The following is a 60,948-nucleotide window of genomic DNA, read 5'->3' on the forward strand; positions in this document are numbered from 1 at the left end:
AAGTCAACACGAGGTTCTAAACAGGCATGATTTGAAAAGGCACGAATTCTGACTCCCGTTATTAACTCGCAAACTATCAAATCAACAACGACCAGCTTTCAGCAATTCTTAACAAGCGTAAAAAGTGTAGGATCCGATACATTAATGAACCATGACAAGTTTAGTCTCTTGAGACTGAGAGTTTATATTGCAGCAAATGCCACACATCCAATTTCCATGACTTTTGGCCGCATTCTGCCAGATTTAGCTCCTCCAAGCAATACATTTGCAACAGACGGAAAACCCGTTAGCGGCAATTTGATCACATTCTGCCAGAACAACTTTTTCAAAGACCTTGACAAAAGCATTGTTTCCAAAGACGCCAGTCCACCATCGGTAATTAAAGAACATCCTTGCAAATTCTAAGTTCTGATAGAACCTGACCTCCCAACCGCTGCAAGAGCTTTATCCGTAATCAAATTGCACCAACTCAAATCCAAATTAGTCAAAGCTGGAGCCAAGTTAATAAGCAAAACAACTCCAACATCCCCAATATTCTTCCTCCTCCGTTGTAAAACTTATGACAATTTCCGGCACCCAAGTGCTAAAGCACATGAACCATCGTCACCAACATCATCACAACCCAACACTTGATCAACCTCATTGGAATCTCCATGTGGGGGGTTCAATTAAAGTTGAGGGCCTCGATTTTGGCACATGTTTGGGTTAAGAATTTAAGGTCAATATCGGCTATCGGTCCTGAGCATTCAAATGTGACTAAATTTGGGAACTAGCTTGGTAAGAGACCACGGAGGGAATCGGGTTCGACAACCCGTAAGGATAACAGGGCAAGATCCTCCACACTCGGCCATTGCTTGCAGACTAGAGAGAGCAGTTTTCTGTCATATGGGTCATAGACCCAGTTGAGAATCAAGCCCAGTTCATCATCGCCTAGTGCTGACATAACTGAGTCAGTCTTGTTTTTCGTGCTCGGATTCAAAGGTTTAAAAGAAATTACGATTACAGAATGAACAAAACTAAAAATCGACAACGATGTTTATGGAGAGCATAAACTCAAAGAAAGAGGTTCTGAAATCGTTGCCTTCAGTGGTAACTTTACCGGAATTGTCGGCGGAATTAAAGAGAAGCTTGCGTTGGTCTGTCCCGATAGATTATAGTCGGTCTGCGGAGTCTCAAATCGCAATGTACGGAGCGCCCGCGGTTCTCCATTTGTGGGTGCTTGTTAGCTTCGCATCTGGCAATTTGAGCCCCGTTTTCTCTTCAAGAGAAGTACTTCGAAGCAGGAAATGGATTATAGTCGAGAATTTACACTCCGGCTCAGTAGATATTGAACCGACATGAACTTCAATCTCCTGTTTTCTCGCGGACAGGACAAAACGAAAATGTTATTTATTGCACGCACCTTCATCCAATTTTCTCAATTGTTATGTTATCAATTAATTTTTAAAATAACGCCATTATTATAAGAATTATTAGTTTTCAATATTTCATTAAATATTTGATGATAAGATAATGAAAAAAAAAAAAGAACATTACTTATCATTTCACATTACATATTTTATATATTTTAAAATTATTTTTTATTATTTTAATTTTTAATTTAATTTAATTTTTATTAAATTAATTAAATTGTTGTACTTATCATTTATATATTACATATTTATTTTTAAAAATATAAAATAAATTTAATGTGTGGTATATACACGTGTAAAGATAATAAGTAAAATTATTATAAAAAAAATCCTTTTATTTGAAATTACACCTGAATCCCAAATCATATTTCAATTAAGAGTTTTGCTACATACAAATACATTCGCGCACTAATTTGTGTACCAATACTGATTTATTCATACTTAAAACTTAAATTAATATTGTTTTCAATAAAATCTACTTTTTAACCAATCATATCATATTGATGTACAAATTAATACACAATTATACTTACAACAAGCATTTTTCTTCAATTAAATAATACACGTTTCTCGTACCCTACCTAATGTCGAGGAAAGTTTAACAAAAGCTGAACAATCGAATATCCCGAGTTTAGAGTTTAATGGCTGAAAGAACATTTGTGGTTGCGTGTTTTTGGACACATCATCATTAATCTTTTGATTTATTTACGGTTGGCACATTTCATGTCGATCGATTTCGATGCATGTGACCTCTTGCCTTTTTGTTAACATCTTTTTCATTTTCAATAATGTCTCCAACTGTCTAAATTATTTGATCAAAAACCATTAATTGCATGAGCATTCAAATGTGGCATTTTTATTTTATTTTATTTTTCTTTCGGCTCGATCCCCCTAATTTTAGCATTACACTTTAGTTATATGGAGAGAGATCATGAACAAAATAGCAACATTCAAGACATCTAGCAGCCCCGGCTCCTCCTTACACCTGCCATGCAAAAACATAACGAGCTAGGGAAGCTCATACATACCACTTCCTTGTCGTTCGACTACATGGTAATGAAGTGAAAAATGGTAATGTTACTGTACCTCTTCAATTTGTCCACTTGGAGTGTCTTTAATGTAAATTATATATTTTTTTCTTTTTATTTCAAATATTTTTAAAAAATAAAAAAAAATACTAATACACTAATAGTCGTTTTCTTAATTAATAAAAATTATGTACATGAGCGATCAAAATAAGAGAGATACTAACATTACTCTTTCCTTGATTTAAAGTTGGTTTTGTTAACACAAAGTTTTGAAATTTGATGATTGAGAATGCTATAAAAAACAATTTGACCATAGTTGGAAATAAATTATTTTTGTTTCTATTTATTTAGGTATAAGTTGTTGATTGTGTTGAACTCAAAACCGCCCATAAAATATATCAATTGGATAGAGATAATATTTAAGTAATTCGATAATTTATCTATGTCTTGTATAATAGAAATTTACTATATTTTAATGTGTTTGTATAAAATTACAAACACCCAAATAAAGATCTCAATCTCTCTGTTTTTGCACATACACATTCACACATCAGAGCTATTCTTTGATAGGAGAGACTCTACTAAATGAGACCTTTGGGAGCTGCAAGAGTTATGTTCAACCTGCAATAATATATGGGACGGTGTAGAGTACCTATTTGGACGGTGCAGAACAGATTTTAGACTTCTTGATTTCACATTTGGGTGGTTTACAACAGATTGCGACTAATTCATGATCATGAAACACGTATTTTATTTTATTCTAATTTGATCCCTTCCTTTACCTCGATCCTCGTAGAAAGATTGGATTATCTTCCAAAAAATTGCTTCAAAAATCGATTATGGGTTGAGAGAAATAAAATACAGAGACGCTTCTAGCCGGTTCGGCTGCTTTTAGTATAGAAACAGCCCTCCACTAACTATATGCCACATCAGACATTACACGTAACAAATAAAAGATACACCCACAAACAATCATAAGCTCACACAGCCCTTTCAAAATTGTTTCTCCCTCTTCGAAGATACTCTCAGTCCGTCTCCTACCGACGCCCACCTCAGACCATCTCTTGCCGACGCCCACACGTCTCATTCCGATGCTGACAGTTCCTGGAAACTCTCTGCAATAGAGCCCATGATAGCCTAAGAGATCAATTTACTCTCTCCAACATATCAATGTATTGGGGTAGCAATAACTTCATCAAAAAGTAGCAATCACTAACATCCTTACCGATAAAAAAAAAAATTACTTTGAAGTAAAAATGAATTATCTAGGCATTCCGCACCGTATTTCCAGATTTTGTGGTTTCTTCAACCAAAAGCTCAGCAGAAGACATTAACAGATCGGTTAGCCTCTCTTTTTCAACAAAATCATGTTCAAAATTGCTCCACTCAACAAAAATGGAAGAAGAAGATGAGAATAAATAATTTTTTTTACTTACTATTCCGTCGTGAAATAAGATGAGAGCTCCCAGGGTCGAGAGTGGCAGTCGTTTCACCACCACCGTTGTGTAATGGGGAGGCCGTCACAGAAGGAGGTGTGCTGCGAGGGGCTCCGATTTCTTTTGTTTTGGGGGGGGGGGGGTTAGGTCACACAGAAGAGAGGAGGAGGAGGAGGAGGAGGAGGAGAAGGGGGAGGGGGGGGGGGGGCGGGGGGCGGAGAGGGTATCAGGAAATTGAAAAGGCATTTTTCACTTTTTCATTATATGCATCTCGGTCACACAGTTAAATAGGTTTGCCTCATACGTGGCATCACAGGGTTGGTGGGCTGTTTTTAAGCTCTTATAAGCCCGACCGGCTCTAAGGTATTCTCAATAAAATAACATCGTCACAACCAGGGCCTTTATGGGTAAGGCATGGATGCAGATACGTTAATTTTGACAATATCCATTAAAACAATTAAACTATTTGTCTCTATCTTCACTTAATATATAATTCAATTAAAAGTAGTATGGCCACAAATAATTGCTTACAAATTAACATATTTTAATTTAATATGTTTTATGTAACTTATTATAATACAAACAAATTGTATATTTAATCAATACAGCACATCAAAATATATTAATTTATAAAATAATACCACACCAAATGCAGAGACTCCTAATATAAGAGCAATACTATATACAGTCGTGGAATTATAAACGCCGCGCAATCTCTTTGAAAAAGAGTGAGGCCCACGATTAAAAAGTTAGTTTTTTTTTCATGTGAGTCCTATATTAATTCATTTTTTCAAAGCGACTATACGCCGCTTATACAATCACGACTGTAAATATCATTTATCCTCAATATAAATAGTTGATGACTCTTTCGATCCCTACAGCAACATGCCTAGATTGCTATTTGTCATTTTCTTCTAATTTTTAACTGACCACGTTGGAAATTATAGTATATATTGAATTCACCTCATACTCATATATAACCTCTCTCGTCTAAGTATTCTACGAAGCCAACAAAATAAAAGAAAAAAAAAATCACACCTCCAATTTCCATTTACTAATTTTTTGTTTTTCATAATATCTTTTAAGATAGAAAAATAATATTTGTAATCATAGAGTGCATAAAGATTACGTAATCGGTTTAAAAAATGAATAAATATGAAATCCAAATAAAAGAAATTACTTTTTTTAATAATTAACTTTTCTTTTTTAAAATGATTACATAATATTTATATATTTTATTACTATAAATTGTATTCCTCAAAATGATCTATGGAGGTCTCATCCCTCTTGATTTTACAAAGAACACAAAGAAGATTTGAGACTGATATATTAGACCCAATGGCGGAACTAGCAATTGTTTTTAAGGGAGGCCAACTTTTCTATAGAGTGAGATGTTGATATAAAATGAAAAAATATTATAAAATTATAAAGCATAACTGTATATAAAATTAAATATCGATAATTTTTCAAATAACGTAGAAATAAAATTTTAAAACATAACTTAATGTCTATTTTAGATTTTTGACAACATTATTTCATAGAATAATTTTCATTCATTATTATTTTTATAAATATGAAATATTTAGAAATTTTTTTCTTCATAAAAACTATTAAGTAATATTTTAGAATGTCATATCTCATTCTAATATCTAAAATAGTTTATTAAATTTTATATAAAATCTATCTATTTTGTTGTCACATTAAGCATGGAATGCTACAATTGAGAGATTAAATAAAATTTTCCTTATTGAATGAAGTTTAGAAGATAAATTATCTCTACAATTTTTCATATAAATTATCAATCTTAAATGATTTTTCTTATATTTTCACTTTAAATTTTATATTAAGAAATTTAATATTATATAATAAAAAAACTTTGGGGTTAATATTAATAATTCATTATTTTTCCTAATCTTAATTTTAATTTACTTTTAGTTGGGTCATATTTTTGAAAATAGATAATATAAATAAATTATACAAAATCTAAAGATTATAGGAAAAACAATTAGAGAGAGACATTTATATATATTTAGTGAAATTTTACAAAATTTTAAAAATATATGAAAATAAGAAAATTATAACTTTTTTTAAATTGCCAATTTCAATATACATAAAATTATAAATAAAATTTAGCAACTATTTTAAATTTTGAAACAATTTTGGGGAGACATGACCCCTCAACCACCATATAGTTCCGCCATTGATTAGACCCACATAGTTTTCCGTTTTTAATATTTTTGCAATAAATGCATTAGAAAAAAAGAAAAGAGAGAGAGAGAAAATCCCTCATTATCCATATTAATATAGAATCATCACATGCCACGTAGTGTACTTAAAGATATGGGTTTTTGTTCCACTATAGTCACGTCAGTCCGAAAGCGAACGAAACACTTGAGACTTTTTTTTTTGGGTCTTGTTTTATCTGTTTACCTATTCTAATTCAAAATATTTATCATTGGTTTTTGAATTAATTATTGAAAGTAGAAAAAAATAATAGATTAAATTAGAAGATATACAAGATTTTATTTCCAGAGACTTAAACAAATTTAGACCTAATCTATATTTTATACAACAAATATATGTACGTCAATCCTTATAGGTTGTTTAGATAATAAGATAAGATGAGATAATTTTAAATAAAGATTAAAAATTAAATAAAATTTTATTAAATTATTATTTTTTAATATTATTATTTTTAAATTTAAAAAAATTAAATTATTTATTATATTTTATGTAAAAATTTAAAAAAATTATAATAATAAAATATAATAGATTAAAAGTGTTTTTCAACCTAACTTGCCTTGTTCCTAAAAATTAAAATAAGTGTAAAATTGAAAGATTACATGTGCATGGAAATTATTGAAACACAAAAAGTCAAACATCCTCGTAGGAAAAAAGAAAAAAGAAAAAAAAAAAAAAAGTAAAATTCAATGGCTATGGCTGTCTATGAATGTACTTTGCAACCAACCCAAATAATTGGGCTACATGTTGAAGAATTCTGATGCTTCTGCAGGATTAGCCGTGTTGACTGTTGAGAGAATAACAATACGTTTCTATTTTCTAATTTTTAATGTAATTTAAATAAATAATTTCTTATGTCAGCTATTTTATCAGATAATTAGAAACAATAAATAAATAGTAGTAGTAATTATTATTATTAAAATAATATATGTATGTACATGGTCCCCTCTCAAGGAATATAAAAATCATGAAAACCATTTTAATAGTAAAGAGATGTTATAAAAATAAAATAAACTCATAACAGGTGATATGATAAGTTAGATTATAATATATTATAAAAATTATATTAATTTATAATTTTATTTTTTTAAAATATCTTTATTCAAAATTCAACCTTCCAGCTTAAGTTTTCAGCTTTTTCTATGCATGCTTTACATATTTTCACGCGCAAGTGACGCGTGATTATGGACTGTATTATGAAAAATAAATATTAATAAGTGGGTACAGAGGATGGACAAAATCATATTAATTATTGACCGTATTTGATTTTTTAGTGATGTTTTATCGTATAGACCTTTTCAACTTCAACTGTCGTTTTTAAATTAAATTAAATGATGAAGGCTTGCTCATTGTATCGATGTGTTTATCGTATTAATTAATTAGGTAAGAAAGTAATTTTTAGTTGCTCAAAATAAATAAATAAATATATGTATGATGTTTGTTTGTTTCCAGGGAAAAACAACGGATCCTGTTTTTTCTCTTTATACTATGCAGTAGTCTACATTTATTTTACTGTGATTCTGGAGTCGATATCTCAACTCTTTCTCTCTCTCTCTCTCTCTGAAGTCTGAACAATGGCTCATCTCTTCAGGGACCTGTCTCTGGGCCATTCCAAGAGGGAGACAACGCCCCCAGCACCGCCATTAACAGCAATGCCTACAACAAACGAAGCCGCCGCCGATCTCGCTTCTCCACTTGGGGAACTCGCCTCCCAACTCTCCCTTTCCGAGCTTCGTCTCACCGCCTACGAGATCTTCGTCGCCGCATGTCGCACCTCATCCGGAAAGCCCCTCACCTTCATCCCCAATTCTGACTCCCCTGGCCACCACCACTCCCCCTCCTCTCCTGGGTTGCAGCGATCCCTCACCTCCACTGCTGCCAGCAAGGTCAAGAAGGCTTTCGGCCTCAAATCGCCCTCCGGTTCCGCCTCCAAGAAGAGTCCCGGTTCGGGATCTGGTTCCGGTACGGGGAAGCCGAGGAGACCGCTTACGGTTGGGGAGCTGATGAGGAGTCAAATGGGGGTCTCGGAGGCCATGGATTCCAGGGTCAGGAGAGCTCTTCTGAGGATCGCTGCTGCCCAGGTTAGCTCAATTCGAGGGCCCATTCTGTTTACTTGTCTAGTCCTCACACCATACACACGCACATAGTGTTAGCGTTTTCATTTGCAATTGAGTGCATCCAATGTGGTTTTGCGTGCTAAAATCTCCCATTCTTTGATCTGGTTTTGGTGTGTCTGCTTCGTTCAAGTTTGGGCTTCTTCTTCTTTTTCAATTCTTTGATAATTTTAAATGGAAATTACAGCTCATTTTCTGTTTTTCTTAATTCTTTTTTGGTTGATCGGTGCTAGTGTTTTAATCTGTAACTATTTCTTTCCTATTGTTTTTGTGCTGTACCATTTTTTGTTTGATCTTATCGAGATTAATACTTAAAGATGATGTATACATGGATCATAATTAAAGTTACTGAATTCGCAGAAACAATATTCTCCTTTTTTTCTGTTCTCCGTATCCACAGCTCCAATTGGCCACAAGGAGCACACCTTATTTGTAACTGGCCAAAGCGTAAGCGTTTTGTATTTGTGAAAAAGTCCCCTAGGGATAAAATTATGCTAGATTAATGTGGAATGAATGAGCAATTCTTTTTCATAACGTGCATTAATCTTCCTAATCTCGCTTCTGGGCCTGTCTTCGGTGGACGCCAAAATCAAGTTTCCGAGTTTTGGTCAATTAATTTTGGATCTATAGCTGATATTTTACTTCCAAGGGAATTTTGTTGGTCACCGACTTATCTGAGGATTTGTATTTATGTTCTCCTGACAGGTTGGAAGGCGAATCGAGTCGGTGGTAGTCCCACTTGAGCTGTTACAGCAGCTCAAGCTTTCAGACTTCATTGATCAACAAGAATATGATGCGTGGCAAAAGAGAACGCTGAAAGTTCTTGAGGCTGGTCTCCTCTTGCATCCCCGCTTGCCACTAGATAAGTCATATTCTGCTGCACAGCGGCTGCGGCAAGTTATTCAAGGTGCATTGGATAGACCCATTGAAACTGGGAAGAACAATGAATCTATGCAAGTGCTTCGTAGTGCTGTTATGGCTCTTGCCAGCAGATCTGATGGGTCTCTCCACGAGTCATGCCACTGGTCTGATGGGTTTCCATTGAATCTCCGGCTCTATGAAATGCTTCTAGAAGCGTGCTTTGATGCTAATGATGAAACAGCTATTATCGAAGAAGTTGACGAGCTTATGGAACACATTAAGAAGACATGGGGAATTCTTGGAATGAACCAGATGTTCCATAACATTTGCTTCACCTGGGTTTTATTTCACCGTTTTGTTGCAACTGGCCAAGTTGAGATGGATCTTCTGTACATGGCCGATAGTCAGCTTGCAGAAGTTGCAAAAGATGCAAAAACAACAAAGGATCCAGAGTACTCCAAGATCTTGAGTTCTACATTAAGTTCAATATTGGGTTGGGCAGAGAAAAGGCTCCTTGCATATCATGACACTTTTGACGGTGGAAATATTGATACCATGCAGGCAATTGTTTCTCTGGGTGTAGCAGCAGCCAAGATTTTGGTTGAAGATATATCCAATGAGTATCGCAGACGGAGGAAAGGTGAAGTTGATGTGGCTCGCAACAGGATTGACACTTACATCAGGTCATCACTTCGCACAGCTTTTGCTCAGGTAAGTCCATGTTATCTGCATATGGATATCCTATTAGTAAGAAGATCTCAATGGGGTTTTTGCATTGTTAGCGTACCCATGTGTTATCTTTGCGGAATTGATAAAGAATTGGAACCTGCATGCAAGGCAATTACCATTTAAAAGATGCTTTATGTATAGCTAAAAAAAAAAAATTGCTTTTCGTCAAAGGGCATGCATTATTTCATCTTTAGATCAACATGTAAATTACAAAAAAAAAAAAAACTTTGGGTGATTATTGGAGGTGTCCAAAAAAATTAAAATATTTTGCAAGATATTAAATGTGTGGTGTTATCTCTTCCTGATTCTGAACATATTTATTTGTCAAAATTTTTCAGTAGATCCAATAAATTTTTTCCTTCATTGGGTTGGCTGTATCACCTGAAATATGTTTGACTCATAATTATGCAGCTAATGGAAAAGGCAGACTCAAGCAGAAGAGCATCCAAAAACCAGCCAAATCCTCTTCCTGTCCTTGCCATCCTTGCAAAGGATGTTGGTGATCTGGCAATTAATGAGAAGGAGGTGTTCAGTCCAATACTGAAGCAATGGCATCCTTTTGCTGCCGGTGTGGCTGTGGCAACCCTTCATGCCTGCTATGGGAATGAGCTCAAACAATCCATATCAGGTATAATGGAGTTGACACCAGATGCTGTACTAGTGTTGCGAGCTGCAGATAAGCTGGAGAAAGATCTTGTGCAGATAGCCGTGGAAGATTCAGTGGACAGTGATGATGGTGGGAAGGCAATAATCCGTGAGATGCCTCCTTATGAAGCTGAAGCTGCAATTGCCAATCTGGTGAAAGGGTGGATCAAAACAAGGTTAGACAGACTGAAGGAGTGGGTCGATAGGAATCTGCAACAAGAGGTGTGCACTCATCATGCATCTGAGGATTCGTACACTCTGTAAATGCTATCAGGCTAATTTAAATGGATCCTTTTGTGGGCTCATGGGCAAATTTATTGCAGGTGGATGGGAAGCGTCCTCAACACCACCCCCCCCCCCCCCCCCCCCCCCCCAAAACCCAACCCAAAAAAAAAAAAGAAGCAAAGAATATAAGTAAAGTTAGAGGTTTTTTTTTTTTCACAGTGCAGAATAAGTTTACGTTGGACTCTCATCTAGAGAAATGAAAGGATAAGTTCTTTTTTAAAGGGAGTGCGTAGGGCTTGCACACTCAAGGACTGTATGTAGCATTACTCATACCATTGTTGTAAAAATGGATAATTGGCTCTATAGATACAGCTCAAACACCCATTTGGGATTAAATCCTTGATCTCACCCTCCACCACTTGTAGGGTGTGGGGATTCCATTTGGTCTAAGGACCATCAGCCAATGAACAAATATCTTTATCATCCTTCCTTGAACTAATCTTGTTCATTGTGATATTTAGGTTTGGAACCCACTGGGAAACCAAGAAGGATATGCTCCATCTGCTGTCGAAGTTTTGCGTATTCTGGATGAAACTTTGGACGCATACTTTCAGTTGCCAATACTAATGCATCCTGCATTGCTTCCTGACTTGATGGTTGGTCTTGACAGATGTCTTCAATATTACATAACCAAGGCAAAATCTGGCTGTGGTAAGTGCTTTCAGGAACTGCTGATTATGAACACATGGTTTGGGTATGTTGTGTATTTGTTATGATCAATCTTTGCTTGGAAACACAGGATCACGGAATACATTTATTCCCACCTTGCCAGCTTTGACCAGATGTACCATGGGATCAAAGTTTCAAGGCTTTGGGAAGAAGAAAGAAAAATCACCAAATTCTCAGAAGAGGAATCCTCAGATTGCAACAATGAATGGGGATAACGCTCTTGGGATATCACAGCTGTGCGTTCGTATAAACACTCTGCAAAGAATCTGGAGTGAATTGGATGTTATGGAGAAGAGGATAATTACTCGTCTCAGAAACTCTGAATCTGCTCATGCAGAGGACTTCTCAAACGGTTTAGTGAAGAAGTTTGAGCTTTCTCCAGCTGCTTGTGTGGAAGGAATTCAGCAGCTCGCCGAAGCAGTGGCTTATAGAATCGTTTTTCGTGATCTAAGTCATGTTCTATGGGATGGCTTATATGTTGGAGAGCCATCATCTTCAAGGATTGATCTCTTTCTTCAGGAGCTTGAGAGGAACTTGCTGATCATTTCAGACACTCTGCACGAAAGAGTTCGTACAAGGATTATAACAGACATAATGAAAGCCTCCTTTGATGGGTTCTTGCTGGTATTGCTTGCTGGAGGCCCCTCCCGTGCTTTCTCTCGGCAAGATTCTCAGATAATTGAGGATGATTTCAAATCCCTGAAAGATCTATTCTGGGCAAATGGGGACGGGCTGCCTTCTGAGTTGATAGACAAGTTTTCTACTGCAGTGAGAGGTGTACTTCCACTATTCCGAACTGATACTGAGAGCCTTATTGAGCGTTTCAGACGTGTGACCTTGGAAACTTATGGCTCTTCTGCCAGGTCCAGACTTCCATTACCTCCAACTTCTGGACGATGGAACCCAACAGAACCAAACACACTTCTACGTGTTTTATGCTACCGGAATGATGAAGCGGCTTCAAAGTTTCTAAAGAAAACTTATAATTTGCCCAAAAAACTGTAAAAAACTTGAGGCATGGAGCATGGGCAGGCAGGCTGTTCTTTCATTGATACTGAATTTGCAGATCATCTTGTATTCTGCTTGTATCTAGTAAAAATGGCCCTAGCAAGAGGCTCTTTCATTTTACTTGCTTGGGCGAGCATCAGGTGCCTTGAGAAATAGCAGTGATTTTGTTTATTATATTGCAAGTGTCTCATTAGATGAACCACTGCTCGTGACAATCTGAAGTTCCAGTAGAGACAAAAGAAAAAAAGAAAGAAAAGGATGCAGCACTCCAGAGGCATGCCTGTGCGGATGGTATTCTTTGATATTCATTTTCATCATATAAAGTCGTGAGATTCGTTTGATGTTATTCTTGTCCATTCCATGCTGTATGGCACAGCATATATATGTTTTCTTCCCACGTTTCCTTCGCTCTCAGCAAAATCTTTTGCATTCTTTGTTAGTTTTTCCACTTTCTGGTTGAGTTCCTTTGGTTGATCAGCCTTACTGGTACAAGGCATAGTATAGGCAGCATTATTGTGCTTATTCAATTACTGAAATTTGTTATTAGCCTGTTGTAGTATGAGCAGGCTGTTGTTCATTCCAGTCATATTTATTTGGTATGTATGAAATGGAGAAGCTGCACTTGTCCAAAAGATTATAATTTTTAGTGGGATCGTACTTTTGCTAATTCCGGCTTCTTCCACATAACGTGATATGTCTAGGTCTAGAGCTATTACAGGCGGGGGGCTTTGGTTTCAATATCCAGAATTGTGTAGAACCAAAGCAGTGCTGTAACCAGCCCGACTCATGGAAGATAACAACAAACGGATTAGAATTCACATGGTATTCCGAACAAAGTTGGCTTTGTTGGTTGTAAATTTTTTTTAAATAATATTATTAATGCAAATTATATTTTAAAAATCACATCTTGTTCCTAGGATTATACAATATGCTGATTACCAAAGCAATAGACATTCAAATAACTAATTAATTTGCCTATGTATCAGGTGAATCATTTAATTAACCACCACAGCCTTCATTGCCCTCAGCAGTTGGTGGATCATCCTGGTTTGCATAAGCAGCCAAGTTCAAGTACTTTTCCTGATCTGCCCCATCTCTCCACCTTGCCCGACATATAACGCAAGTAACAGACCTTCTTCCCCTACTCCTCTTCCATTTCAATAAGCATTCTTCATGTATTGGATTCTGACAAGTCCCACATGTTACCACATTCTCACATTTTTCCATCTCTTCCAAGCAAATTGGACAGGTAGTACCATCTTCTATCTCAACGACCGGTTGCGAAGAGCCCTGCCTAAATTGAAAGAATAGTTGATGGAATCTCTCGCGAACCCTGGCTCCTGCAAGTGCTTCGGGTAATATAGGTGCACCAAGTAGACGATTGAGTTGGCATGGCCGAAGAGTCTTCCTACGAAGACAAGCATCGTCTAGAGAAACCCCCAATACTCGAATGAAGACAAACAAAATGTGTTTGCATGGAGATGTGCGGTCAGGACATGTGCATGAAGAGGTAGTAGACAATGTCACAATATACACATTTCCAGTGGCACCCAAGACAAAAAATTTGGATTGATCTGAGCGGTGGAGGAGGCGGAGGTGGTGTCGGAGGGCTCTCACTATCCGGTCTGCTATAGGTTGGATAGGTCTAAACCGCAAGGGAGGCTGGTGGTTGTTCGATGATGGTGAATTGGAGGCAACCGACTCCATTGGAAATGTTTGTAGTTGAAATGCTCTTAATTTTCAGAATATCACATATGTAGGTGGGAAGGAAGGATGAAGGACTTTGTAGATCAATAAGATTCTTGGCGTGGTTTTGAAGGACACGTGAGGGATAGCGGGAGGGTGTGGTATTATAGTATCATCATGTTTGGAGAATTCCAAACCTGGACTTGGTGTATAGTAATGGCCGTAGACCATAAGGCACGTTTTGGGCATTGGTATAATAATTTAAAAGCATGCATGGGAGAGGGAGACATGATCTTTTTTTAGTTAAGCCGTTGGATAGGAGAAACCCATTGTGCCTAAATAAAAAATATTTCTCATCTTAAAAAGAATTATGGGTTTCATTTTATTTTTTAATAAGTCAAATAACTTGTTATTAATAATAATACAATCATATAAAAAGTCATTTCATGTATTAGATGAGTCAAGGCTAGGTCACCCAAAAAGACCCTGGTGGGCCACCTCTTGTGTGCCGAATCGGGCCGTCACACAGAGATGGCTCGCAAGGGGAGCCACTCTGGTTGGAGGGTAGGTTCCTTTGGTCGGGGACGACCTCCCTTTCTATTGGCCTCGCCACCACTTCCGGTATGAAGACAATGCGTGGCACGTGGCCTTGCCGTTATTTTTACTCCTGCGGCCAAAAAAGACACAACGTCTAGGATCCCTGTGATGACGTAGTTTTCCTCCACGTCCAAAAACGAAAATAAAAGTCCTACGGCAACGACAGCGTTTCCAACTTCATTTGTCTCTCTAAGGTAAAGTTATAAACAGTTCCAGGGGCCACTTATCGCCAGACATCGCTACTCTCTCAGGTCTGCCCCCTCACAGTTCGGAGACTCTCTCCGATCTAAAGTCGCCCAGAAACATGCTGGGGTCATCTCGAATCCCTTCCCACTCTTCCAAGAAGGTATTCAGCTCTCCTTATCTCTTCTGTTTATTTTTTGTCGTATTTCCTCGCTTACTTCTGTTTGGTTTCCGAGAAATTCGGCTGAATTCTGAAGCTCTCGTCTTCTCTTGCTTTGCTTTGGTTTAAGACGTCATGAGATTTCATCTGAAATAAGCCTTAGTTAGTATTATAATCTCCCCTTTCACTGCAGTTTCTTTGTTGATTATCAGGACCCAAATAGCATAATTTCTAACATGTCAAATTTCAAGTTTAATTTTTTTTTTTTCTACATTTTCCCGGGCACAAAACATATTATAAACATTAATTTATTTTCGCTCTACCATTTGAAGCAGCAACCGAAGCAAGAAAGAGAATGGTTAGCATTAAGCTTCAAGCCAGAGAACTTCATCCCAGGCCTTGTCATTGGTTTTATATTTGGGTTTTTGTTGGATCTATCCAAACCCTCCAAGAATCATGTAAAGAAGAAAAATTTCTCTCCAGGAAATCTCCAACAGCAATATGCGGTCTCAAATAATGGTGACCAAGAGCTCAAACTGGTTTGTCCTTAGGTGCCTTGGTTCTCATCACCGGCGGTTTCTTATTTTATTTGTAACTTCACTATCGTACGCATATGATGATTATAACTTTGTTATTCTAGATGAAAAAATATGAAATGGTAGAAAAATACTTCTTGGATATATTGAATCAACGTACACCAGTGTGTACACACGCAGATGAGACTTAGGGCTGCTTTGGTTACACACACAAAATCAAACTATCTTTATCTCATCTCATATAATCATTACAAAATTTTCAAATTTCTATACAAAATATAATAAATAATTCAACTTTTTCAAATCCTAAAACAAAACTAATATTAAAAAATTATATTATAACAATATTTTTTTCAAGTTTCAACAAAATATCCCATTTCATCTCATGAAAAGGAAATTAGAAAATAATATTTTAACGTTTAAATATCAGCGCTGTTATCGTTTAGTTCATTTATTGATCTAGTTGGCTGCTAAGTTATCGCTTATCCCATTGCTGGATTTTATTTGTTGCGGTAATGGCTTTTTAAGATGGTTTATTACCATTCGGAGGATAAAAGGTGGTAGGTGCTGATGTTTCTGGTTATTACAAATTTGGAATTTGACAAAGTGTTTTGTTTAATTGTCAGTTTCTGTGGGACTTATTAGGATTCACATATTAATTCAAGTGTCCAGTCACGTTTGCTCATCATTGTAGATATTGAAACATGGTAGGAACAAAGGGGACTTATTTGGTTTCCTTGACTTGATCTAGTAAGAAGATGCAAATTATGTGTATAGGTTGTAATTTCCCTTAAATTTGTTTGAATTTCTGAGAAACGGACATGGTTTCTAGTTCTTGAAGAATTTCTCTGAATTCAAGTTGTGATCTGCCCGTGTCAGGTTCTTGTAGTTAGACAAGATCTGAAGATGAAATCAGGAAAGATTGCATCTCAATGTGCTCGTAAGATACCTAAGTTCCTATTAGTTACGTTCTCATTTTCAAATTTTCACTGCTTCAGTACATCTCTTCTCTTTTCTTTACTCAAAATCCTGGATATATATTGTTAAATCGATGACTAAATATGTCTTTTACACATGATCAGATGCTGCCACTGGCATGTATGCAGAACTAATGCAAAGGTATCCTTGTGCAGATTATGAGTCTCCTCCTTGTGCGGAGGAACCTGCAATCTCATTCCTCAAGAGTATTTTTTCATGTGCCTGAGATTTTTACACTTCATGATTTCATCTTTTCTGCTATTCAACGTTTTTCAACCTTAAAAGTGAATTTCTACCTACAACTGTTATATATATTTTGTCTTTCACCCTATTTAGCCATATGGACAATCTCTCGTTTATTTACTCATAAAAAAAATATGATACAATTCAAATTTACGTTGTCCTTTTTTAATTGCAGTCACCGGTCCCTTTTGAGACAATGGGAACAATGTGGTCAACCTAAAATAGTTGTTACATGCAAGAATCAACAAGAAATGTGAGCTGCCAGCTTATTTCATTGTAAACTATTGTCTTCCCTTAAATATGGCAACAATTCTTTTGTTTGAATCATCAGTTTCTCATATTTTTATTGCATGGACAAATCTCTTGATTGCTGATTTCTGGAGCTAAGCTTACACGTGTTATCAGGAATAAGCTGAAGGATGCAGCTGAGAGCATTGGCCTTCCAACTTTTGTAGTTGCTGATGCTGGACGAACACAGGTATGGTTGATTATTTATAGTGAGAATTGATAGCATCACGTTGAAGTAACTTGAATGAAAACAACAACTAGTCATGACATTGTGTAATAATTTCAAAGAATATCAGCTTCTTAGACATGGGAACCTAATGAGGAGGTGTAGCTTCATGTGTGTAGACTTGTATTTTAATGGCTGGGGCTCCTTAGGAAATTCGAAGGCTTCATTTAGTCTGCATTAAGCACTTAATCACTGGGATGGGCATCACAACTTCAACTTACAGGCTGCTTTTTCTAAGTGCGAAGAAGGAGCAGACCTGAGCTCCTAAGAACCACAATAAATGTTATAGGTTTACTATGCGAAATGACATAAAATATTTTTTTTGTTAAACTACTGCAACTTTGTATCTGAAATGGATTTAATCATGCATTCTGGACCCCAACTTAAGTTGAATGACATATTTTACTCAGGTTATGGCTGGATCCAAGACGGTACTAGCCGTCGGACCTGGTACGCTTTTCTCTTTGCTGCTAAAGTACCTTATCTTGCTTGCTTTTCTATCAACTCTTTGGCAACACCCCAGGATTGCTTTTCTGCTCAATTATTAAAGTCCCGTTGTCACGAACGAAAAATGCCTTCTAATTGTGTATATTCTCATTCCTGTTTTTGGAGCAGGATCGAAAGTATCAGTGGATTCGGTGACAGGAAAACTGCCCTTGTTATGACATTGTTGAAGCAGCAACTAACAAGACCTATTTGACCCAGACTTATTAAGTTACTGTGTTTATCTGCTGGGCTGCAATTATTTCATCGTTTCTGATAGTAGAGAATTTTCTTAATTATTGTTCTATTAGGACCCGATCAAGGTGGTGAAGAACATGTTTCTAGCATTGGCCAGTTGAGAAATATTTTCCTTGGTATAAATTTTTACCAAAATTATACTCAGTAACACCTTGTAAAATTGATGACATGGCGTATAATAAAGTAATTTCCTATCAAGAGTAACGGATATAATCATTTTCATAAGAAAAATGCTACTTATTATTCTCGCACCAAACATCAATGTGATTTATTATTTTTATTTAAATACACATATTTACACATCAATACGTGTATATTTAAATAGAATGATACAAATGAGAAATTGGTGAAGAAAATGATGAGTAGAATTTTTCTTTTTATTAATATGGTTTAAAATGAGCGTATTTATGTAAAGCTGTGTTATAGATCATATTCATCCATAATTAACGTTTAATCAATGTCTCAGATTTTATTAATTTGTATTTAGATTTTTATTTAAATGATTAACCTAAGCTGATTAGCAGTAAGTAACTTGCTCAATGTTAACAACAAAATTAGACTGCGTGTCTACGGTAAATAAGATGCCGTGGATCGTGATCAGTATCACATGGTATGCTAAAACCTCGCTAAAGCCCTCTCTCTCTCTATCTCCAAACCCTAAAATCCTAGCAATGGCCTCTCGCTGTAGATCTATCTCGCAACCAACTCTGTCTTTCCTCAAATCGACATTCGCCAAACCCAACGTTAAACCCAAATCCACGACGTCTCATCACACAGCTACGCTGCGCTCTTCGCTCTCGACTCCAAGGCAAATGACATTTAAATGCTTCCTCCTTGTCCATTTTGCCAAAATTTACCTTTTTTTATTTCTGTTTTTAAGGATTCAGATCGGGTTCTTTATTTTTTTTTCTGCGAAATCCCTAACAAACCGCAGATTTTGAGTTTCAGGTCGATCCCTCAATTGGGTGCTCTTCAGTCTCTGCTTCCTCTCCACACAGCGGTCTCTTCGGCTCGGCTCACCTCGTGCCTCGGTGTTGATTCGAGCGGCTCGAGGTCGTTGTCTCAGGGTATGCTTTGCAGTGCAAATCCAGGAGTTTGATATTCTCCACTGTTTTAGATTTAGTATCTGTAAGCAACTTTTTACTCTTATGATTTTATTGATATTGGATTTTGATGTTTCTCTTGTTTAGTTGTTTGTTATTTGTTCTTTTTGTAAAAATATATATATATATATATTTAACGTAGTCTATAATTAGAAAATGACACAGTTTAATATATTTTTGTGATTAATTTCTGTAACCGCATGTTTCAATACTGACTTACTGAGGAAAATGATGGTGAGAAAGTAGAAACCCAATTCAAGATATCACAAATGTTCTAGTGGTGGACATTTCATTATTTTCTTGACTGAGAATGCAATTTCCCCGAACGATTCAACATGCCATGCACAAGGAAGGTGTGCGTGTATGTGTGTCATACTTGTATAGATACACGCAATATGTATATACAAATGTATTGGTCTGTGATTATGTATATATAAAAAGAAAACCCCTTGTTCCTGTTCTGCATTTCCTGCAACACATAAGTATAATTTTATTGTTCTTTTATTTTCCTGAACTCGTAGGCGCATTGGAATTAATCAAACTGTCCAAGAACTGTTAGTGTTAAAACTATTGTTAGTACCGTGCTTGTTATAATGGTTGTATACCGAGTGCAGAAAATCCAAATGGATTGCACAAAATAGGGTATTAATCTCTCTACATTGAGTTTCGATTTCATTTTGTGGTGTCTCTTCTTCAATACTTTGTTCATTTGGGCATTATTCGCTTGACTTTATGAACCTGTTATTTTAGTATTCATTTTCTAGTGCTGGGTCGGCTAATATATTGTTTCATTTTTTGTTCAGAACTAGGTCTCAGTGTGCCGCGATAAGAGCTTAAATTTTAAAGATGGCGAGTGATAGATGGATTAGAGTCATGCTACTCTTCTTGGGTTGTCTTTTCTCACACACCTGCTTGGAATAATTTTTTATTGGTCTGTATTATGAGAATGGTGCATTACTTCAATTCTCTGGCATTTTTACTGTTAGAATCCTTGAAAACTCCATGTTGAATTCTTCTTTCTCCTTGATTTGGGGACTTTTTCATTCGTATTTCTCTTTTTGAAACCTTTGCATCAAGTGCAACTTATTCGGCTATGTTGATTTCAAAACCATTGGCATGCTCATGTTGTATCTCTATATGTAAGCATGTACACGAAGGTCAAAGGTTGAGGTAACTAGGAGGGTAGATTCCTGCTCGTTCTTCTTATGTCCCCCACTGCCAGGTTCCATCGGTTTTCTTCACAGCTCTTACAACATGACTTTCTTTGTAGCAAGGCCAATGCAAACATTGTGTCTGCATCTCTATGTCGGGCAATATTGTTCTTCTATTTTATGTTGATGACATAATCATTACTGGAAGTGACGTAGCTGATATCCACTCGCTTATTAATTCTCTGTCGTGATGCTTTGAGATGAAGGTCACCAAGGTCCTTCATTATATCTGGGTATGGAGGTCTCTCGCCTGATCGCTTAGTTCTGACTCAAACCAAGTATACTTTAGATTTACCCCAGCGTGCCAACATGCTCGTGGCTAAGCCCATTTCTACTCCAGTTTCGTTTGGCTCCAAGCTCTTTACTTTTCAGGGTGCTTTTCTTGCTTATGTCTCCTTATATCGCAGCTTGGTGGGAGCTCTAAAGTACTTACTATTGCAGGCCCTGATATTTACCTATTTTAGGAAGAAAAATGTTATTTGTCTTCTTTTGAACCATTATCTTTCATCATCTCTTGATGTGGCATCAAATAATTGACAGAACAATGAAAAAGAAAAAAATTAGTTTATTTTTTAATCATTTGATGATATATCAGGAGATGAAAAAATGATACTAGTTAAAAAGGTGATGAACAGGATAACTGGTATATAAATATTTTCTTAGGCGACAGGAGGTAGTACTGTAGGTGAGGGAGTGGGGAGATAATGTGTTCCAATGTCTCCAATTTCTTTGAAAAGGGTTTTGGCCACTGTGCCAATGTCTACAAGGTAAAGACACTTCAAGGTGGGGCTCAGGCTGCCATCTCTCCCCCTAACCCACTCGTTGAATGCCCTCTGCATCTCCACACCCGCCCCATTCCCACATGTAAGAACTGAAAATCACATCTTTTATGCGCATAAATTACAGGATACCTTCACACTCCATTGTTTTATTCATGCCTGCAATGCTACTGATATGGGAAATACAAATAAAATTTATGTCACATTTTTTTCAGAGAGGCCTTGATTTGTTTTTGTCCTAGATAGAGAAATACTTCAGTGATCAACTCCTGGATTGAACTGATGATGTTTAAAACAGATTTGAGCATTATTCCTATGTTAATATATCGATTACAATATTAATTGCTAGAGCGTTAACTAAAATGTCCCTTTGGGAGCATAAGATAAAATCGGAACAGATCAAGATGAGCATGGCCATGCAGGCACCTGCATAAAGATGCATGGCACGCACTGACCAATGACCATCAAGAAATGTGTTTATTTTTTAATTTTTATTTTTTAAAAAGGCGATAACTAGACTATGAATGAGGAGACAGACCCTTTGGAAAGAACGTGGATGACATCCCCCATGCATGAAAGGACATCTTTGTATTCCAAAGGTTATGGTGTTGAGCGTTTACTTATTTCTATAATCGTCATTATATTTAATAAATGAGCATGGAACCCTTATTGCAGGCATTGGTAGCAGATTTGTTTAATAAATCTTGTTAGATATAGTCATGTATTATGTAAGTATTATGCACTCTTTTTCATCATTAAAAAAATTATTTGTTTACGTAGATTTTATATTTACTTATTGTTTTCAAAATGAGTGCACGACATTTGCGCATTCTATAATTATAAAAATCATTTCTCTAATCAATATTAAATTATAAAAAACAATTGATTCTTTGCTATTTATTTATCAAATAATTCCATATTACGTTGTAGGACAATGAAATTAAGAATTATGTTGGAAGAGCTTTTGGATGTATTGTTTTTCAAAAGGTAATAGTGGGATTCTCTAAATGCAGTACTTAGAGCATCTACATCGGTTTATTTAAATTGCTTTTCATCTTCAAATTTAGCTCATTTTATCAAAAGTTGGCCCACATTGAATTAGCCAACCTATTTTCATCCCAAATATGAGTTATAGTAATCTTATCTTTTTCTTCAAAGATGAAAAGTTCTGTAGCAAGTCTATATCAATTGTTTATTAATTTCATCTTTTTCTCTTATGTTATTTTGTTATATTTTGAGATTATTATATTATAGATGTGAGATTTTTATCAATTGTACATATGGAATTTTTATTTACATATGAAATTTTATGATTTATGTATATATGAGATTATTATATTATAATGTGGGATTTTTGTGGATTGTACATATGAAATTTTTATTTATATATGAGATTATTATATTATAGTTTTTTGGATTATAAAAATGAAAATGAATATAATTATTGGAAGTTACTGAAGATTATGAAAACAAAATAAAAAATTAATTAAAAATAAAATTTTATTAAAGAGAATGTGATGGCTAATTCAATGTAGATTTTAAGAATTAAGTGATTAGCTAAAAGTTAAAAAGTTATATATTTTTTGTTACCCAAATGACTAACACAAGAGAGATAGTGTATTAAGTTGTATTTAAAAAATTAACAATTATAAATCAAATACACAATATAAAATATAAACAAAATACAAAGTAGCAATAAATATAAAGAGTAAGGGTAAGAGATAAGTAAATTCAGTATGTTAACGAGATTCGGCCCGACTGCCTACGTTCTCACCTCAAGCTATCCCTTGAGGATCTCCAAATTCACTATTCAACCTTCTTTAGGTGAATATAGAAACCTATTATACCTTTGAACAATACCGCTATAAAGGATCTGTATAGAACACCCTCTATACTTACAATCACCTTACACGTGGTGATTCAACTATTTCCTGTGTAGAACACTTTCTACACGTACAAGGTTTATACACACTTTTTTATTGATACAAGAGCTAATAGTGGGTAGGTTATTAGAGAACACTCTCCAATGAGTAAAATAAGAATAATACAGTGCAAACTATATATCTCTTAAAATGAACAAGGGTTAAGGCTCAATGCTTAGAGAATAGAGAATGAAAAGTTTGAATAAATGTTGTATGCTTTTGGTATGTTGTAAATGTGAAACTCTCAAATGATCTATTTATAAGCATATGAGACTTCATATTCAAATTTAAAAATATTCACATGTCAAAAACATCATTCACTTTTTCAAAAAATTCAAATAAAATTTTCTTCTTTTTCATTTGTTAAATACAATATCATTCATTTTTCAAAAATTTTAAACTTAATCTTTTAACTTTTCCTATATGACAAAAGGGGTACACTTTACTTTTCAAATTTTACCTTTTGCATAAGTCAAAAAGAGTATCAACTATTTTTTAAAATATTCAAATAAAGCATGCACATGTAAAAAATGACAATCAATTATTTTTAATCTTTTCAAAATTCAAACATTTAATCATGTCATGCACATGTGAAAGATATCATCTTTCAAAATTTTTAAAATATTTATGCATATGTGAAAAATGTATTTTAATGCTTTTATGATAAAATATTGATTTTGAATCTTAATCTTAATTTTGAATTTTTAAGAGATTTACAACATTATTCTATAAGTTTTAATATGAACTTATTTCCTTTTTATTCATGCTTGATTTCTTGGTGTGCTTGACTCAATTGTATAAACAAGACTTATTTATTTTTTAAATTTATTTATTATCATCAAAATCAATGTGTAGATATATATAATTACATTAAATTTAAAACTTTGAGTTCAACATTTTTCAAATTTTAAAAATTGGAATAACCAATTTAATGCTAATCCTCTTACTTGGATTGACATTAAACTAATTAATACAGCTAGCTAGCCAGAGCTAGGGAGTTGGTAATTAAGTGAAAGCCTAGCTAAAAGGTAGAACATTGATTATCGCTCCCCTAGAAAGACCTATGCACGTGCATACTATTACAAACAAGACGAAAAAATAATATGATATATAAGTAATTAATGGTAAAATAATAATAATATATAGTGGGTTAGACAATAATTGATTAAACTAGGAAGGCGATGCATGCACAAGTCTTAAATAATAGACCCTATCATGGATTAGTGTTGCCTAGGATCGCTCGTGCAGCAGTACTACTTTTAATTAAGAGAAATAATTTTTACAGTCGGTAGATGCAGTTGGCGTGCAGTCGACTGTAAAAAAAAAATTAATACGGGACCTACATGAAAAAAAAATTATTTTTATAACTTTTTATAATTCATGTAGGTCCCCTTGAATATAAAAAATTTTTTTTATAATTTTTTTTTATTCATTCTGTACAGCCGACTGCATCTGATAACTGTATGTAGCAAAACCCTTTAATTAATTGCTATTTCTCAACTCTCACTAATTACAACTTCAATATCCATATATATAACAGTTAAATCTCAAGAGATTAATCAAGAACACGAGGAAGAAGAAGAAGAAGAAGATGCGGATCATACGAACAAATTACATGCCTCGCTTGCGGATTTCAATATTCTTTTGTGGAAATCAATCTGCAGTACTATTATATTTTGCTTAATTTTTAAATTTCAAGATCATATGCTATATATCAATTGTGGAGTAAGCAAGAATCTCATAATATTTTAAAAACGAGTGACATTTTTTTTTTATATAAATTCTATATGTACTTTTTTCACACTTATACACTCCAGCAAATATCATTTCTGGAATAACATTCTCTGAAATGGGCTAATCACCGCTTGCTACAGCCAGTTTTCACTGAAATTCATGTGCATCTAATTATTTATATATATATATATATTAAATATTACAGTCCAAATGATGATCTGCTCACGCACGTCAATGCCTCAATTTTGAGGCCCCCACGTGCTTTTCACCCAAACATCATAAATTAACAGTACAACCATATAATATGCATGCATGATGCGTTTAAATATATAATATGAAGTTAGAAACCGCATATTTCTTCTTTCCAGCTAATTTTGGTTTTCTAAACGTAAAAATATTCAGTTACATCCAAAACTCCAAGCTGGTTATATTTAATTATGCGGGAGTTTTTAATATTTGGATTTTAATCCTAAGAGTACTAATTTCTTGTCTAGAAAACAAATTGTAAATACTGCTTCGGAACGCCCGTTACAAGAAAAGAAAAACTTAGTTGTAAGTACAATTACGTACTAATATGTGTACTTATCTAATATGATTGGTCAAAAAGTAAATTTTATTAAAAATAATACTAATTCAAATTTTGAATATAAAAAAATCAGTATTAATACGCAGATTAGTACAAGACTAATTTGCTTCTACATAGAAAAACTCTACAAGAAATACCTCAGTCAACAAATAATTAATGAGAATGAATATGATTTTCCCTTTACTTTATTTCCATATATACGACCGTGTTTGGCATATGGGAAAAGAATATAAATGAAAAATCATCCATAGATGAACTTAATTTGAAGGTTACATTAACACTCTTTGGACATTCTATTAAATTCCCATGCATGCATATTTAAAATATATATTATGTGTAATTAAATCACCAATTATCTAAAATATCCAAATTCGTTGAAAGACAAATAATCATGCATGATTTATATATTTTGAAAAATAAATAAATTAAACAAAAAGAAGTACGTACCTGAATTTTACGCAAAATCTGAATAATTTGTTTAAGTTAGGTAAAAGAACTAAAAGAAAAGAAAAACATCGCGACACCCTACGAATTAAATAAACAGAAAAGGAAAATTACGCAACCCTAGCTAGAGAAATTAACAAAAAACTTGGAAATTATCTAATGGATGTTACGTACGTACATGTCCAGTACTGCTAAAATTAAGCTCTCAAAATTCTCGTATACGAGAATTCGATATCCTAATTAAACTCTTGTAGATATCCATGTCCGCTAGATCAGATGCCTGAAACTGGGGCCTACGTGTTGGTTGATCAAGTAATCTTCACCGTTGTTTACATCGAACGCCGTGTTCTGGCGCTGATGATGAAGGAATTGATGATGCTCTTGCTGCAGGTGCGCCATCTGCAACTCCTTCTGACGCCGAAGCTCCAGCACCTTCCTGTGCGAATTCGAGTGCTTCGTCAGCACAAATGTTGGGCTCGCAGCCGGCCTGTACTCAGGCACTAACCGGCCGGACTTGTACCGGACACCGCAAGCATTGCAAAGCGTTTTCGGACCCATGGGCCCTGTCCGCCACTGCGGCGTCTTATCCGTGGCGCAATGCAGGCACCTCCGCCAGTCGCCGGCTTCCCCTTCGGAGCAGTCCTTCCTCGATGTGTCCTTTATGGTTGTCTTGCTCAAGTTCACGGGTGCCTGAACCATGATTTCAGGCTCCGGCGAGGCTGTGTTTTGAGAGAGTGCGAGGAGACGGGACGTCCAGTTGCATGGGGCTGCACGGGACCGCTTGCTCCGGGCCTTGGCCGGGACCGACATTTCCTGCTGAAAAATGGGGCTGTTTCGTGTGGGCTCAGGTTGGAATTCGCTGCTTGTATCGGACGCTTCGTTGGTCCTGCCTTTCATGCCGGATATTAGCTGGAGCTTCTGCAAGTCCTCGCTGGAGAACGAGTCCTCCGCGAAATTGGAAAGCCATTCGAGCTCAGCTAAATCGTCATTCTGTAAACATAATTAACAAAAAAAAAATTACCAAAATAATTTCATTTCCTTCTTTTTCTCAAGGTTTTTGAAAAAAGAAAAAGAAAAACACACAACACATGAAAAGAAACAAGTAATAACTTCTTTGATAAAGAGAGTGAAGCCGCTTTAGAAGCTCCATAATGCAAATAATCAAGCGCAGGAGATTTAACTCTCGGTTTGGTTTCAGACAAAATTGTGTAAAACAAAAGAGACTATGAGAATTATGTACAGGAACGGGCAAAATGTTCAGTTCTAGCTGGAAGCTATTATTCATGATTCAACTTGTCAGCCAATTTGCTATACGACTAAAGAAAGCGTGAATTTTCGAAAATATAACATCTTTTAACATTTGCTTTCCTCGGCAACCAGACAGCAATTTTTATTTTTATTTTATTTTTGTTTCTTTAAAAAGGGAAGCAAACAATTCACGGAAGCAGTAAGTTAAGGTATATGATGCATTGTTGTTGTTTAATGATCAGCTAGCTAGCGAATATTACCGGTACACAAAGCTGGTCGCTGGAGAAATGACCGTCGGAGAAATTCCGGCACTCAAAGTTGCCCATAAAATTCTGGTCACCCCGAGAAAACGACGAGGAATTCCAGCTGTCGACGACAGTGACAGTAGAAGAATCGATGGAGTTCCCAGCGGCAGTGTCGTAGGTACCGTCGGTAACGACTGCATCGTCGTTGGAAAAGTCGAGGAGGTCCTCCACAATGAAATGGTCTCCGGTGGCCGTAGTTTTATTATCGGTCTTCTCGTAAACGTATTGTGGGCAAAACCCGCCATGGAAAAACTCAGGTGCCTCCATAGGTCTATGGTTCCCGTCAAGGATAAAACAAGGGGTACGGATGAAGAAAGAAACGAGCAGTACTGAGTGTGGTGAAACTGTAGATCAGAGACAGAGGGCACAGAACGAGAGAGTGCGCGAGAAACTGATAGTTTTGTAGAGAGAGAGAGAGCGTTTATTTGCGTTAGAAGGGAACGGGCGGACAGTTAAATGGTGGATGGATTTTGATAAGAAAAATAAAATGAAAAAAAAAAGGGTGATAAATTAGAATATATACTTCAAATTGAAATAAATTTTATTTATAAATACACATTAAACATATTTATTTGGTTTTTCAAAATTGTAATAAATATATATATATATATTTACAGACGGAAATTACTGGTGGGGACGTTGAATTTATAGTAGTATAGGTCCGTGTTTTCATGGCCAATGGCAACACAGCATTTATGGGAAGTTCGAAACCCTTAAATGAGCTTCTTCCCCAATTACGAACCGAAATAATGAAACCCAAGACCAACTTGACGTGGCGCATTATGATTTGTCGGAAACGTAATTAGCTGCTCATAGCTTGGGGAATATTAATTAATTGATAAATAAACAAGAATGAGCTGCGTACCGTGTGGACAGGACTGGTCAGTCAGTCAGAACTGAAGGGAATTCCCCTCCTTTTGTACTAAAAGCGACAGCTGTTTTTTTTTTTTTGAAGGTCAGGTATGTAAATGCATGCTTTATGGCAACGAATTATGAAATAGACAGTAAAAAATACGAACAATGAAATTCAAAAAACCGAAATGTTTCCTTGTGAACCGATCAAAACGGTTGAAATGTTCAAATCAGTTAATAATGTTTTCTCGTTTATTTGTTTGTTTGCATGTGTCTCTAATATCGTATTGTCCGAACCGTAAAACTCTACCGCACGTGTATGAGGCTGATTATTACCCAGCTGATACTTTATTTTCGTTTACAAATAGGATGGTACAATTAATTAATACGAAGTATGGATCTTATGCCAATCTGTATATATTTTATTTATAAATAATATATTAGATTAAAAAATTATTAAAATATATTTTTCTTAAAATTTTATTATATACAAATAAAATCACGTATTAATTTATATAACGATATTGATTCTTTTATATTTAAAATTTAAATTAATATTATTTTTAATATAATTTACTTTTCGATCAAATACGTTAGATTTGTATATATATTAATATATAATTGTATTTATAATAAGATTTTTTTCTTTTTTTATAATATTTACTTAATATTAAATTTAATATAATATTTATAAGCCCTCTGATATTTACTTACCATTTGCTAGCACGATGAGTACAGCTCACTTGTAGAGAAATAGAGATTCCGGTCGGCATCCTACCCACGTGTTCCCCCATACACCGCCCCCTTCTCCTCGGACCCTACTAATTCGCCTTTTTTTTTTCTTTTTTTTTTTATACACACTTGCCACGTCGGAGTACGAAGTAGTCTGCTATCAATTTAATTAGATTGTAATTACATTTAGAAACATAATTTTGAAAACAAATAGCATCTATATTATTATTCTCTTGCAAATTTGCATTTTTCTGACCATTTTAGCCTTTAAAAAAGTGAAAGTCAATACCCATGTCAGGGCAGTTGCATGTGTGAAAGCCTGTCAGCACGTGGCAGACATCGAGAAGGGCAGAAAATGGAGGTTTGATGGCAACAATCCCAATACGAGTCTTCTTCCGTAAACGGATGAGGTGTTAGAAAAATTCACTCGTAAGTCTCGCATACCACACACTATTTTTTTTATTATTTTTTCAATTTTTTTTCTTATTAAATATATAATATATAAATAATTAATAGAAGAATTTTATTATTTTAAAAAGAATAAAATTAAATAAAATTTAAAATATAAATTTAAAAAATAAAAAAAATAAAAAATTATGTAGTATATAGTATATGGACTTATAAGTAACAAAGTTCGAGGTGTTATAGTACCTACATATTACTACGGTAATTTTTTTTTTTGTCAAAAATAAAAAAATAAAAAAACAAAAAAATTCAGCTTTTTCCTTGAATTAAAAGGAAAGCCTGTAAAAGAGAGGGTACCTGGCTGGGACGTTGCTTGGCGTGGGGGTTTTTAATTTTTAAGAGGTCCCGTATTATTATTAATTATCTTTTGGTTTTTTTTTTTAATACTATAAATTTTTAAAAAATTTTGTTTACACGAATGGGCCCAATTTGTACAGTTGCACGTGATAAGGTAGGGGTGGTGTCAGCGACCCATGTGAGTGCTTCACTTCGTGTCAAAAAACTAAAACTGACGGTGGTCATGCCACGTGGCGAGAATCTAGTGTAGCTTATCTTTACCAGGACGCTTCGGCCGGCGGAGTAATAGATAAGATACGTTGGTCTTTTTATTTTATTTTGGCTACATAACGTGAGAGCACGTGCCCCATGGTCAGGTGAGTTATGGGCGAAGCACCTGCGATTCTGTCCCTGTTAGCAAATAGCAAGACACGCGGGATTCATCCATTACTGCCTTGGCAATGCATTCAAGAGTCGCTGCTTCTGAGTTTGTCTTCCAATCGGTCGGTCCAAGATTTCTCAAATAACACCTTCAAATAGTTGATTTACGTAGGCTTCACAACTTAATTACTATGTGACCACATGTCAGCCGATCCAAAATTGTGAACCTTCGCCAACCTCTCGCACAAAAACCATCCCTTCTTCATTCCCTCGATCTCTATATAAGTTCTTTCAGTTTGATTTCATTGTTCGTGGAGGAGAACCAGATCCTCCATCTCTTTTATTTTGGAAAAAACTAGATAGCGGCCATACAAAACCGAGACTGTTGCCGCACGAAATCAGAGAAAAAATAAAATAAAATCTTTGCCATAGCCAAACAATACCATCTCACCCAAGTTCCGTCGCCCTCCACGAATATCTTTCTCCCCAAAATTTTTTGTCACCCACCCACAGCTTCTTTTACATTTTAAATCCTAAAATTTTAGACAAAAACTTCAATAGATCGATATGGGTAAAATTTATGCTTAATCACCCTTTGCTATCATATTTTATTTTTTTGGGTTTCTTGGAATGAGAAGATTTATGCTTCATCACCCAATAGGAGACATCATATCCTTCTTGCCACCGTCGCGAGAGGGGGCCGAAGCTCTCTAGAGAGGAGATAGGCATATCGGGGGATTAAGACTGAATGCATAGGAGGTGGCGGTTGGCCTTGCGGTGCGACAAGTTGCTACATTGTCTCAATGGAGTTGCTTGGCGACGATAGTGTGAAGGCATGAGAGAGAGAGAGAGAGAGTTACTAGCATTGACGGGAAACCTATAATGGAGGGAGGTGGTTTGAGGGGTCCAATGACAAATGAAAATCGTATAGGAGAGTGCAAGAGAGGGATGGATGAAGAGAGGGGAAGATAACTGATAAAGACTTACCAGCAAGGCTAACTCGATGTTGGACAACGAGGAGGATGGCGGCAACTGCAGAGAGAGAGAGAGAGAGAGAGAGAGAGAGAGTGCAAATGAGAGAGAAAGAGACAGAGTGAAACTCGGAAGCACAGATTGATTTTTCTATCGCGAGTGGTTGGATTTCCTTTTGTTTCCCATTTTGTTCTCATGTAAACGAGTGTATTTAAAATTTAGTATAATGTCTGAAGTGGCAGCATATAAGCGGAAGGCTGTTAAACAAAGAAGAATAGCCCGACCCTCAGAAGTGGTTCTGTTAATTTATTCCATCTCATTCCTATTCAAATTGCTGTTGATTATAATGGAAAATCTACATATTAATGGAAAATGTAATATATTAGATGATTATATTGTATTTATATATAAAACTAATTTTAATTAATTTTCAATAGAAATTACTGATTTTAAAAAATCACTTAAAAATGCACCAGTAGAAGTATTACTCACATGAAAAAAGTATGGGAATTTTTGTATGCGTTGGGCGGGTTTTAAATCTTAAGCAAATATTCACGAGGGTTTAATTGACAAAGCATCCGTCCATGAAGAATCGACTCAGCTTGGGCCGGGCTCTTTCCCCCAGCCTTAGGCCTGCCACTGATTTTGTTATACCAAAACGACTTGTAGTGTAGATATGAAAAGAACGAAGATGACCAATAACTGTTGGAGATACAAAAGCAGTGGCAATTTTAGTAAAAATGGTCGAGCTTTTGGCCCAACAACAAGATCAAAACAAGCCATTATTAACTAAATTTAAGATGGGCTTGTGGCCTATTTGTAACTATACTCAGTCTCTTAATACCTTTTGGGCCTGGTTACGAGATCAGGTCCATTTCTACTTTAGTAACGAGCCTCACGTTTAGTCACGCTCCTGAAGCAGGCGCGTAAACCTATCAAGTTTCAAACTGCCACGTCAGGCACGCATGTTCAGTTAAAAAATAAATAAAAACGAGAGAGATTTTGCGTTTGCGTCACACATCACACAGTGCCGCCGCCGAATATTCTGATTTGAATAAATAATAAACGACAGCTCATAATATGAGGTGACCGTACCAAATGATGAACACCCCAGCTAATGGCTTATGTGGGCCCGTTCTCTATTACCTCGCCGCTTGTGGGACCCCTCCCTATTTCCTTGTCGGCCCACGCTCGCCGGCAACCTTTTTTTATAGACTCCCCCACATTAACTTGTGCTTGGCGATGTAGGGGTAAAGTAGAATTTCACTTTTGGTCGCTGGCGTGCCCTTCTCGAGTCCACGACTAGAACGTGTACACATTCCGGAGCTCATGCATCAGCATCTGTTTCTCTATGGGATTTGTAGATATACATTATCCCCGTGACCACATAAGGTGAAAATTTATCATTATACTACCTACTCGTTTTATTTTCCGAATTTGAATTATTTATTAATTATTAGATTAATTAATGAAAGTTTTTATCTTTTAATAATAACTATTTTTTTTACAATAAATATTTTAATTATAAAATTATTATATTAAATGAATTAATTAAATGACACGACATTATCGTTGATGATAGAGCACGAAGAAACGGGGGAATAATAGAGTGAAAGATGGGTTATTGGAATAGGCGGAGGGAAAAAGGACACTGGGGGCAAAAGGACAAATGAATAAGGGCGCGTCGGTTGCACACAGGAAAGGATGAGAGAGAGAGAGAGAGACAGAGAGAGGTGAAAAAGTGCGTAACGTTGACGAAGCCACAAGTTCACGCTTTCCAAAGGCGTGGAGGGAATGTCCGGTCCGGTGCGGGTACTCTCTGACACGCCGAAAGATAATGCCACGCGTTCCTCCTCTAGTGGTCCCCATCTACATTCACCCATGTTCCGCCGAACCACCTTATTGGTCCCCCCCCCTCCGTATATGCTTTCTGAATTGAGAATAATAAAACAGTCTTAAACAAAAAGTGAAAATAAATAAAAGAATAATCAGTCGCATCAATTTAATTGGACTGTACAAAACGTCGTAAAGTCGATTCAACCAGATTTGGTAAAACAATATATTCTCAAACAAAGAAATAGGTTTCATTCCAAATTCTGATCAGGACAAAGTTACATGTAAAATGTTATTTTGTCTTCTATATTTTAATTTTTCTTAAATGTTTATAAGATATTTGTCTTTTTTTTTTCTTTATAAGCCCGTAATTTTAGTCAAAGATGTGTAGTCTCAAATATGTGTAGTCTTATTGTCATAACTCTTCAGTTTTCAAAATATAAGTTTTAAATATATCCCCAAAAAAACCCGTAATCTCATCCATTACAAAAGATATGATATATTAAAAATAAAATTAATTGCACAATTAATACTTGTTTTTTTTTACGAGGCAAGAATGCAATAATAAAATTAGAAAGTGGAATATATAAAAAAAGGTTGAAGGTGGTGGAGATATTACTGAGGAGCGAAATTGTAAAGTAGAGGATTAACCTCACGCGTGAGAGGTGGGGTCTACAATTAGAGAATATGGGTCCATCCTCGAAGATATGGTCTGCTGGTGGTGGCGTTTACCTCACGCTACACATAAGGATACGACAACTGTCATTCTCTTACCAGCTTAAACCCTCACCAACACAACACAACACAACACAACTATATGCAAAGATGGTATCTTTTTTGTTTACTCTTTTATAAATTCTATGGTACTGCCGTGAGTGGCGGGGAATGTTACCTCTTTTACCAGCCCAGATCCTTTTGCCACCGCTGTTGACATCTTTTGTTTATAAACAAAATACACTACACACATAATACATAGCCTTTTTCTTTTGAGTTAGGCCAATGATGTTCCCACCTTCTTCTCTACCCACCTTATCTTTTAACCCCAAATCACGTCATTTTCATTGGCCATTTCTGACTAAACCAATTGGGTTTGCCCAAAAACAAACAAATATAAAATTTTCAAGATTTTAAACGTTTATTCTGGGGGGGATCTATCTTTGGATGCGGATGCCACCCCCAAGAATCAAAAGTCCCACCTAAGTTGGTCTGCCATTTTCTACGTTTTTTTAACCAATTATTTGCACTTTCCTTTTCATGGTGCCCAATTTTGAAGAAAACTCGAAGGGAGGGTTTGGAATTTTTATTTTACTTTTGGTTTCTAATTTGAACATTGGTTGATGATAAGATCCATCATGCATCGATCCATCTTCCAAACTTGTTTGAAAGGTCATGTAACTCTTTGCCATGGTCTTGAATATGAGTTATAATTAGGCTTATGAAAGTTGGGTATGCCGACTTTTATTTTACCTAGCTAGGAGTACCCCGGGTGACTATTTGGCACAAAAACGACTTCCTTTGATCATGCTGATCATCTAAGTTATATGCTATTTATAGAAGAACATTACTATATATGCATGGATCGAGTACATACCTCTTAACTTGTATATATCCTATCAAAAGTTTGTGGCTTAGATGGCATGAGACCAAGCCTCCAAAAAGAGGTCTTGGATTCGATACCCCTCTCCAAATCTTCCAATAAAAGAAAAAAAAATGTATATATATATCCTAAACAGCAGCACCATAAATGCTAAAACCCTATCTTTAAAAGTAAGATAAATGCAAGTAAATACTCTTTAATATTAAATAATTTCCTTGGACTTACTTATAATTTACTATATCAACATTTGTTTTATAAATAATTAAAATTGATAGTATTATTTATATTGAATAAATTAATTAGCAGATTCGAAATGTCTTGAAGTTAGTTAACGTTGGTGACAAGTTTGGTAAGATATTTTTGACAAAACATATATATATGGAGTGCTTAAATATTCTTTCAACTGAAGATCATGTCGTTTTGAACCTTGATCAAGTGAATAGGAGTGTAGACTTATTATTTTCATTTAGTTGATCTGATGTTTGAACAATAATGGCCCGATGCATGTCATGATCAGATAGGGTATATATATATATTGATCTATAAGAAGAAAAAATGCACACCATAAATTTAAAATACATGAATATACTGTCCCTTTGCCTTTAAATGGATTGGAATAATTATTGGGCGTTTCACATGAATTTGCCTTTGAAAAAAAGAAAAAAAGAAAAAAAAAGAAACCTTCTTTTGATCAATGCTTGCATTAAGAGGGGTGTGACAAAAATCTCATTCCTAAAATAATTAATAATAAATTATATACTAAATTGGGCTTGATAATTGATAATTAATAACGAATTAATCTCATTAACCCGATTGTATATTTGGAGAATTATTGTGAATGGAAGAATTGATACTAGCCTAGCTACTCAAGGAAAGAGAAGGATAAGAAAAAAGATCAGCCGAAGTGGAGGGGGCGTTGCCGTCTAAACATGCTCCCATAACGCACGCGCTGCAAAGTTGGAGTTTGGATCGTATAATTGCTTTATTCAATCACAAGTCACACATTACACACTGCACAGAGAGAGAGAGAGAGAGAGAGAGAGAGAGAGAAGGGGGGGAGGCCGAGGGGGTGGAGATTTTAAGTGTGTTGGACAGTGCGAAACAAACAAAGGAGTTTGAAAGGAAACAGCGGCAGCAAAAGCAACAGGCAAACGCTGAACAGCAAGAGAATGCGGAGCAAAGATTGATGTGAAAACGAAACAGGAAAAATGATCTCTCTGATTTATTTCATTTCTGTCTGGTATTTGGGGTTTCTCCTGTAAGATTCCCAAATCCCAATATTCCTGCTCCTATAAGTCCTAAAACTCGAAATATACTGCCCACTACTCTTTTTCTTTTCTCTGATAAAAACATACGAAAGCACAAACTCCTGAACTGGTGCCAGGTCTGTCTCTTCAGTACTATAACCTCCATGGCTCCACAAACCTTGTCTTGATCCCTTCGCTTTTCTCGCTTATTCTCGTAAGCGAAATCGCAGACGGTAAGCCTATTCTTTGCGCTGTATTATCTTAAAGATCTGAACTTTCTTTTTTCTTTTCTTCTCTAGTAGTTTTGTATTCTGATTTGTTCTTTCTTTCTTTGTCGGTGAAAGTGAAGTGGCCGGGGATGATGGCGGTGAGTTCAGCCTGCAAAGATGGCAATAAAGACGGGTTGGATAACGGCAAGTATGTTCGGTACACGCCTGAGCAAGTAGAGGCGCTCGAAAGGCTCTACCACGACTGCCCCAAACCCAGCTCCATACGCCGTCAACAGCTTATACGGGAATGTCCAATTCTCTCCAACATCGAGCCCAAGCAGATCAAAGTTTGGTTCCAAAACCGAAGGTATTTTACTTTCGAGTACTTGCAGTGTTCAGAATTGCAACGGATTGTTGGTGTTGATATCTGAATTTTGGATGGTTCCACAAAGCTTTTTACATCTAGCAAAGGACATGGGAGATAAGTACAAATATATAGGAAAACTGGGGATGCGCTGCTTCGTTATGTTCTTCTGCAATATCTGTATTGCTATGAGATGCAAAATTAACTCCGAATCAGAAAATTAGTTTATTTGTGTCAAAAAGGACTTTTGTTTGGTTGTTAGAAATTGGAAGCACTCAAGCACCTAATGGAAATCATGTTTTCAACTTTACTTGTGTTCCTGTGTTTTATTTGGATTCACCCTGAACTATCGTAATTCTTTCTCAATCTGAGGTGGGCAATATGCACTGGATGTGTTGAGGTTTCTTTTTTTTTTTTTTTTTTTTTGGGGGGGGGGGGGGGGGGGGGGGGGGGTTCTTCTAAGTTGCAGCTATAATAAGTAATCAATTTTTTAGTGAGGGAGTGAATTTACGGGCTGACCTATGTTTTATATGTTTCTCTACTGGCACAGATGTAGAGAGAAGCAGCGAAAAGAGGCGTCACGCCTACAAGCTGTGAATAGGAAGTTGTCTGCAATGAATAAACTTCTGATGGAGGAAAATGATCGTTTGCAGAAGCAGGTGTCACAGCTCGTGTACGAGAACAGTTATTTCCGCCAACATACACAAAATGTAGGGAATTCTAGATCATCCACTTACGATCGTTTGCCGTCTGTTTGGTTGCTTTTTTGGTTAGAAAATGAAGGAAGAGTGAAAAAACCAATTTTAATGTTTAAAGTCCTTCTCGTTTTGGCTCACAAGGAAATGAAATTAACCACTTAACCGAGGCTGAATCTTATAGTTTCAGAGATTCTATTAATGTGAAAGAAATATATATATTTTTTCATAAAAATTTCTTTTGTCTATTGTTACGAAGTTTTCCCAGCAGCTGAAGAACGCTGAGAGTTTTGTGTTCAATTGAGCAACTTACACCATCATTTATATTCCCATTTTGATTTTTGAGTTACGTTTCTGTGCTTTAATTTGCAGGCGACCCTCGCCACCACAGACACGAGTTGTGAGTCGGTGGTGACCAGTGGTCAACACCATTTGACTTCTCAGCATCCACCAAGGGATGCAAGCCCTGCAGGGTTAGTGGGAATGCTGCTTCTTGTTGCGTGAATTCCTGTTCTTCTGCTCTACAACTTTCTCTTGTTCCTGTGGCTTATGAGATTTTTGTGTATGTTGTCTAGACTCATGTCCCTTGCAGAGGAGACTTTAACAGAGTTTCTTTCAAAGGCCACCGGAACTGCTGTAGAGTGGGTCCAAATGCCTGGGATGAAGGTAAGTGTTCTCTTTCCTATCATTATTCAGAGCGTTGAACCTATTCCAGCTAATTTTTGTCATAGTCTATGGTAAATTAACAGAACCCTTGATGACCCTCTAAGCAACGTCTTGCATATACAAATCGTCTATTCTTTAAATTTTCCCCCTCTTTACCCCCTCTCTACTCCTTTTTTTTGTTGTCTTCTTATGGAATGCAATCAAGTGCTACTTGCTTTATTTTCTTCTACACGATGGTCTATAATTTGAAAAGATATAGGCTTTCAAAGTATTCATGAGTTCTAATAAATCTACAAAACCTTTCCTCCCCCTAATCTTTCCTTCCTCGACCTCCTAATTTTTTACATTAAGATCGATCGTGTAGAAAAAGAGAGGAAGTACTCATCCTAGCTTTCTAATTTTGAAATCATCCAAACAGGATAATTTGTTCCCTGGCAGACTAAAACTCCCTGTATCTTGATATCTTATCTTCTATGATTTCCTTGTGTCTCTTCACGTAGATAATGGAACTTGATTTACATTTTTATCTTAATGCAACCAATTTAGACGGTTTCTGAAACTCTTCTAAGTAACTTGAATTAATCCTAGTCCTTGATGTAATTTTCTTAATCTGTGCAGCCTGGTCCGGATTCCATTGGAATCATTGCTATTTCTCACGGTTGCCCTGGAGTGGCAGCACGTGCATGTGGCCTTGTTGGTCTAGAACCTTCGAGAGTATGTTCTCCTGATCGATTGTTATAAAAACATTTTCCGGTTGGAGATTTATGGAATGTTTGACTGGCTACGTTTTATGTAGGTCGCTGAAATCCTCAAAGATCGGCATTCATGGTTCCGTGGTTGCCGAGCTGTGGATGTCTTAAATGTGTTGGCCACTGGAAATGGTGGAACCATTGAACTGCTTTACATGCAGGTAGCTGCTAGTATTTTCTCGGTCGTCGTTTCTGATTTAGTAGTAATTATAGACCTGTTTAACAAACTTTAGGATTTCACTGCCTTCATTTAGCTATATGCACCTACAACTTTGGCACCGGCTCGTGACTTCTGGTTGCTGCGCTACACATCTGTTTTGGAGGATGGTAGTCTTGTGGTATGCAACAAACTTAATAACAATGGTGTTTTCATCTATTTTCCATGCCTTGCTGCCTGAAACTTGCTAAGAATTTTATGATTGTATGGTGTGTATTAGGTCTGTGAAAGATCACTTAACAACACTCAGAATGGCCCGAGCATGCCAGCTGTGCAACAATTTGTGAGAGCAGAAATGCTACCCAGCGGGTATCTGATTAGACCTTGTGAAGGGGGTGGATCAATTATTCATATAGTGGATCATATGGATTTAGAGGTGCGCAGATTTTCTTGGTTTGTATGCTGAAGCAAACTCATTCGTTTGCATGACACTCATAATAGTTTTGACTTGATGTTTTCTTAAACTAGCCTTGGAGTGTACCTGAAGTGTTGCGCCCGCTTTACGAATCCTCAACACTACTTGCTCAGAAGACAACGATGGCGGTAAGATTTCTTCCCCTCAGAGCCATCTGATCATTTTAGATTTTACATGCTCTTACTGTTTCAATGAACTGGAACTAGAACTACAACACGTTGAGATTTTTCAGCTGAATAAGATTTTATTTTTATTTTTTTGCGTTGGGGGGAGGGGATCAGAACTGTAACAGCAAATTATCTCATACTCTGAATAACATTGTCATTTCACTTAGGCCTTGCGCCATTTGAGGCAGATCTCTCAAGAAGTTTCTCAGCAACCAAATGTCACTGGTTGGGGGAGGAGACCTGCAGCTTTACGTGCTCTTAGCCAGAGATTGAGCAAGTACACTCAATTTTTTCTTCAAATTATTCCTCTGAATAATCGATTGACTTTGATATTTGGGAATCTAACACACTACCGTACAGGGGGTTTAACGAAGCAGTTAATGGGTTTACAGTTGAGGGATGGTCTATGTTAGAAAGTGATGGCATTGATGATGTCACCATTCTTGTGAACTCATCTCCTGCAAAGATGATGGGTGGAGATATTTCTTATGCCAATGGATTTCCGTCTATGAGCAATGCGGTGCTATGTGCAAAAGCATCCATGTTATTACAAGTAAGGATAACATATCAACAATGACACCAAAGAATTTGATGACCTCAAAATTAAAAATCAAGTTTTTCTTCTACAACGCCATGACCTTAAATAATAAAAAGAATACAATAATCTATCTATTTCTTGGTGAGTAGGGTTTCAGGAGTTTCAATTTGTGTCAGAAGTGAAAAGTATGTCAAACAAAGTAGTAAGATTTTGTATATCAGGGAAACTATGAAGAACTTAATTACTTTTGTGATTCATGTCTCTCGGGGTCCACCGTGTGAGCTGTATGTGAATTTGGATTCAAGCTCTCCACGAATGGAACTCATGATGGCCCTGGTTGAACACTTTTGATATTGCTATAGTAGAGCAGTTTGGTGAAAAATGGTATATGCAAGCCAATTGGTAAGCTAAGTGGCAAATATAATTGTTAAAACCCCTACATATCAATGACCTGAAAAACCAAGTATCTAGTCTGCATCAGGTTAACAAATATAGGAAATTCCAACGTCAATTTAAAGGACATGCCTGCTAAAACATCAGTTAAATTATATTTATTGTATTTAGTCTTGAGTCATACTTTCTTTCTATTCTTGTAGAATGTGCCTCCTGCGGTACTTCTTAGATTTCTGCGAGAACACCGGTCAGAGTGGGCAGACAGTAGTATTGATGCGTATTCAGCTGCTGCCATTAAGGCTGGTCCTTCTAGCTTACTAGGAGTTCGAACTGGAAGTTTTGGAAATCAGGTCATTCTTCCGCTGGCTCACACAATTGAGCATGAAGAGGCAAGTGATTCAGTGCCAAACTATACTCACTAGTATAATCAGCCTTCATCCCCTTTCCCTACAAACACTAAAAAAGAGTGACTGTTTTTTCTGTTTTGCTGCCATTTTTGTGAATCATCATGATTTGGTACTATCCAATGCCTTCCCAATTTGATAAAACTTCGATTTTTGAAAACAGTTTATGGAGGTCATTAAGCTTGAAAGTATGGGCCACTATCGAGAGGACATGATTATGGCTGGTGACATCTTCCTCTTGCAAGTAAGTAATAGTTTTCTTCCGTGTGGATGGGATTATCAGAGTATCATCAATATGGAAACTGTTTACTATCTGCAGAATAGCCCTAGAATAGGCCTCTGCTTTAAATTTTCTTCTTTTCTTTTTACTCCTAGAACAAGGCACTGCACAACTGAATCTTAGCCTTTGAACTCAATTTACTGTTAAGAATCAAGGCTCACTTTGAACATTGGTTCATGATAAGATCCATCAGCCACTAGCACTAGGAAGTTAGACCTCATTCTCTTCTGAACATGTATGATTGAAGTTATTGTGACTTAGTAGTTAGCTTAGCAAATACCTCTGAACTACATTGATTTGCTGATTAAAACTATATGTGGTTGCATTTATCTGCAGCTTTGTAGTGGAGTGGATGAGAATGCTGCTGGGACCTGTGCCGAGCTCATCTTTGCTCCCATCGATTCCTCTTTTTCTGACGATGCACCAATTATACCCTCCGGTTTTCGTATTATTCCTATTGAGTCTGGAATTGTATGTGTTTAATCTTATATGACATAACTTTCCATCTGCTGTTTTCTTTCCCCTATCATGTTTGAGTTTCTGGATTTTCTTCTTAATTTTATATCATTTGAATATAACCCAGGACTCCTCCAGCCCAAACCGCACACTTGATCTTGCCTCCGCTCTTGAAGTTGGGCCCACTGGAAACAAAGCATCTGGTGAAAATTCTGGCCACTGTGGGAGCACCAAATCCGTGATGACAATAGCATTCCAGTTCGCAATTGAAGTCCACCTTCAAGACAATGTAGCAGCCATGGCACGACAGTATGTCCGGAGTATTATAGCATCTGTACAGAGGGTGGCACTGGCGCTCTCTCCTTCTTGTTTTAGTTCACATGCTGGTTTTCGGTCACCACCGGGCACTCCTGAAGCTCACACGCTTGCTCAATGGATCTGTCACAGCTACAGGTGTGCCATTTATTTATTTTATCATGCATTTATATGTCTTTAGAGTTCTGTAATAACAATTAAAGAGACATAGCATATACCACTCTCGCTGGACATACATTCTGGTCGCATTGACTAGAAAGAGACTGATTTTGGATAACTAAAATCCAAAATCAAGAACTTAGACTTTGATTTCTCAAAGAACTATACCTTTACTCCCTTGCTTTAAAAGCTGAAGACTTGCCATTTAATACGGAAAGGCTAATGAGATGAAAGTTGATATATATTTGGTATTTCCGAGACTTTTTCATACAAGAAAATAGCCATTGACTATACTCAACTGGGACTTGTTTTGTTGTCCTCAGAGTGATTGGCTTTGTTTACCATTTTATAACAATTTCTATAAGAAAAATATTATTTGGAGTCGGATCTAGGACAAGTTCCCCCTTAGCATGGCCTTATGCTCCACTACTAATAATGGGAAAAAGAATGATCTCTGTATCTTATATTTTGGATATGCTTTGCAGGTGCTATCTAGGGGTTGAACTACTAAGCGAAGGAAGTGAATCCAATCTCAAAACTCTTTGGCATCATTCAGATGCTGTCATGTGTTGCTCTTTAAAGGTATTCTTTCCCTACTTTTTTTTTTTCTCTCACTTGAATCCAGAAAACCTTTTACGTACTCTGCCTGTACTCAAGGTTTGCATTATATTCTTTAGAATAATTTCTGAGCTCTTTCTTTCACAAAAGGTCATTAACTTTTCAATAATTATTAAAGCCTTTTTTATGAGTGAGCATGTTGCAAACCTTCACAGAGTGATGGTGCAAAATTCCACAAGAATTTGGCCTTGAGGTTTTCATTATATACAATAATATCCTCCTCCCACCAGCTCATGTGCTTGTGGAAAGTACCGAAATTGATATCTACGACCTAAGGAACTATTGTTGTGCTGATCATCAATTCTGGATATGTAACTAAGAGTTGTTTCAATCTTTTTCCTCTGTTATTATGTTATCTATTGCTAATAAAAGAAATCTAGATATGTTATAATGTTTCCAATAATATTTCTCTTCTTTCACATGGTTGATAGATGGGAATTGCTATCTGTTTTGAAATGCACACTAATTGTATTCTGTGTAATTTATGCAGGCACTGCCGACTTTTACATTTGCAAATCAGGCTGGTCTTGACATGCTTGAGACAACCTTGGTTGCGCTTCAAGATATTACTCTGGAAAAGATTTTTGATGACAATGGAAGGAAAATCTTGTGTTCAGAGTTCCCACAGATAATGCAGCAGGTAAGAGTGCTTTGAAATACACTAGAAAAGCTCGATTTTTTTTTTTTACCAACAGAAAAACCTACTCAAAGGAAGAATGATATCAAAAGAAAAGAAAAGATGAACATATATACCTGCAAAAAAATTTACTCTATGTTATCATATATATATGTACAGAAGTTTCAAGGACAATGGCATCCCATCAAACAAGGCCTCTCAGGGAAAAAGTCTAATGACCTATATTAATAAATAAAAGTGCTAAAGGCCCCAAAGAATGATATTAGTATTAATAACTATTTAGAAGAAAGCTGATACTACGGGCATACGGCTGAAAACCCTGAAGAAAACTAATAATATGGACCTATCTGGCATAATGGCATCACTGTGGAACGCATAATCTACCTAAATTAAAAATATTCACTATATGTTAAGGGGGGAAAAAACAGTTTCCTTAAATTCTTATTTTTTTATGGGTAGTTTCTCAAAATTCTAAAAAGGAGGACGTGAATTCTTGATTTTGTTTGTGAACAGTAAATTAATCTCTATTCTTTTTCCTTTGTGCATGGGAGCAGGGTTTTATGTGTCTTCAAGGTGGAATTTGCTTGTCTAGCATGGGGAGGCCAATTTCCTATGAGCGAGCAGTGGCATGGAAGGTGTTGAATGAAGAAGAGAATGCTCATTGTATCTGCTTCATGTTCATCAACTGGTCTTTCGTCTGAAAACTTTGGGGACAGAACATCTTAGGATGAAGGGGAAAAAGGGAAAAAAGAAAAGAAAAGATCGATTGAAAGACAAATATCTTCTCTTGTCCTTTTGGTATATATGGAGATACCCTAGATTAATGCCTTTTTGTACTGCTATGAACATGCTCCACCGAAAGGCATCTGGGGTCCTCCACAGTCCACCCCACCATTTTTGGTTCTCCTATATTCTGCTTTTATGCTATATTCATGGATCCTAGTGTTGTGCCTTTTCTATTTATCCTTAAATTATTTTTTCACACAGTCCTATTATTTTTTGAGAAATGATATTTGCAGTCGTAGTTGTACAAGCGGCGTGCAGTCGTTTTGAAAAAAAATAAATTAATATGAGATCCACATGAAAAAAAAAACTAACTTTTTAATCGTGGACTCTATTTTTTTCAAAGCGATTGCGCGACGTTTGCAATTTCATGACTGTATGTAACATTGCTCTTTTTTTTTCCCCACTCATCCTTTTTGTTGATTGTTTAAGAATCATCACCTGCTTTGCCCCCCAATCAAAGTTGTGCACAGCCTACTTAGGAGCTGTTAATGCCTTGTATCTGCATCTTAAAATTCACAATATGTAAGCCTCTTTTGTCAATTGCAAACTCGGGACCCAAGGAACCACTGTATATAAAACTGATTTGCCTTCCTTTGATGAGCTGCGTATTGCTTCTGGTTTATGTGCATTTTTTTGGAAAGGAAATTAATATGGGGGCTGAGAAAAAAGAGGCTTATTAAATCAGATGGAGGGCAAAGTCTATAGGAGTTCTCTACATGCTTAGAACAGGCCGAAGTTACACCAAGAAAAATAAAAGATTGTTGACGGTGGAGAGCGCCATTTTATGCGAAATTGTGCCAACTCTCTCAGACAAAAGTTTCCGATCTTACTGTTTTTGCCAATGGCCAATACTTCCAAAAATTTCCAATCCTTGATAGTTGAACCTAGGTCTATTCCTCACATGATGAATCAGACACCGAAGAGTGATAATTGGCATCATGTCGCTAGTTGCACCATAGAGTAAAGATATACTTTCTGTGTCTTTGAACTTGAATCACCAAGTCGACGTCTGAACGGTCAAGTTATTCTATTCCCAAGATGATACATAAATGATAAAACAATTTAAATAGTAAGATTTTATATGCAAGATTTTATTTCTTAACAGTCGACCTTGTCAGGCTTTTTAACAGATAATATGTTGAGAGCGATGTTTCATTTACAGCACTTATATAAGCCAGCCATCAATTGTTTCTATCTAGATTCTACTCGATCCGCCTAAGTTCCACTTTTCAATTCTAGTCACCACCCACTTCTTAAGTAATTATATCCGAATCCAGTGTCATTTCTAGTGATTTGGAACTTACCCATTTATGTCCACATAAGTTGCATTAATCCTCTCGTCCGATTATCTAGTCTAATTATTTGTACATGATTACTTAACCATCTCAACCCACTTTCTCTGTTTCTGGAAACAAGTTAGGCCCTATCTCAATTTGATAATACAACAGCTGAATCCGTTTAATGTACGATCATGAGTGGCATTCCCCTCCTGCGGGGGGGGGAGGGGGGTGGAAACAGTAACTCGACATACTAAAGTTACGTACTTACAATACCTCTCCGTAAGTTCATCAATGGCTATGTTAATACAGTGAGTTGAGAAGTCATTTTTTAGAGTTTTGTACGTGGATACATAAGGCCACTTCAAGCGTGTTAGACTAGTACTTTATTATATTCCTTTTTCCATCTCAATTTATCTAAGGTGTCTGAAGCATGCATGCATGCTTACCCACCCTCCCCCCCGCCCCCAAAAAAAAAAAAAAAAAAATCAATGTAGCTGGATCGTTACTGCATGCAATAATGATGACTTTAAAAATCGAAACACAAGCTGCAATTAGTTGTCTTGGATGAAACAAATTAACAGACATGACAAACTTTTGTTATATGATCTAAAAAAGTAAAACAAAAGGAGGGGAAATTGTAGCTTTCTTGAGTAAAAAAGATGGAGTGGAAGAGCCATTTGCATGGTCTCCAAGAAATATGATTAAAAATCTTAAGGCTTTTGACAGCAAGCCATTTCAAATATCAAGTCTATGCACAGGACTTGACGGCAAAACCAGGCTGGTTTGCTCTTTGTAATGTCATCTTATTATTTATATCATATGCTTAAACTGCTCTTGATTAGTGATTGAATATTCTTTGTCGAGGATCTTAATTTCTTCATTTTGTGTTGATAACTATCACTTCACCCCACATTTTTTCAGTTGTCAGAACTTAAACATCCTTCCGGCCTTTTTATATCAAATCAAATTATGTTATGGGTTTACAATTTTACAATTACATATATCTTTAAGTACTCATCAAGGAATTATTAATTAATCAGTTTCTTAATTATTTCCCCATTGACGAGATATTAATTCATACTAATGTACTATGAAAAGTAATATAGATCGAGTAGTACTACATCAATACGAGATGAAATTCTAAAGTAAGCCATTGACAACAAAAGGTATAAACTTTTGAGTCTTTGAGATGTGAGCCTAATGCATACATATATATAGCGGCAGCCATGATTCTATCACTGCGTGAAAAAACTTTTACATGCAGCTTTGTGCTTGTGTGTTACTTGGCAAAAGACTGCCCGAAAAGTACGGGACAGACAATACTATCAACCCCTCGAATACTGGTGCCCTGCAAATTGACTGTGCTGTTGTAAGGAAGTATGTTTTGAAGTAGCTTATCGTACTTCTTTTCTTTTTGTTTTTCAATGGAAAAAGAACACAAATCATGGTGATTTTGGGTTTTAAAACGTGCATAAAAGGCTGTATTAATTCATATTATAATGGCATTTAGTTTGTTAAGATCTACATGTTGTTTATAAATTACAGTACTACTGATGAATAGTATGTGCTCAAACATACCATTAGGCATAATTAACAAAAGCATTTCAGCAGTAATATCCATATTTCAAGTCCACATCATGTACATATATTGCATGAGAAATCAACAAAAGCTCCTAATTATTTGTTAAAAAGGAAAACAAATAAAAATCGTAGGGCCGGGCCAAATCTGAAAATCTATTTATTATAAGTTAACGAAAGGTTTAGGGCAGAAACGCAAGACCTCGGTGTAAAAACAGACTCCTGCAGGGTTTTCAAGACATCGCTCGCGCATGGTCTAGCCATGGGGTCAGTGGCGGAACAGTGGAGGGCTAGGATCATGGTTTCGACGATCTCCTTCTCATTATTCCTTGCAATATCTGGCCTTATCATCCCATCGATCCAAGCATCGAGATGACAGTCAGAGTAGCAATACCTGGCCCACTCCACCACATTCTCATGAACGCCAAAATCCCGGTCGGCGGGGCTTTTTCCCGTCAGCAGTTCGATCAAGATGAGACCAAATCCATAGATATCACTCTGCTCTGAGATGTCTTTTATCTGTCTGGTTTCTGCAGTCAAAAGAAAATTAAAACTCTAGTCATTACCTTCCATAGGCTTAGGTATAAGCATGGTGAGTGCCTGCTAAGCCCATACACCTTGACAAGGACTTTTTTTACACTTTGAATTTAATTATCTATTTAAAGTTTATGCAACTCATTTCTCATTATTAATAAATATCCTTGTAAGTAATTAACGGTTATTGTAAAGGATAAATTAGACACGTACCTGGGGCTACGTAGGCGGGAGAAACGAAGGATTTGGTGTCCGTACAAACCAATCCAGGGAGGCCCAAACTCAGGCGAGCTTCATCTTTCCCGTCGACCAGAACTTTCTCCGGCGACAGGAGACCGACCAGAACACTCGGCGAACCGTTGCCATGCAAAAACTGTAGCGCTCTCGCAAGCCCAATGGCAATTTTACGTCGTTTCTCCCAACTCAAGTCACGAAGAATCTCACTCAAAATTTTCCCTTCCACGTACTCGTAAACCAAAAACCCACCCTTTTGGGACCGGCATACTCCGATCAACCTTATGATGTTTGGATGCCATAGCTTACCGAAATTAGCGATAAAAGACCAAAAACCCGGTTGAATTAAATTGGCATCATTGATTTCCTTCACGACGAACTGCATGTTGTTCATGAAAGACTTCCCCCTGTATGAAATCTCTTTCCTCCCACTCATAATGGCATTTTCTTGTTTCGTCGATGACAAGATATCGTCAATTGTTATGGATCTTGACGCCTTGGAGTCAAAGAACTGCATTTCCCACATTCCATCTTCGTTTTCAACTCTTTTCAACTCCAATTCCTTTCGTCGCCGAATGAAAACAGTGACAAGAGTAGCAAGAGCAAAGATTGCCAACGCAGCTAAAAAGCAAGCGAGAACATACCACCACATGGGACTTTTTAGGCCTTTGCATGGCGGTAAACCGCTGGACGTATCGCCTCCACAAAGATCGTTGCCAGCAACCGCGCTGGCATTTATGACAAGAAAGGCTCCGGTGGACGGTAAGCTTCCATGAAAGCGATTTTGAGAGATATTCACTTCCACAAGGGATTCAACTCTTCCTAAATTTGGTGGAATTTTTCCAGACAAATGGTTTGCAGACAAATCAAGCAGGCTGAGAGCTGGCAGTTCAGCGAGATCGACTGGAATTTGGCCACTTAGCTGATTGTGACTGAGGTCTAAACTCACAAGCTTTTTGCATGAAGACAATTCTTCTGGAATATTACCAGAGAGCATGTTTTCACTTAGCTCTAGTAGCCTTAGCTCTGATAATCTTCCAAAGCTTTGGGGGATCTCACCTGAAAACCGGTTTTCCGATAAGTCCAAGTTCTGGAGCTTGTCACTACCGAATGAACCCGGCAACTCCCCGAAAAGCTTGTTTTTCGCCAAATTCAGCATTTCCAGTGACGGCATATCCCACCTTTCCCCGTCGATCCTGCCGGAAAGATTGTTTCCTGAGATATCCAAGAAGTATACTAGCGGCAGTTTTGTGAATTCAGAAGATAATTCACCGGAGAGACGGTTGTTTTGGATACGAACTCGCCGTAAGCTTTTGCAAGAACTTAAACTCTTGGGAATTTCACCTTGGAGAGAATTCGAGAAGAGGATGAGCTTAAAAAGTCGACCCGAGTTGCACACGCTTTTGGGTATTTTTCCGACGAGAGAATTGGAGGAAAGGTCTAGCATAGTGAGATTGTTCCACCTTCCTAGGTCTTCAGGGATCTTGCCGGATAACTTGTTCGACCATAGTTGGAGAACTTGGAGCCTAGGCAGAGAGGTTAAAGCAGCTGGAATCTTTCCGGTAAAGTTATTGGAGAAAAGATGAAGAATCTCCAAGTTTTGCAACTGAACAATAACTTCAGGGATCTCACCAGAAAGAGAATTGTCACTAAGATCAAGCGAGACCAGCTTTCTGAGGTCGAAAAGTGATCTTGGAATAGGACCGGTGAGCTTGTTATTGTAGAGGAAAAGATACTGAAGATTGCTGAGGTTCCCGAGAGATGATGGAATTTGTCCACTCAGATTGTTGTAGACAAGATCAAGATGATATATAGAAGCCAGGTCTCCAATCTCCTCTGGAATTTCGCCCGAAAGATTGTTGTAGCCGATGTAAATCCATTTCAAGCTCTTCATAAGGCCTATTTCACGAGGGATTTCGCCTTCTATCTGGTTGGAATCCAAAGTCAAGACTTGCAAGCTTGTGATATTCGAGATGGAATTTGGAATTTTTCCCACCAAACAATTTCCACCCAGATCAAGAAATCTTAGGCTCGAAAGTAATCCGATGTTGTCTGGAATTTTACCCGAAAGCATGTTGTTGGACAGATCTAATGTTTCAAGGCGGGAACCGGAAATGCTTGGCAACGATCCGGTTAAGTTATTGTTACTAAGATTGAGATAACGAAGAGAAGCACTAGAAAATAAACCACGAGGGATTTCTCCGAAGAGCTGATTGTCGGAGAGATCAAGAACTTCGACATAATGCAACTGGAAAATTGAGGCAGAAAGTTTGCCAGAGATGTTTTTTCCGGAAAGCTCGATTGAGTTAACTCGGGAAGAGTTGTCGCAGGCGATACCGTGCCAATTGCAAAAGTTGGCAGAGGAGCTCCAGTTGGAAAGAAAGCCTAAGGGATCCTTGATCGAACCTTTGAAAGATAAGAGAGTCTCCAATTCCTCGCCATACACCTCCGGGAGAGTGAAGAACAAGATGATCATCAAGAACATGAACAATGTCCATGGCCGACTTGTTATAGCTCCGTTCTTTGCCATCAAGTCTAGCTTAGTTTATGTAATATCTACGTAAAAGAAGGTTCAAATCAGAGAAAAATCACACCTTTAGACAGAGAAAGATGAATTTCTTAGTTACTAAAATAACATATATATAACAGCATTCTCTCCACCAAAGAAGATATTGATCATGATTTCTATTGTCTAGTACCATCCCAGGCTGTTAAAAAGGCGAGGAGACAATAAAATAACCAAATATTAACAAGAATCTTCGATATAAAATTGGTTCTAATATTCTGGGATATAAAAATACTTACCATGCACATTCATGGCATATAATCGAACCAAGCACCATTAAACCTGTAATGAACAACAAAAGCAGAATCAGAAGACGTGAAATATATAGTTTCAGGCATTATTAACACGATCGAGAAGACTAACATGCAATAAATTCATCTCAAATAATATGTGTGCGAGTGTGTGTCGGGTAAAACTTCAATTAATATTACGCTACCAAAGAAAAGAGAATGAGGAATTACCAGCACATGCACGTATGATTTAAACTCTTTTGGACATAATATTTATGCAAAGGGGGGAAAGAAGAATAGGGATTATAATGATATCATATCGAAGGCAGAAGATTTGTAATAATTAAGAAACGTGGATCGAAAGGGAAGAAAGGAGGAGAGTTATTGAAGTATTGAAGACTAGGCTAGCTGGCTAGGGTGAGAGAGGGTAAGATATGAGTGCTTAAATAGGAGGGTGAAAGCAGTAGTAGAATTTAATGAGCAGCACGATTCGGGGGGAATAATTGCGAAAGAACACCTTGACTTTCTTTAGAATTAATGATCGATGTTTGAACACGAATAGTTGAAAGGTAAACGAGGGACAGATGTTTGGAAAAAGGCTCCGATTTTGTCGGATTATATATTCACCAAAACGCTCTTTAATTTGAGTACCGATCACTGACTTGGGATAGTAAAAAGAATTTTGATGATCTGTAACCGTTGAAAAGTTGGAAAGTTTTATGGGCATGTGGATCTGATCAAAGACTGAAACTATAAGCCTTTCATTTCACATTGTGCTTATATTTATAAATTAGTATATACTTTAATTAATTTGTAGTAAGTTATTTGTCATAAAAGTCATATTTTTATTGAAAATAATTTGTCATAAATATTTTTTTGGGTGGTGCTACTCCCATTACTGGGGCTACCTCTAGTATAATTTTATGTGGTTTTTTTTTACATGCATTTTCTAAAACTTTTAAATATTTAAAAAAAAAAAAACTTCACAACATCATTAAAAATATTTCATTAATCACGAAATAAAAAAATTCAAAAAACAAATATTCCCAACGGAAAGCCGCCTAGCATTATTAATTTTTTTTTTTTTGGATTTAATAAAAATATTATATATAATGATAAAATTTGATATACTGCATGCAACGTACGTTATGATTAACAAGAAGTAATATTAGCGAAAAGCAAAATCCATCTACAGGCATTAATTTAAGAGATTATTTTACTCAGCAGTACCAGTCTTGTACCACACATTAATTGAGTAGAAGAATTCTTTTATTTTTTTTCTTCTTGATAAGTATGTAGTGTAAGACTGCCGATTAATAAAATTTTAAACGGACAATGGTAATAATTAATAATGGCTACATCATGTATATACGTACTTTACTTGGTGAACGAAGAATATATATAAAGATTTTTGCTACATAAAAGTAAAATCGCATGTTAATTTATGTATTAATACTGATTTTTTTATATTTAAAATTTAAATTATTACTGTTTTTAATAAAATCTACTTTTTGACTAATCACATTATATTGATGTACATATTAATACATAATTATGCTTGTAATTAAATTTTTCTATATATATAGCAAAACTTATATATATATATATATATATATGTAGTAAAACTCATATATATATATAGCTCATGATGGTCGACGTTGTAGTACTAATGGCGTACGTACGTATGTGGTGCCTTATATATAAGCTTTTTTAGCTTTACCATTATTAATAAGAGTGCCCGGTAATGACAACCATTAATGTTGCAGATGGTGGAAAATTGGAAATGTTATCGATCCATATGAATGCATGGAAGTTATAACTTATATAAATCTTAAAATATCATTTAAATAATTAAATTTATTTATTCTCATCTATTTAACTTTTTAAAAATAATAATAATTTTACGTAGCATCGATCAGAATTCTTAAATTTGAGTCTTTAAAGCATCGATCTATATACCAATTAATTCACGTACTGTCTTCATTGGTTCATGTCTATCTTAGCTGTACGTACAAATACCGCCAAACCAAATTATGACATTAAAACGACTAATTCTTCGAATTCTGATCTCTTGTTAACTATATATATATACACACATGCTGGACCTCATAGAGACAGATCAAGAAAAGCAATATTCTTTACGCTGGCCTGCTGTTTGGAATGTTTATATTCTTATCTTGGATTCTCTCTTCGATCATAGTAGAGAGAGAAAGAAAGCAATTAAAAAGAAAAGAACTTTTAGCTAAGATCAAAAAGATCACAAGCACATATATATATATATATATATAAATATATATAGGATCGGGTTACAGTTTTAGCTAGGCAAAGAGAACTGAGAATAAGATCAGTACTGGGCGGGGACGTTGTAAAGCAGACTCATGCAGAGAACAAAGCAGATCATGAATGAAAAGAAAAAAAAAAAAAAAAAAAGTGAGTTGTCTTTAATCTTTATGTTACATGCACTAGTGCTCGTGCGCACCCTAGCTAGCTTCTTTCTCTGGATCAGTTCTACTTTTGGGACCCGGAGTCTCTTTCTGATCGAAGGAATATGCAGTACTGTCAACTGTGTATGGTCTTTGTCGCATCCGGCAGGCATGCAGGCTGCTTATCTCCATTTTCTAGGGTTTTACACCCTTGCTATGATCCCCACCCACAGCCTTTCTCCACTTCCTTTTTTTTTTTTTTTTTTTTTGCCATTTTAAAACCCTAGAAAAGTGTTGTAAATAAAACAACAATAAATAGTGGCCGGACAATCATGTATTGATCTCATCATGTATAGATCACTAAAAATTCTTGCTAAATTTCCATGTGGAGCGCCACTTTTGATATAATATATACGCATCATGTTGCTGTACATGTCATCAACCAAAATATTAATGAAGTATATCTATCAATATATAGGGTATGTATATATATGATCTCATGTATCGCGGTGTCACGCATATATACACGGCGTGGTTATTGATCCACTAACTTCGATCCTAATCATATAATAAATTAAGTAAGATATTTAAGCCTTTTGGAATATGTAAATACATATATATAAGCTATCACTGATTAGTTGGGGAGGCAGAAAGAATATTAGAGATCGTGGGTTAGGCAAACATAAAGCAAAGTATTTTAAAAACCAAGAGAAAATATTGGTCCCAAGACTCCCAACCTAGCTAGCTACATATATATATATTTAAATTTGGGTCCCCGTACGGTAAAGGCTATATACTTCGAGAATAATTGGCTCGATCGAGTTGTACCAACTCTTCTAGTCTTCTTTACTAATTAATGACCAATTTAATCAACACTCAATTATTGAAATATAGATTTTTGTTTTTTTTTATTTTTATTTTTTGCAATTTTGACGGTCTCAATTATAATAAACAAGCATTAGTGTATGTGATTAATTATAATTTAGGGGTTTTTTTCTTTAAGAAATATGGCAAAACTTCAATTTTATTGATAATCCTCATTTATGGCCAATGAATACTGTATACAAAGGGATCATGGGGTTACAATAAAATCTCAAAAACAAGCTCTTGAAGAAAATGAAATGAGAAAATTAATAATAATAATAAAAAAAAAAGATTTCAAAAGGTCCGTAAAGGAATAAAGAACTAGAGTCAATGCCGAAAGCTAGATAGGGCATCTGCATGATACAGAGCATACAAACTAAGCATATGGTTAGGCAATTGATCATCAACTAGGGAAGAGAAACTTATTGTGTTGCCCAGAGCTCCAAATGATGCGAGACTATCTGCTAAAGCATTGCCCTATCTGTAAACATGTTGGAGAGTAAAAGAAAAATGTTGCTTGAACTGTAAAATATCGTCTCAAATATCAAAATATTGCCGGGGGTTGGGATTCGGCATTAAACCAATTTACAATGAGAAGAGAATCCAATTCAACAATGAGTTTAGAAATATATACTTAACTGGTGACATGTAGTAAAACCAAATTTTAGAGTTGATAATTCTATAAGAGTATTAGTACCAAAGCCTAACAAATAATAAAAACTAGTAATAATGGAGCAATTAGAGGACCTAAAGATACCACCACAGCCAATAATTAATTTCATATAGCTAGGCTGTAAAGAGCGAATTAAACGAGGATTAGTTGTGCTTCATTAAGTCATTTGTACTCGTACTAATCAATGTCGCACTTTAATTTCATTCTGAACATTATGTTATATACAATTTTATTATTTTTATTTTTATTTAAGATCCTTTTAATTTCATCCCTTAAATTGATTGAACAATGATTTTATTCCCTTAATTAATAATTATATATGTATGCATGACGTGTAGCCGACCACTTTCCCTTAAAGAAGGGTTAATGCCTGTCTCTTTTGAAATCTGTAGGGCTTAATGTTCTTAATTAGTTAGTGGTCCAGTACTACTCCAATCACTTGCCCAAAAAGTACTTTAATAATGCTTAAATTAATTAAGTACTCTTGATTAAGCATTAATGTATCTTTTAAAAAAAAAAAAGAATAATAAATTCCCAATATTTATGCACCCGATAGAATCTATAAATGTCGGGTGCAAGGGTCCACTAAGATTGCACTAATGCATCGAGTTGCCATGCACGATTCAATTAAATTCTCCAAAATCATAGAACTAAGTCAATCTCTTCGGTGTATAATGCTCTTGAAAGTATGATGATCATCAAGATTCAAGGGCCATCCTGATTGATCATTCGGTGATGCAAGTCCAACATGGATGATCGATCAATCAATGGTTGAGGCCGAGCCACAGTTCAGTCCATACCTACCCTTGTCATTTTCATCATGGGCCCCGACTTGAAAACTCACACGCACTTTGGACAAATTAATTAAGGTGGTCCGGTCCATATCCAAAGCTTTCGAACCTCAAAGTTAAGGGAGGCATTGCACGTGTGAAACTCACGTGCAAAAGTGAGATTTTGAAGCGATCCCAGGTTTGATTGAGGTGCTCAAAGTCTATACATGGGGATTGGGGAATTGGGACCAAACACAATCATGACAGTCAAAATTATGCACATGACCTACCTATCGTGTTTGAACATTTAGACCGAGGACCAGCTTTATAAAGCCCAAGGTTATGCCTATCCACAGGTCTCGCCAAGCCAAGCCCCAATTATGACGCTTCTTTCCATTGATCAAATCGATGTGGAGCGGCTGCTATCATAATATACATATATAAGAATAATATTAGTTATCAATTTTAAATAGACAAATTTTAGGTAAATCTTTTGTAAAAAATAAAAAATAAAAAGATTTTAATAAAAAATGCTATACTTTTTAAAGTAAAATTCGTTTTTTTTTTAATAAAAAAAAATTGCGCAAAACTTATTTATATAAGATTTATACAAATAATTTTTCTTCTTCTATATAACATATAGTAATTTACTAAAGTCCAAAACGACTGAGGGTATAGTACTATCAATCGGTCGATATGTATGATATTTGAAAAATAATAAATACATAATACTCTTCACAATATATTTAATAATTATATTTTAAAATGATAGGTATTATTATAAAATATTATATAAAAATAACAATTATTTTATAAAAATACCCTCATTTTACCTCGTGTGTTCATGTTTATATATCACATGATATTTCGAAGCTAATTGCTTGTTTAGAATGAAGCCAGGGGGAGGCCGGGACGTTCAATCTAACACCAAATCGTATTCTGCCAGCCGGGTACAAAATGGATTCTTCCTTGCAACCCCATGATATATGTGATTGAACTAATTACGCTCGAATTTGGGTGAGTTCAATTTTACGATTCGAATTAGATAGGAGCAGATAGTACTCATGTTAAGGCTTAGGATTCTTAAGTACCCATGTAGCATTATCTTCTACAAATCGCGGTCTGGCCATCTAATATACATATATGTGGACTGCGATGAGTACAATGCCTCTTATTAATCAACCAGCTGCCTGCTGCATTAAGAACGATGATCATGAGCTCTAGGGATTTATTTATCAATCTTACTAAGTTATACGTACGTACTTTGATTAAATTTCGTAATCCCCCAAGGTCAATTTCATGAGTCCATGCATGCATGTGTGTTGAGAAGGGTATACTAAATTGCTTGTAGATAAAAATTTGGACATGTTTATAAGAAATAAGTAACTTTATTTTATTAAACTGATTTTTTGAGATAAGTTAGGACCACGAATTTCTTTATAGTATCAGAGCTAACCACAGGATAAAATGGCAAACGGGATCCCACACTTCTTATCCCGTGCCAATGATCAGGAAAAATAGTGACCTGCATGTGAGGGATAGCATTGAGAAAAATATCCCACATTGCCTGTGTGACGCCCCCAAATTCCGTTTGGGATCGGACGGACATTTGAAGCGTCGAGACATGACATGCAACACAAGGTTACCTGCCCCCATTCATGACATATAAGATGCAATGTTTCTAACATGCATATAATATTATACAATATTCGCAACGGATAATTTTTTTCTTTAGCAATACTATGCACCAAATTGAAAATATCATAAATGCTTAAAACATACTTCATACATAAAAACTCATTGAACAGATCACAACACTAGTCCAAAATGGTTATGATCCAAAAAATACTAAAGATGCAACTTCATTGTACTAGTAGTAATTTACGTTAACTACTATATTAACATTGACGTCGCACCGTCGCTTAGTCAACTGTGTCTAGTTGATCAGCTCTTGATTCTCCTTCAGGTCCTGTAACAAGATCTACCATTCGGTGGGAATGGTAGTTGGGACTACCAAAGTGAGATTTGATTACAAATCTCAGTAAGTTAACAAAAAACTTCCACACAAGCTAATGATGCATGGATGACAGTAAAAGCATAAATGCATAATCAAATTCATAAGTAATTTAAGCATAACTTAGCGTATAACATAGCATAATTGACATAACTTAAATTGAAACATGAACTGAACTTGACTTGACATGAACTTGATCTGAAACTTGACTTAACATGAAAAATACATACTCCACAGTTGTTGTGGTCTCATGTATTCTACGTGTAAATACATACTCCACAGTTGTTGTGGCCTCATGTATTATACGGAAACTTATTCTTTAACTGCTTAAATACATACTCCACAGTTGTTGTGACCCCATGTATTCTACGTGTCACAATTGCTGTGTCTCACGTAGTGTATGCATCACAATTGTTGTGACCCCATACATAAGTAATCAAGATGAAACGTGACTGGAATACGAAAAGACTAAAGTCCTGACGTAACATAACGTGACTTGAACATAACTTGGAATACATGACCAACTTGAGATAGAAATATTTCGTAACATGTCATAACATATGATAGACAACATATTTAACATGAAATACTTGCAACAGTAAATATTACATGACTTGACATACATGTAATAGATGAAATACTTAGCATGATGTACTTGTAATGTACAGCAATACATGACAGAATATATTATGTAACAGATAAAAACTGATGACAGAATAAATTCTGTATAACAAACAATTATGTGATGACTTGGCATGGCATGACATATATTATAACACACATACATACACTGTAGTTCCTTTATTTAGCACACATACACAGTAGACTGCTAGTAAGTTAAAAGCTAACTTACCTTGATCTCCGCGTTTCTTATAAAACTTTAAGCGCGATCACGAGGAACTGTAATTAATGATTCTAAAAGTTAGCACTAAATCACTAATAAATTGAAATATAGAAAATACTAACTTAAAGAGTAAAATTTTCATTTTACTCTCTGCATGTAAGAAAATGACCGTTTTACCCATAACTTAAGGATTTTGCATACTAACTTTAAAAGTCACCAAAATTTACATGCATCATATAAATTTTATTCTCAATTCAAATATCAGTTTAGAAAAATTTAAAACTATTTACAACTATTAAAACTCCATAGGACCGAAATTTCTATATGTTATTTCTATTGATTTTTGTTTCCAACTTGTTTTGATCAACCTTTTGATCTATGACTTATAAATATGTGATTTTCAAACCAAACCATCACATGGTTTAAAAAGATATCCTAAAACATATGTAAGCTTCTAATTCAAGATCACATGGTTAAAAATTAACTAAAATATAAATTTAGCCAAGAACATCCACACTTTGGCTTATCTGAATATCTCTTTGCATAAAATTTCATATCTTTGAAACTAATATCAAATATTTTCAAAATAATAATATAACATGTATATAAGATGCTTAGGATCCTCCAATAAAATTATCAAAGTCATTGGAATAGGTTTAGACCACCAAAGAGTTAAACTTTCTCAAAACAAAAACTGTTTTTCCTCTTCCATTTTCTAAGTTTCAAAATCTAAGAAAATATTTCATCAAAACCTTTAATCATGCAAAAATCCTCAACCAATAGTCATATATACATGTTAAAAATACTCCATAAAAATTTCGGACCAATATCTATCCATTAGCTTGGTCAAAAACTCCAAACTATAACATATTCTCCAGTTTATCTTCCAGAATGACTTTTCTATAGTTTACATAATATTTGACTGACCAAATGATCTTCAAATAGGACAAATAAGATATTCACGTAAACTAGACTAAAAAATAAACAATTTATATGAAGGAGACTTTATGATAAAACATTTACAAAAGCTTCGAAATGGGCATGCAAAAGAACTCCTAAAAGCTGTCTGAAAGAGAGTGTTTGATATTCTTTTAATGGAAAGTATAAATGAAAATAATTTCGTGGGGAGAGGTGGCTGGAGATACTTATGGATGAGATATGGAAGAGATGAGGCTGGAGTGAGAGTTAAGTGTAGGATTCTCTTACCTGAAGTGAGAGTCAAGTGTAGGACTCTCTTACCCGGATTGAGAGTGGAGTGTAGGACTCTCTTACCTAATAATATCTACAAAAATCAATTCAAGATATTTTTACCCAATAATATCCACGAAATTAGTTTAAAATATTTTTATCTAATAATATCTACAAAATTAGCTTAAGATATTTTTATCCAATAATATCTACAGTTTTGAACAGACGTTTTGTCCGAAAATATGAAAAAATGTTATTGCGCCATAAGACCTTAAATAACCCTCCGAGTCTAATGGCACAGACCATAATACATTTTGACACTTCTAACTATCTCCAATAATTAAAAACACACTTCTGATACCATAGTAAATAATAACACTAACTATGTAGTTAGACAAAAACCTATACGATTAATGGATTCGTGAAAACTTATAGGATCTTCACGAGATTCCTAAAGTTAATAGAAATTTCATAATTGAATTTCTAACGGGCTGTTACAGCCTGTAAATAAGAATATGAGCATATCTATAAAGAATGAGCACAACCCTATCTTGTCTAACCTATTTTAAGAGATGATCGTTAGACTCATCAATTTTTTCAATATGCAGCATCATTTTTGTATCTAATTAATGACTGTTGGACAAACCACCTAAGTGTGAATACAGTAACTAAATAGCTGCTATTACATGCACCGTCTTACAGCATCGTATGTTGAAACTTGCACCTATATGTTGATTTTCAACTATAGATGCTATAGCTGGCGTTTAGCCATCAATTACGGGTAATAGTTAGTAACTTGTTTAGGGAAACTTTTGTTAGAAATAAGAGAGTTCTGGTATGTAAGAGGTGTGGGAAAAAATCAGAGAAAGAGTGGATGTGCAAGAAAAATTTGTTGAACGTTTGTAATTTCATACAAATTCAGTAAAAGAGGTTCTAATGGACGTAAGTAATTTGTCGAACCATTTAAATATCGTTTTGTGTGATTTTAGACATGTTAGAGGCGCAACAATGACAAGTGTCTCAAGCCACATTAATAGTAAATCCAATTTGCAAAGAACTAGATGTTCTTGGAGCTACTTTTCGCTATATCCCTCAGTGTGCATGTCAGTCAGAGGTTGGCGTTGAGCATGGTCGATCCTACTGTTGAATTTCTAGCATAATTCCTTGAGAGAGCTAACCGCTTTTCGAGTGGCTATTGGCCGTGCTCGATCGGACTAGTGCTCTTTCTTTTACAGCTTAAGGACAAAGATCGCAAACCCAATTTCCAAAATAACGTTCCCCAACTCGTAGTACGTACGACGATATTGTAGGCTGGAGTGCAGTAGTCCTCTTGGAGTCCACAACATTGGGATTCAGCTTGCTTTACTTCATTGACCATGTATAGCAAATTAACACTATTGGTTTCTAATTCGTTATTATATATGTGTGTGTCTATTTCATATTATATATATATGTCGAATGGGCCATAGGCAGATAGTATCCGCCGTATACCATCTTTCGAATTAGCCCCTCTTCATTCTGCGCACCCAGATAATAGATAAACACAGAGAGAGATCAGGTAACCAGCTGGCGGCCATTAGCTTAGTGATATAATTAGCAACATAAGAGTATTAGTAGTGGTTTTAATAAATTTCAGTCAAAATTTGATTAAAAATTTCACTTTTACAAATTTCAGTTAGTTATTTTTTACAATACTAAATAATAAACTTAACAAATCTATCACTATTTTATTAAAATATTAATTTTAAACTTTTTTTTATTATTTTAATTCTATTGAACATTATCAACTAAAATTATTTATTCTTTTTTGTTTTGTTTATGAAGCACTACTAAGAAATTAATTTAACGAAAGGTAGAATTACATATCATTTACGTTTGGATGGATGATTTGGGTTGATTTTTCATTTGTTAGATTTTCTTTATAATATA

The 60,948-nt window shown here is 35.8% G+C and overlaps 7 protein-coding genes and 1 long non-coding RNA gene across 11 annotated transcripts in view; 4 read left to right on the plus strand and 4 right to left on the minus strand.

The window, feature by feature from the left end:
- Positions 1–1,375, minus strand: part of LOC122318266 — a 1,762-nt gene extending 387 nt beyond the window's left edge. The window contains exons 1-2 of the long non-coding RNA XR_006244778.1: positions 1,100–1,375; positions 1–936 (exon numbers count right to left, since the gene is read on the minus strand). The exon at positions 1–936 is cut by the window's left edge and continues 387 nt beyond it. This is a non-coding gene — a long non-coding RNA (uncharacterized LOC122318266). The remainder of the gene's footprint in view (positions 937–1,099) is intronic.
- Positions 1,376–7,581: 6,206 nt separating this feature from the next.
- Positions 7,582–13,095, plus strand: LOC122319061 (protein unc-13 homolog). The gene is made up of 5 exons (XM_043136939.1): positions 7,582–8,198; positions 8,937–9,803; positions 10,233–10,688; positions 11,213–11,402; positions 11,491–13,095. The coding sequence occupies exons 1-5, from the start codon at positions 7,692–7,694 to the stop codon at positions 12,423–12,425; spliced, it is 2,955 nt and encodes a 984-aa protein (XP_042992873.1). The 5' UTR covers positions 7,582–7,691; the 3' UTR covers positions 12,426–13,095.
- Positions 13,096–13,427: 332 nt separating this feature from the next.
- Positions 13,428–14,135, minus strand: LOC122319063. Its single transcript, XM_043136942.1, has one exon. It carries the CDS (start codon positions 14,133–14,135, stop codon positions 13,428–13,430), a length of 708 nt encoding a protein of 235 aa, XP_042992876.1.
- A 430-nt stretch (positions 14,136–14,565) lies between these two features.
- LOC122319064 (peptidyl-tRNA hydrolase 2, mitochondrial) lies at positions 14,566–18,264 on the plus strand. Of its 3 annotated transcripts, none has more exons than XR_006244989.1 (8): positions 14,566–15,057; positions 15,387–15,593; positions 16,470–16,530; positions 16,673–16,709; positions 16,987–17,087; positions 17,217–17,289; positions 17,736–17,775; positions 17,941–18,057. XR_006244989.1 is itself a non-coding variant. In XM_043136943.1 (8 exons), the coding sequence occupies exons 1-8, from the start codon at positions 15,016–15,018 to the stop codon at positions 17,988–17,990; spliced, it is 588 nt and encodes a 195-aa protein (XP_042992877.1). In that variant the 5' UTR covers positions 14,566–15,015; the 3' UTR covers positions 17,991–18,264. The 3 variants fall into 3 exon arrangements, 2 of the variants coding, with proteins under 2 accessions (XP_042992877.1, XP_042992878.1); XM_043136943.1 differs by having other exon boundaries at positions 16,987–17,064; positions 17,941–18,264; XM_043136944.1 differs by having other exon boundaries at positions 15,390–15,593; positions 16,987–17,064; positions 17,941–18,264.
- A 284-nt stretch (positions 18,265–18,548) lies between these two features.
- Positions 18,549–20,263, plus strand: LOC122319065 (protein NONRESPONDING TO OXYLIPINS 2, mitochondrial-like). The gene is made up of 3 exons (XM_043136945.1): positions 18,549–18,874; positions 19,015–19,133; positions 19,973–20,263. The coding sequence occupies exons 1-3, from the start codon at positions 18,606–18,608 to the stop codon at positions 19,996–19,998; spliced, it is 414 nt and encodes a 137-aa protein (XP_042992879.1). The 5' UTR covers positions 18,549–18,605; the 3' UTR covers positions 19,999–20,263.
- Positions 20,264–25,853: 5,590 nt separating this feature from the next.
- On the minus strand, positions 25,854–27,868 carry LOC122319062 (GATA transcription factor 9-like). Its single transcript, XM_043136941.1, has 2 exons — positions 27,354–27,868; positions 25,854–26,835 (listed from the first exon to the last, which is right to left on the minus strand). The coding sequence occupies exons 1-2, from the start codon at positions 27,663–27,665 to the stop codon at positions 26,113–26,115; spliced, it is 1,035 nt and encodes a 344-aa protein (XP_042992875.1). The 5' UTR covers positions 27,666–27,868; the 3' UTR covers positions 25,854–26,112.
- Positions 27,869–35,541: 7,673 nt separating this feature from the next.
- Positions 35,542–44,021, plus strand: LOC122318977 (homeobox-leucine zipper protein ATHB-15-like). Of its 2 annotated transcripts, none has more exons than XM_043136799.1 (19): positions 35,542–35,986; positions 36,098–36,329; positions 36,877–37,036; positions 37,394–37,494; positions 37,597–37,687; positions 38,306–38,401; positions 38,484–38,597; positions 38,691–38,774; positions 38,874–39,029; positions 39,122–39,196; positions 39,403–39,512; positions 39,596–39,788; positions 40,370–40,555; positions 40,734–40,814; positions 41,187–41,321; positions 41,434–41,759; positions 42,266–42,362; positions 42,889–43,038; positions 43,590–44,021. In XM_043136799.1, exons 2-19 carry the CDS (start codon positions 36,112–36,114, stop codon positions 43,734–43,736), a joined length of 2,520 nt encoding a protein of 839 aa, XP_042992733.1. In that variant the 5' UTR covers positions 35,542–35,986; positions 36,098–36,111; the 3' UTR covers positions 43,737–44,021. The 2 variants fall into 2 exon arrangements, with proteins under 2 accessions (XP_042992733.1, XP_042992734.1); XM_043136800.1 differs by having other exon boundaries at positions 36,103–36,329.
- Positions 44,022–46,681: 2,660 nt separating this feature from the next.
- On the minus strand, positions 46,682–50,691 carry LOC122317799 (leucine-rich repeat receptor-like serine/threonine-protein kinase SKM1). The gene is made up of 4 exons (XM_043134820.1): positions 50,475–50,691; positions 50,253–50,295; positions 47,427–50,003; positions 46,682–47,209 (listed from the first exon to the last, which is right to left on the minus strand). The coding sequence occupies exons 3-4, from the start codon at positions 49,975–49,977 to the stop codon at positions 46,836–46,838; spliced, it is 2,925 nt and encodes a 974-aa protein (XP_042990754.1). The 5' UTR covers positions 49,978–50,003; positions 50,253–50,295; positions 50,475–50,691; the 3' UTR covers positions 46,682–46,835.
- Between the last annotated feature and the right edge of the window lie 10,257 nt (positions 50,692–60,948).

The sequence above is a fragment of the Carya illinoinensis genome, chromosome 8 (genome assembly GCF_018687715.1).
Source record: "Carya illinoinensis cultivar Pawnee chromosome 8, C.illinoinensisPawnee_v1, whole genome shotgun sequence".
NCBI lineage: Eukaryota > Viridiplantae > Streptophyta > Magnoliopsida > Fagales > Juglandaceae > Carya > Carya illinoinensis.

Excerpts from the sequence above, each read along its gene's own strand:
- LOC122317799 (XM_043134820.1), bottom strand. The coding sequence starts at position 49,977 with ATGGCAAAGAACGGAGCTATAACAAGTCGGCCATGGACATTGTTCATG. Across the intron at positions 47,210-47,426 it reads TCCCGCCTACGTAGCCCCAG|AAACCAGACAGATAAAAGAC; the intron begins GTACGTGTCTAA and ends TTTTGACTGCAG.
- LOC122319064 (XM_043136943.1), top strand. The coding sequence starts at position 15,016 with ATGCTGGGGTCATCTCGAATCCCTTCCCACTCTTCCAAGAAG. Across the intron at positions 16,531-16,672 it reads GATTGCATCTCAATGTGCTC|ATGCTGCCACTGGCATGTAT; the intron begins GTAAGATACCTA and ends ACACATGATCAG. Across the intron at positions 17,776-17,940 it reads GGTACTAGCCGTCGGACCTG|GATCGAAAGTATCAGTGGAT; the intron begins GTACGCTTTTCT and ends TTTTTGGAGCAG.
- LOC122319065 (XM_043136945.1), top strand. The coding sequence starts at position 18,606 with ATGTTAACAACAAAATTAGACTGCGTGTCTACGGTAAATAAGATGCCG. Across the intron at positions 18,875-19,014 it reads TCTTCGCTCTCGACTCCAAG|GTCGATCCCTCAATTGGGTG; the intron begins GCAAATGACATT and ends TTTGAGTTTCAG. Across the intron at positions 19,134-19,972 it reads CTCGAGGTCGTTGTCTCAGG|AACTAGGTCTCAGTGTGCCG; the intron begins GTATGCTTTGCA and ends TTTTTTGTTCAG.
- LOC122319061 (XM_043136939.1), top strand. The coding sequence starts at position 7,692 with ATGGCTCATCTCTTCAGGGACCTGTCTCTGGGCCATTCCAAGAGGGAG. Across the intron at positions 8,199-8,936 it reads TGAGGATCGCTGCTGCCCAG|GTTGGAAGGCGAATCGAGTC; the intron begins GTTAGCTCAATT and ends TTCTCCTGACAG. Across the intron at positions 9,804-10,232 it reads TTCGCACAGCTTTTGCTCAG|CTAATGGAAAAGGCAGACTC; the intron begins GTAAGTCCATGT and ends ATAATTATGCAG.
- LOC122318977 (XM_043136799.1), top strand. The coding sequence starts at position 36,112 with ATGATGGCGGTGAGTTCAGCCTGCAAAGATGGCAATAAAGACGGGTTG. Across the intron at positions 37,495-37,596 it reads AGGGATGCAAGCCCTGCAGG|ACTCATGTCCCTTGCAGAGG; the intron begins GTTAGTGGGAAT and ends TATGTTGTCTAG. Across the intron at positions 39,513-39,595 it reads CTTAGCCAGAGATTGAGCAA|GGGGTTTAACGAAGCAGTTA; the intron begins GTACACTCAATT and ends ACTACCGTACAG.
- LOC122319063 (XM_043136942.1), bottom strand. The coding sequence starts at position 14,135 with ATGGAGTCGGTTGCCTCCAATTCACCATCATCGAACAACCACCAGCCT.
- LOC122319062 (XM_043136941.1), bottom strand. The coding sequence starts at position 27,665 with ATGGAGGCACCTGAGTTTTTCCATGGCGGGTTTTGCCCACAATACGTT. Across the intron at positions 26,836-27,353 it reads GCGACCAGCTTTGTGTACCG|AATGACGATTTAGCTGAGCT; the intron begins GTAATATTCGCT and ends TTATGTTTACAG.